The 72,089-nt window shown below is 35.8% G+C and overlaps 3 protein-coding genes across 3 annotated transcripts; 2 read left to right on the forward strand and 1 right to left on the reverse strand.

The window, feature by feature from the left end:
• The first annotated feature begins 9,871 nt into the window (after positions 1 to 9,871).
• LOC113338916 lies at positions 9,872 to 10,639 on the forward strand. The gene has a single exon (XM_026584311.1). It carries the CDS (start codon positions 9,872 to 9,874, stop codon positions 10,637 to 10,639), a length of 768 nt encoding a protein of 255 aa, XP_026440096.1.
• Positions 10,640 to 25,424: 14,785 nt separating this feature from the next.
• Positions 25,425 to 27,881, forward strand: LOC113338866 (ferritin-3, chloroplastic-like). Its single transcript, XM_026584266.1, has 8 exons — positions 25,425 to 25,796; positions 25,875 to 25,958; positions 26,061 to 26,121; positions 26,207 to 26,294; positions 26,897 to 26,958; positions 27,057 to 27,122; positions 27,296 to 27,359; positions 27,458 to 27,881. The coding sequence occupies exons 1-8, from the start codon at positions 25,513 to 25,515 to the stop codon at positions 27,505 to 27,507; spliced, it is 759 nt and encodes a 252-aa protein (XP_026440051.1). The 5' UTR covers positions 25,425 to 25,512; the 3' UTR covers positions 27,508 to 27,881.
• A 354-nt stretch (positions 27,882 to 28,235) lies between these two features.
• Positions 28,236 to 30,956, reverse strand: LOC113338865 (40S ribosomal protein S4-3). The gene is made up of 5 exons (XM_026584265.1): positions 30,832 to 30,956; positions 30,297 to 30,374; positions 30,018 to 30,198; positions 29,010 to 29,107; positions 28,236 to 28,887 (listed from the first exon to the last, which is right to left on the reverse strand). Exons 1-5 carry the CDS (start codon positions 30,832 to 30,834, stop codon positions 28,453 to 28,455), a joined length of 795 nt encoding a protein of 264 aa, XP_026440050.1. The 5' UTR covers positions 30,835 to 30,956; the 3' UTR covers positions 28,236 to 28,452.
• Between the last annotated feature and the right edge of the window lie 41,133 nt (positions 30,957 to 72,089).

Consider the following 72,089-nt stretch of genomic DNA (forward strand, 5'->3'; position numbering starts at 1 on the left):
TAAAATTCCTGTAATGTTTAAGAATCATCAACAATAATAATCAACAACTAAGTAACGTCATAAACACATGTTTGAACGACATAATGTTGTTTTTACGTCAAAAGCAAAATCATGAGCATTTTGAGTTGTTTACAATATTGAGTTGACCAATGTTAAGAGTTGTAATCTGCTTGATGTTGATGTTAATGTTAATTAGATAATGGTTATCTTTTGATTCTAGAAGTGGTCCGACATTATAAATCCTTTTACCTCTTATCTTAGCACAAATCAAAATTAAATTCTCCATTTATATTAATTTTAAATGAGGAATTTTGATTTCTAGAACACACGTTTATGTTAGATACCATCTGCCTAGGGCTGCACATGGGCGGGTATGGGCGGGTATAAGCTAAAACCAACCTCGCACCCATAGGATGCAGGGTTTTTTTTTATAATCAACCCCGCACCCACAAACAGCGGGCGGGTTGGGCGGGTATGGGTTTAAGTGGGTTTAACCCGACTATTTAACTGTCGTATATTTGCTGCCTAACTGTTTTTAGCTACTCGTTATTTTTTCATTCTCTCTTTCTTTTTTGTTTAACACAACCCTCTCTTCCATCGTTCTTAATCAAGATAAATATTTGATCCAAAACTTGTAGAATCTGTGCGTAGCTCTCACAACTGTTTTGTCATATTGCTAATCACCATCTTCTCTGTTTCAGCAAAACTTCTCAAACCAATAAAGGGATGGATATGCGTGGTTCAAGGTTCATTGGTTTCGCTCTGTGCACGTGAATAAGTCCTAATAAATCAAACTCCATGTGAACGTCCAAGGCACGATCTGTACTGTATAACTTAGGTAAAAAAGAAAAGGGTGTTCACGTCGGTTCTTCTTGTCAATGCAAAACATATTAAATTAATTAAATAACTCTGAAAGTGAATGAGAGTTTATTAGGATTAGGGTTTCATAATGGATCGGACGGATAGGATTAATTTTATCTAAAGATATATATTTTACGGGTTTTTCGGGCGGGTATGGGCGGGTATGAGCTAAAACCAACCTCGCATCCACGGACAGCGGGTATTTTTTTTCATAACCAACCCCGCACCCACAACGGACGGGTATGGACTAAAAACCCACGGGTTTAGCGGGTACGGATGGGTATGGGTATCATGGGCGGGTCTTGTGCAGCCCTACATCTGCCCAAGTCCCAAACGAATACAAACTAATTTTTGAAACCATTTGTACTATCAAACCTTTCGTTGAAATGGACTGGTCTATTACACTCACGAGATCATTTACTATCCTCTCTCCAAAAAAAAAATATCGCTTTTTCAAATCCTAATCGCCCATATTTCTGCTCTTAAGCTTAGTAATGGGCAGTGGTCTAGTGACAGAAATAATCTCGAAGGCCTTTTAATTTCTCATTTCAGTGGTATTGGCGCTACTACTAATCCTCTGCCTAATTTTGATGTTCTTAATTGTATTGACCCTTGTATTAGTAATCAGGACAATGATAAGCTATTGAGTCATATCACTATAGAGGAAGTTAGAGCTATCATAAATCAGATGGCTTCATGGAGTGCTCCAGGACCTGATGGATTCCCACCAGGTTTCTATAAGCAAAACATGGAACTTCTGATTCATGATATCTGGCTGATGGTCAAGAATTTCTTTCAGACAAAACATATTCTCAAAGAAATGAACCATATTTTCCTCAACTTAATCCCTAAAATTAATAATCCTTCTTCTCCATCTGATTTTAGACCTATCTCTCTTTGTAATACTAGTTACAAAATTATCTCTAAAATCATTATAAATAGGATGAAACCATTTCTAGGCAAAATTATTTCACCATTTCAAGCTGTGTATGTTCCAAACAGACATATTCACGACAATGTGGTGATTTCCCATGAGCTGGTTCATACTATGAAAAGAAAAAAGTGGGTATATGGGTCTTAAATTAGATATGTTGAAAGCTTTCAACAGGGTTGAGTGGTCTTTTCTGTTAAACATCCTTAGGAGATTTGATTTTTCTAATGACTGGTGTGATCTAATCTATCAATGCATCAGTACAACCAATATTTCCATAATGTCCAATGGTTCTCCATGTTCTTCTTTTAAACCTACTAGAGGTTTATGGCAAGGAGACCCCTTGTCTCCTTACCTTTTCATTATTTGCATGGAATCCCTATCTAGATATTTCTTACATGTTGAAGAGACTAAGCTCATTCATGGGATTACCGGTTACCAAAGATGCCCCAAGCATCTCTTATCTGTTCGCAAATGACTGCCTCATATTCAGTAATGCTTTCCATGAAGAAGCTGACATCTTAATGTATTTAATCAATGATTTTAGCTCTTGCTCTGGCCAGGTCATTAATTTACAAAAATCTGGTTACTTCTTTAGTAAGAATTGCAAACCAGATTTTTGTGTTTCCCTTATTAGACAACTCAAAATTAAAAAGACTGATCTTAAAGAAAAAATATCTTGGTATTCCTCTTTTTATCGGGAGATCAAAGAATGAGGCCTTTGTTCACCTAACAGATCACTTTGACAAAAGAGCTGCCAAGTGGAAGGGGAAACATATGACACAATCTGGTAGGTCTATCATGGTTAATCATGTTTTAAAATCTTCTCCAACTTATCAAATGAACACTTTCTTACTTCCTGATGATATTATTTACAAAATGGAGAAGTCTCAGAGAGACTTATGGTGGGGAAAGAATCAGCCAGGTGGCAGTTACCCTCTAGCTTGGGACAATATTTGTTGTCACAAACTTCAGGGAGGTCTTGATGTATTTTCAAAGTTGTTGTAGTAGTATGATTCGTTCAAGACTTGTGAAAGCGGATTTTTAGATTTTTTTTTTTAATAAATAAAATTAGCGAACTAAATTAAAAAGATGTTGTGAAAATTATGGAGAGAATAGGACTAGGATTTCATCATTGGTTTATATTAGTGATTTAATAAAACAATAATTATTCAACTCAACATTCAGATTGATTCTAATAGTATTGCCTAGACATGTAGATTTCCAAAAGAATAGATGTTAATCCAAGCATAGAATATCAAAACCCTAAAGCAAGCATATTCTATCAAGAGAAAATACACCTAACTAATCAAAATCATATAAACAATTTTTAGTTCAATGCAAAAATCATAATAGAGTTGTTGTAATTAATTAACAAATATATATCACTTTTACCGAAACAACGGCTTCCTCCATAGCCCCAAGGATTGGGTTTAGCTCCGCATATTAGAAACACACTCAGAATAATTTTTCATTGCTCAAAAGTGTTTACAAGTGATGAAATGGGAGAAAATAATGATTAAACCGGGTTTGCTCTAAACGATCCCCAAACTCTTCATCTCCTCACTGATACCCAAGACACTCTTATTTATACTGTGAAGCCAATCTTAGGTCTATCTTTGTAGTTAATATAAGTATTTCACGGGAATATTTCCTCTCCATTTTCACACGTCTTCTGAGTTGTATGGTATATCCAAATCTTCTCATTTAATTGAGCCAAATAATGAAGAGAATATCTTCAATTAATTCCGTGAATAATTCCTTCCCTGTTTTCGAAAATATCCAAAAGTATACGATTTCCTTCCATTCAAGACACGTACAAAATCTTACTATCATGGTAAGAAGATAATCATGTCTTAAAGACACAAATATCCCCATAATATCATGACCAGAATCTCACACAGTTGAGATTTCTTTTCCCGCCAAATGTCTTTCCCGTGAAGAAGAAGATGGGTGCCCCCTATCCGGTCCTGGGGTGCGAATAGAAGATGCCATGAGGGGTGTCTCTGATCAGCTGCTTGGGTGCAAATATCCTTTGGGTACCCCTTAACATTTGGGCACCCCTTATCCACAAGTGAGAGTCTGAATAACACGTTCTTTCCGGTGCTTTAGACGACTTTTCGAGCCGATTTTTCCAAGAATGTTTATTTCCAAAAATACCTAAAAACACATAAAATACCATAATAAGTACAAAAAATCGAGTACCAACAATACATGAAATTAAGGACAACGTAGACACAAAAATGTGTCTATCAAATACCCCCAAATTTATTATTTGCTAGTCCTCGAGCAAATCTAGAAAATAAAAATGACTACACTTAGCACGTGCAGCAAGCCGTTAAAACGCTAGGTGTCCCTAGTGGCGGAGTGTTGTCTCCGGAGGGTTTACCAGAGGTGTACCTACAAAACCTTTACTCCAGACCCTAGCTATCTACGCAGAACCTTGGAAGGCACTAAAGAATCTCCTTGGTTGGCATACAATCATTGACTATAGGAGGAAGTACCCTGATGCGAAATTCCAATTGTTGTACACGAGTTTGCACTCAGCATACTAAAATTCATATATAAGTGACAGAGCTCTACTCAGATAGTTTCTGGACATTATAACCGGAGTCAACCAATCACATGGAAAGATTAAGAAGATGGATAAACAAAAAGATGGTTTAAAGTGAACGGTGTTTCCCATATCTGTCTGAAGGCCTCTGCCAGGATGAACCTATCATAATGGACTGAGATACCGGTCTGACTAATATCAACACAACTGGCATATACAAGAGGACCAGTGGTCGATAAACCTAACTCTAGGTCAACATAACTGGCATATACAAGGGTACCAGTGGTCGACTTTATTGAATTTATTCCGGTTGGTATAATGGTCTGGTCTCTTTTTTTTTCTCTTTTTTTTTTTTTGGTATCTCAATCACTCTATTCCACCCTAGCAAAGGTAACAACTTGAATCGTGTGCCCCACCAAATCACTTAAAAAATAAAAACAGAAGGATTAGGATTCAACGAGATATGGCGAAACTACCTTTTTTTTTATTTCTAACACCTGAGCTCTGTGCTTTTATGAATAGACTCTTTATATGTTTCCATCTAATCAGATTGGTTCCTCAACTCCTACAACCAATTTGTTCCCATCCACTTAGATTGGTTAGTGCCAACCTTAATAAACATAAATTTCTAGGCTCTGGAGTTTATTTATTGCAACTAAAAGTTTCTCCCATACCCCCAAACTTAAATCTAACATTGTCCTCAATGTTCTAAAGATGAAATGAACAAGGAGAAACTGTTACTATTTAAAGCAAAAGAGTTAAGGAAAGATATTACCGTGTTGCATGAGCATGGGTTACCTCCCAGGAAGTGCTAAGTTTAAAGTCTTCAGCCAGACTAAGAAAGGATTAGTCACCACGAAGAATCATATAGCAGCAGCCGGAATAATTACGGGTCATCTGAATCAAAAAGTGTTACCCAAACAAAGAGAAAATCGCAACAGACCATGAAGATACCGAACATACCCTTACTTAACTTTAAGATAATGATATCTAGTTGTAGTTCGGGTTCGGGTTCTATAACTGGGTCTAGATAAAAGGTTTTCATCGGCTGGACTTCCTCAAAGTCAGGATCCTGAAGGTCAGGTTGTAGAGTCTGGAAATACTCAACTAAGAATTTAGAAGCACATAAAAGTAACCTGAATAACTAGGGATCCTCTAAGTCAATCAAATTTGACTTACACAGCTGACCATAATGAACGTGGCGGTCTTCCTTAAACAAATGTGTCGACCCTAATCTCCTAAAGTAATTAGGTTTAGTCTCAAAACTCAATAATTGACACATCTGAAACTTATACGTTCCCACAATTGGTTGAAAAATATTTGGTGGGAAAACAAAGTCAATTTGGGTACTATCGCCTGGGTAAACCACATCAACCAGAGGATGGGTTTCTAACAACTGAACTTCTTCCTGGAAATTATTAGGTTCAGGAGATCTAGTATGAAGGTATTCTGGCACAATAGTTGAGGCACATATATCAAGTCCTAAGTGAGGGTACTTTCTGAGAGTTAAAGGTAAGGCACTAGGAAAGTGATAATCACCCCCAAACTTAGAGTTTTCAGCGTCTCTAGATAGACTAGTCACAATCTCCCTAATTTCTAGATCATCAGATTCTTGAAAATAGTCAATTGATTCTTCTAAGTTACAATCAGCATCCGCACTTATCTCTACGAGTTTATCTTCTTCTAATACTAGCGTTTTTAACTCGCTGGACTCTAAAACAATATTCTCAGGGTAAACTCTTTCCTCTAAACCATTATTGGCTTCGCAAAAAGGAGATACTACATCGTCTAAAACGGGGATACTTCTAGTCAAATCCTCGTCCTTTTGAATAAGTGAATAATTACTAAAATTATTTGGATTTGAACTAGAAATAATATTATTATTGTAAAGCTCAATTGGAGTAACAAATTCCTGATCACTATGCCTAATGTGTCTGATTCTTCATCAACACTATCCTCATCATAATCATCATTATAATAATATGAAAATGGTTGAACCTCATCTAAACTAGTAGTGTTACCAATTCTAACCTCGTCATCTTGATTATGTGAATAAAAACTATCCTTATTTTCAAGGGTGGTATTGGGAACACTATATTGGAAGTTAAGACTATATTGAGCAAATTTTTCCATAATCCTATTTGTAATCTCATTAAACTGCTTGAGGGACTCTTATAGAGACATCTTAGTTGACTGCTTTACGGACTCTTCTGGAAGCGGAATATTATAAGTCTCTTTCATAAATAAGTGAAACTTCTGTATTGACTCATTGAAACTCTTGAGAAACTCTTCTAGAGAAATAGGAGGATCGTTTTGCTCGTATGACCTGTGGGTGTGTGAATAGTAATTAGGATCATCATGGTATGACCCATAACCTTCAAAAGGTGGATGTTCCCAACCACTATTCACACTATGGTCAAAGTAGTAATGTTCATTTTGTTCAATTGGATATTCGTTGTATTGGCTATTGTACCAGTTTGACATTCTCAAAATAAACCCACTGACAAGGCTGACTCTACCATAGCAAACCTATTGATTTATAGCAAACAAAAAGCATGATGGCTCCACTTAGATTGTTTCTAGACCAGCTTTTAATCCTTCGAAAGGGAATTCGTTACAATTTAAGCAAACCCCTCTGGAATCAATCCGAGTTAAAGTAAGTTGAATAGAGGCGAGGGAAGCTCGGTGGAGCTTTGATACCCAAGGCCTCACCGGTATTACAAGGCGGCGCAGTCACGCATTCAACTTACAGAAACCGTCAAGAACTTCGAAGTATGCTTAAAAGAGTAACCAATATTTTTCGAATGACTTTCCTGTTAATCTCATTAACCTATCGGTCTCGCTCTAGTCAAAATTTTAGGCTTAGGTTCGCGTTTGGTGTCGTTTTCCTAAGGCGGGCAAGAAGATAACGGTGATGAAATCCGAACCCTTATCTTGTATGTCCAGTCCTTGCCCTTTACAAGGAAATTAAAGCAGCCGTTTTCAAGTCCTCAATATATATGCATACGAAGGAAGACAGTAACTCGCTGACAGGGGATTCGTGAGTGTTTCGACAAACTTACCTCCCGTACCAGAAGGGGGATGAACCTTTGTAGTCGACTCGGGCCACGACTCCTATGTCATGTACGAACCCGAGAGGCCGAGGTGATATCGTAATCACCGTCCTTCTCTGCAAACAGTTTATATATAAACTACCCTTCCGTAGGGTTTAAAAAATAATGTCCCAAAATTTAAAGTCCAAAGTCCAAAAATATAAAGTGTAAAAGAAAAAGAAAGTCTAAAAAAAATAAAAATCTACAAAAATAAAAATGTCTCTTTTTTTTATAAAATAAAAAAAATCTTCTTTCGCTCCTTTCGCTTTGCCTTTCACTCGAAGTCTTTAAGTATTCACCAAAAGCTTTGGAAAAATTTTCTTTCGCTCCAAATTCCGAATTCTGTAAGAAAAAACCCAAAACGTAAAGAAGAACAAATAAAAAAAAAACCTAAAAAAAAAATCTAAAAACTCTAGCTAAAGACAAGTCCGCGTCGGCGGCGCCAAAAATTTGATGTATTTTCAAAGTTGTTGTAGTAGTATGATTCGTTCAAGACTTGTGAAAGCGGATTTTTAGATTTTTTTTTAATAAATAAAAATAGCGAACTAAATTAAAAAGATGTTGTGAAAATTATGGAGAGAATAGGACTAGGATTCCATCATTGGTTGATATTAGTGATTTAATAAAACAATAATTATGCAACTCAACATTCAGATTGATTCTAATAGTATTGCCTAGACATGTAGATTTCCAAAATAATAGATGTTAATCCAAGCATAGAATATCAAAACCCTAAAGCAAGCATATTCTATCAGGAGAAATACACCTAACTAATCAAAATCATATAAACAATTTTTAGTTCAACGCAAAAATCATAATAGAGTTGTTGTAATTAATTAATAAAAATATATCACTTTTACCGAAACAACGACTTCCTCCATAGCCCCAAGGATTGGGTTTAGCTCCGCATATTGGAAACAGACTCAGAATAATTTTTCATTGCTCAAAAGTGTTTACAAGTGATGAAATGGGAGAAAATAATGATTAAACCGAGTTTGCTCTAAACGATCCCCAAACTCTTCATCTCCTCACTGATACCCAAGACACTCTTATTTATACTGTGAAGTCAATCTTAGGTCGACAATCATCTCAATTACTCCAAAAGATTTTTGCAGTTAATGAAAGTATTTCACGGGAATATTTCCTCTCCATTTTCACACGTCTTCTGAGTTGTATGGTATATCCAAATCTTCTCATTTAATTGAGCCAAATAATGAAGAGAATATCTTCAATTAATTCCGTGAATAATTCCTTCCCTATTTTCGAAAATATCCAAAAGTATATGATTTCTTTCCATTCAAGAGACGTACAAAATCTTACTATCATGGTAAGAAGATAATCATGTCTTAAAGACACAAATATCCCCATAATATCATGACCAGAATCTCACACAGTTGAGATTTCTTTTCCCGCCAAATATCTTTCCCGTGAAGAAGAAGATGGGTGCCCCCTATCCGGTCCTGGGGTGTGAATAGCAGATGCCATGAGGGGTGTCTCTGATTAGCTGCTTGGATGCAAATATCCTTTGGGTACCCCTTATCATTTGGGCGCCCCTTATCCACAAGTGAGAGTCTGAATAACACGTTCCTTCCGGTGCTTTAGACGACTTTTCGAGCCGATTTTTCCAAGAATGTTTATTTCCATAAATACCTAAAAACACATAAAATACCATAATAAGTACAAAAAATCGAGTACCAACAATACATGAAATTAAGGACAGCATAGACACAAAAATGTGTCTATCAGGTCTTGGGTTTAAAACCTAAAACATTTTAACATGGCCTTCTTAGCTAAAAATTCCTGGAACCTAATCCACTATTCCACAGATTTGTGTGTTGTCATTCTAAATGCAAATACTTTAGACATGTGAATGCTCTTCCTCATCCTAAGACTAAAGATTCTTCTTGGGTCTGGAAATGTATCTGTAAAGGTCTATAATTTATTCGTAATCATTGTATTTGGGAAGTGAAGAAAGGTGATAACATAAGTGCTTTTAGTGACACTTGGATTGAACAAGCTAGCACTCCTCTGTGTCTTGCTTACCCCAACCCATACCTTAAAGTGTCAGATTTTATCATAGATGAAACTAGACAATGGAATACTGATCTAATCGAGTCTTTCTTCACTCAAGAGAACTGCCAGAAAATTAAGAACATTAAATTACCATTGTATGGTAATGATAGACTAGTTTGGCCACAGACTAAATCAGGAGTCTTCTCTGTCAAATCTGCATATAAAGTGATTTCTTACCAAAATATGCCACCTCTAAATCAGCAGCAGATCAAGACTTACAAAGATCTTTGGAATACCCCAGTACTATCTAAAGTGCATCTTTTTATTTGGAAATGTGTTGGGAATATCCTACCAACTAAGTCTAGAACATGTAGATATTCTTCTTACCAAGATGTTATATGTCCCCTATTTGAGGACAATATGGCAGAAACTCCAGATCATCTGTTTCTTCAATGCTCTTTCTCTAAAGTTGTTTGGGCCTTAATCCCTTATGTTCATCTAGTGTTACAAGATGCTAATTCTGGTTTCGAAATAGATGCTTGCTTAAGTAAATGGATTTCAGCAAATAATGACATGACTATGATGTGTCAAATCCTCACTACTGCTTGGACCATCTGGAGAGATAGGTGTTTCAAAATCTTCCAAGGAAAAGTGTTGAATGTTGTATCTACAATAACTTATGCACTGGAGCTTGCAGAAGATACAATCCAGTCAAGAACAAGTGGCATGCGTCCTCCTACAGCACAAGCTTCAATTACTCATCAAACATACATGAATCTGCCAGTTAATTGTATGATGTTATATTGTGATGCTTCATACAGGAAAAACTTTACTGATATTGGCATTTGCATTTATCTTATTGATGGCACAGTGAACTATAGAGGCTGCAAAACAGTTGCAGGGATAGCTAGAGATCCCGAAGAAGCTGAGTGTTGTGCAATCCTTGAAGCTGCTAAGAGGGCAAGAAGCCTGGATTTAGACAAAATCTGCATCTACACTGATGCCAAAAATCTTGTTTCTTATTTACGAAATAAAGCTAACCAGGTTAGCTGGTTTAGTAGTTCTATCTTAGATGATAGTCTTTTTATTCTGGACAATTTCTCTTTTCATGAAGTTAGACATACCAGTAGAAATTCTGTCTCTGATTATGTTGCCAAACATTGTAGGCGGTTCAGAAGTTCTAAATAATGGAAGGATACTGTGCCTCCATTCCTAGTTCAGTTGTAAACTTCTTTTTTGCTTAATCTACTTAATTTTCCTAGCAAAAAAAAAAAAAAAAAACCTAATAGCTATTCTTATTATCTTGCCCAGATTTGGTTTTTCTGTACCAGATTTGAGTAAAGATTGTATTGTTTTTCTAGTTTTAGTAGATTTTCTAATTGGATAAGATAATGTTTTTTTTTCCTTTTTGGTGTATTCTGATAGAAATCTTCATTATTTTGGTAATTTTATCTTTACTTTTTGGGCAATTCTCTCTTCACTTAAAGAGCGATTATTTCTTTACTTCGATGGTGATTTGTTGAATCTTTGTTTGTTGTTTTATGGTTTGTTATCCTGGATTCAAAAACATCAACGATTCGACATGATATCGCGTTGAGTTCATCTCCAACAAAAGGGATTTAGGACATCCAGGTTTTTTGTTCATATATACAAGATTAAGGGTCGAGCACTCCTTTCTTTTTGGAGCATCTCTTATTAAAGAAGACATGCATTCAAAATAATCGAAATTGATACCAGTATTTTGCTATTTCCCTTCACGATTTACATGCAATTAGTATCTTTGTTTTTATTTGGGTTTTATTTATTTTTTATATTTGAAGTTCTTTCTCTTCTAAACAATCATGTAATCACCTTTTTGGATTGAATTATATGTGGTATGATTGTTCACTTAAGGGGAAAAAAAACTAGTATTATAAAAGGGTTAATGTTTATTTGGGATAATTATATTAGTCGAATCCGTGAAAGATCTTCAACTAATATTTGGAACGATAATTGGATACTTCAGTCGTCTACCCCCTATTCCCATAGTATCCGAAGAGTCTATCCCAAAAACGGTGAAATAGCTAATTGGATACTCCACAATTATATTCCTTATTTTCACTGAACATCATATCCTCCTGACCATTCGGGTCCAGATGTAATCCATTGGAAACATTATGTTTCCGGAACATTTTTGGTTAAAAATATTTATTATTTTCTGGGCAATTAATCGTCTAAGGAACTCTCAAATTTTCCTTGGTATAAAATTTAGTCTCTACTATTACTTCCAAGAATTAGATTATTCATATAAAAACTCATCCAAAATGATTTTTCAACCTCGGCAAGATTAGCTCTTTATGCCTTCTATATCTACTTTTTTTGTTATGTGTGACTCCCAAATCAACAGATCATCAGGCCACATCTTCTTGAATTTCCCTTTCAGAAGAGCAGTCTGGTTATACTTTACTTTACATACCTTAATCATGGATATCACGTCCTTTTTGATTATTTCCTGGGTTCCTCTTGGCTTAAGTACCTGGAGTTCGATCACATATCAAACAAATGAACTGTTATGCTCTGGGTGGTCAGGAAATATAGATGTAGTGTCCATTTTTAGAAAATTTCACCTTTTCCAATTACTATGTTTGAAAAAATGAAATAAATCATTTGCAGTCCATTCAGGATTATCCAACCCAAGAAAAAAATCATCAACAATTCATATATCTTCTCAAAATTTAATCGTATCTCATCCTCTAAGAGAGTTTTTAGGTGTGGACTGGATATTATTCGCAGGTGCTTCGTTTAAAGAAAAAGCCCACTCCATGGGATATATTTTCTTCTTTTATTCACCTGACTTGAAGGAATTTATTCACCTTGCAGACGGATAGAGATGGGCTTCTTAGGCTCTCCATGCGAAATTTTGGTATCTTTTACATGCTATTTCTTGGTTGGATGATAACCCTTTATCCATGATCAGCGTCGAACATTATAAACAACAAAGATACTAGTCCTCAATGGCAAGTGGAAAATACAATCATCCAATGTAAATCAATAGTGAAGAATCTCGCGTTAACTTAGTGTCAGCATATATCAGGAAACACAACTCAATAGCAAACTCCCTTGCAAAAGAAGGTAGATTTCAAAGACTACAACATATGTCCTAACATATACAGAATCATACTCCACAAGTCGGATAAATTACGTAATATGTTTGATAAACAAGAAATTACTAACATGTTGTATTGCATTTTATAGTTATTAAATTTATCTTTCCCATTAAAAAAAAGAATCATTTGTGCCTCTTATATTGGTCAACGACAACCGTACATTTCTCTAGGAATAAAAGTCAGTGTCAGGCTAATGGTGTACAAGTTACAGGTTTCAAACTTGGTGACGTATGAGCCTTCAAGGTAGATCAAGCATTATGGGAAGATCTCATAAAACTTCTAGTGACTTGTCGCTCCTGAAATGACGAAGGTATCGTGTACACCACAATCTTTGGGATATCAACCTACACAGATACACCTTGTATAACCTTACAGAAACAATAGCGCTCAAAAATATTATTTCAATAAGGTGTACTTGGTAAATAGTCAGAGTTCGAAACGAACTAACTATGGGATCCTTACCAAGTTGATTAACGTACAAGTATATTTACATTAATTATATAGATAAATAACATAATGTCGAAGCAAAGTAAATCAAACAGAGATATAAGATTTTGTTAACGAGGAAAACATCCTGACAGAAAAATTCTAGGACTTAGTCCAGTTCTAAATACTCTCAAAATTAATCCACAATACAAATTGACAACCGCAACTTCATATAGTTCAGACCAAGTAAAAACTCCTTCATTACTTAGTTCCTTCAGTATCATTGCGCCTATAATTAATCTGGTCTATGCACGTGAATCCAAAGATATTTTCCACTATCTTGAGTTGCTTCACTGTTGTGAGACTTCCATTCTTAACTTCTTTGAATAGTAACCCGAGACATCAAGAGACTAATCTGTTTCGGTAACAAAATCACTTATTGATCTCCCAAATCAAATAAAGTAAAGGATCTTCCATTTATTCAATATATAAACTCCTTTAGTCAAAGATGAAACCAAGTCAGTGATTATCGAAATATTCAATCTTAGTGAACACGTTCTATCCAAGCAACTTAATGCAACTAGGTATATTTTATTCGATCTTTGCACGAGTTTTATGTTTATCAATATAAACAGATTGTTATATCTCAAAGAAGCAAGTATTCAAGAAGAATCACAAAGATCATATAGCAAAAAGAAAAGTTTTCATGTCTTCAATCTTCAAAGTAACGCGGAAAACAACTTGATTCTACGAAAAGTTTGATATATCAAGTATAATTATATTGTTAGTCTTAATCAAATAATTATTAATTAAAAAACTCAAAATAATATGATTCAGTTTCCCACAAACCGTATTACTAAAAGATTTTTCAATCCCAAAGAATACTTTAAATGAATCCAACACAAGATGGTTCACCTAATTAGATTACTCCTATCTCTTGACAAGTTTCCTTCGCACGTGATCAATCGAGATGTGTGTCAAAGGATAAGTTTGTAAGAATACAAGACTCCATAGTTTATAGTGCTATGACCAAGACTTGTTTGGAAGATGAGATATTACCAATTCCAAAAATCCTTAAGGTATGCAGTAAATATTTATTTCTAAAATTAGCAAACATCAATTATATTCCACATATTAAACCGATATCTCTCATAGATGTCAACTAATGTTAGCTAGCATACATCCATGCACTTTGATAACATATTAACTCGAGATATGGAAACCTCTGGGATATGGTAAGCATATATGTAGATACCAAAATAGGTATTGAAAAATCGGTTTCAAGATCTTACCTTGACTGTCAAAGGAATATACTTGAACATTAAGATATTAAAGCTTAGCACATGTACTATGTCGAGACTTATGAACAGTCCCAATTTAACTTGTTTACATCTTGATGTTTGAATAAACCCGAAGATAATAAATATATAGAAAATTTAAAATCAAGTTAAAAATTGTAAGGATAGGTCCTGACATAGGATCGGTCATGAGGTCGGTCCTGGATTAGCTTTTGGCTACGAAACAGGTTTCGCAAGTATGCATCCTTAAACTATATTTCTGAAATTAATTTCAAACATAATTCCAAGGTATCAATTCATTTACGAGCACACTTTAAATACTAACGATTACTAATTAGTGTAATGTCGAGAACACGACGTCCATAGATAAACTATACTTCGTAAGTCCATATACTCAAGTTGTAATGATATTTTAATCATGTTATATTGATCAAATCACCATTATTAAAGTCATTGTAAAAAAACTTAACTTTGTACGTTATGTTTACGATGAATCTATACTTGAAAGAATAAAAGATGGAACAATCTAAGTTTGTATCTACTAACTTCGAGTGAATGATTATTTGTTTTATTCAATACGTCTTCAGGTCTTCGTGAGTAACCAAAAAAGTCTCAATGTTTTTAAGCTTTTACTCTGACCTAACGAAGTTGACTTTAGTACTCAAATCAAGTGACTCCGATTTTTGGAGATAATTTTGACAAACAAACTTTACATACCAACGCTTGGTGGGTTCAACCGAGCAATGATCTAACAGATCCATATACTACATATTAAAATCACAAGCATATCTTCAGTTTGAGGTGGAAAAGATTACTGATTTCCTAATATTATGTTTGTTTTATCATTGTACGATTGTCTTGTACCAAATGACATCATCCTCAACAGCCGACAAAAAGATGGATTCCCTAAAATCAAAAGGATAAACTATACATGTATCATAGTAAACCCTCTTTAATATTTTTATGTTTCTGGTAGACAAGCATTAGATGATATAACTCTGACTCAATAAATAATTTATTGTATAAAGAGGAAAAAAAAGTCAGAAAGGATATTTGGATTTTAAATATAAGAAATGTCAAAAGCATATGACATAGTGAAGCAGGGTTTTCTTAAGGTTGATAACCTTTTATGCTTCAAATCGTATTCAGAGTGTTGGTGTTTTTTAGTCCATGAATGCATTAGCATTAGTGAGATCCTGATCCAATTGAATAGTTTTCTTTATGTGGTTCTTTTAAGTCGTCTAGATAAAGGAAAGGTGGCCCTTTGTTACCTTACCTTTTTCCTCTCACTATTGAATTTTTAACTAGAGTCATGGCCAATGCTAAGTCAGCTAAGAAGATTCAAAGTATCGGTATTGGTATAAATACACTTATATCCCATTTTATCGTGTAGATGATTGTTTGTTGTTTACAACAAAAAAAATCATAATATGGACAATTAGTTGGATGTAATCAAGGAACTTAGCAACCGTTCAATTCGACAGATAAAATTCGTTCTTCGGGATTTTTCTCCAAAAGCCTATATGAAAGACGTTTCATGGGATATTAACTAGAAGGTTAGGAGTTGAGAAAGTGAATTTGCATGACACGTATATTCGGATACCTCTTTTTACCAATAGGAATAAGACTTTATCATTCTCTAATAATGTAGACAACATGAAGAGGAGACCATCCAAATAGAAAAAGTAAATTCATTGATCAAGCAAAGAAAGGTAGCAAAAGTGCAAAATAGGAAGATGGACATTTTTGAAAACACAGGGGGTACCAAGTACACCAACAACTTTTTCATTCGGCAACCTTTATGGACAAAACCTAATATAATTGCAAGTATACCAACTGAATGATCCTTAACAATATGTGTTGAGGGGTGAATTTTGGTTCTACAAGTCCTAGCCACTACACACCCAATTCCCAAAAGGAGAAAGAGAGAGAGAGAGAATACCTCTTTTTATTGTACTATATGCCTCCTTCTACCATGCACAGATCCTTGTTGCGGTGGTAAGATGAAGCTACTTACCTCACCAAAACAAGTGTATACGGGAAAAAAGTACTACATGTGTCCCAAGTGTTTTAGGGTTCAGTTTATAATTTTTGTATGTTGTAATTAAGTGTTGGGTGATTTTCAGTTACTCACTAAAGTTATGTTTTCACTTTTCGTCGTGTAAACCAATGTACCCCACAACTTTGGTTATAGTCGGCAAGTTTTCAATGTTCTTAAATTGACGACTAAAACTAGATCGACAAGCTTTAGTTTTTTAACAATGACGACTCCCTTAAGGTCGTCATGGTTATTATTAATTGAAAATGATGATGTTTGTTTATTTTTTGTCCAGGGAAATGTTAATATTTTCCTGGAGTAGTCGTTACAATGAATATTTCCTAATGCGCCAATCACAGTTTAGTCACCACATTTCCATTGTATTATATTGGCGACTATGTGAGAAAAAAGACACAAGAAAATAAGAATTCTTGTTACTTTACAATGACGTCCAACCTTTGGTCGTCATGTATATGAACCACGATCGTGCCGTCTATTCCAGGTTTTTTGTCACAATGTTGTTGGAGTATTTTGGTCGTTAGTTTGATAAATTTATACCTTGCCAAACCTGGAGAAAATTTAAATTAGTTTTTTCAAACTGTATCGGTTGGCATGGTCGTATGATAATTATGACACTGATCAATGAGTAAAACATTTAGTCGACATGGTCATAAGTACAAAATAATAACGACTTAGATAAATAGGAATATGTAAAAACATAAAAAACCACATCCATTTCATTCATTAGTAGTAGTCCACAGTTCATGCAAAATATAAATGAGATCACAATTTTTTTTTATTATTTCCCAAGCACAATCACTCTTCATTCAAATCTATTAGAGTGAGTTCTTTCGAATCTATTGAACCTCCTTCACTTAAATCTATTGGACCTTTGATAGACTCATCCAAAGCATTCTAGAGGTCATGTTGTCCTCATAAAGTTTCATATATTCCCCGCTCATGTTGTTTATGAACTTTTTCCTAAAACTGAACCTACAAAGATGAGGTAATGGACAATCCTTATGTAATTGTAAACCAATAAAATGATTGTTATCCACCAAAGCTATAACAATTATGCAATACTTGAGATGATCTACAAAAACTGCATGTTTGGTGGAAATGTTAGACAACTTATGGGACTAAAAAGGTAGACAAGCATGACCACGCATCCACCAATAGATGGACACACTACAACATTCTCATCCAATGCTCCCATTTAATTGGTGCATTTTTCTTCGTCCTTTAATACGAGGAAGAAAATCCTTGAAAGTCACTTCTTTGTCTTCCATCGAACCTTCTAGCATCGTTGATATATAAAACTTCTTGTCTTTTTCCAGTCGGGAGCCATCTTCTTGATTATATACTGACACCGGGTGAATTCTCCGCAACGAATCCACCCAGATGTCCCAATTGTTCGGATGCAATGTGAAACCCTTAATTTCCATCCTTTGAAATGTCGTCGGTACCAAGAATGAACTCATGAATAATTTGAGGAGGTTGTATGAGATATTCATCTAATACCGGTTTTATTACCTTTCTCGGACGACCTCTTTTTCTTACGACATCTCCTACATTTGGTTGACTCTCAATAGGAGGTGTAATCCTTAGATTCACTTGTCGAACCATTGGTATAGTTGTTTCATTCCTCGGACGACCTCTTTTATTTACAACCTCTTCCAAACTTGCTTGACTATCAAGAGGAGGAGTGCTATTTGGTTTCTAGTTTGAAACCGTTGGTGTAGTTGTTTACTTCCTTGGATGACCTCTTTTCTTTTTAGCCGGATCCTCTTTGTATTTCGCCTCAGTATACTCATGTTCGGATGGATCTCTATCCATACTCAACAAGTGTTTCAATTCAATCCTTTTTTGTGCCCTTGTCTTTGTGGTAGGTGGTGTACCCGGTGGATCTTGCTTCATGGGTTCTTCAAGTTCTTCCATAAAAGGGTAAACAATTGACATCAACTTGTGATTCAAAGTTTGTTTTTCCACCCGTTCAATTTGGGTTACTTGTCGAGAATTATTCGCCAAGTTCCATGTCGCCAAACTATTCACCGGGAGCTTCTCTAGAGGCCGAAATGAAAGATAGTTGCTTCCAATAGGATCAATATCCTCAATCGGAATCGGAGTTGTATACCTACCATGCATATGATGACAAGGAATTCCGATAGCCTCCATTATCCTACAATAACAAGGAATGCTCGGGTCATCGTACTTTTGATACAACTTGAGATGTTTCATCATAAAACGTATTTCCCAATGTGAGACGTTGTACTATATTCCCACAAGCAACCAATCATCCTACGAATATCACTTTTAACTTTCGGTGCCTACTTTCGTCGAATTTCTTATTTATCTTATTGAGATCTTTATTAGTGTACTCATGGATAACATGTTGTACCGTCATAATCCCATTTTGACTAGTGAAAAAGTAGACCTTTTAGTCTCCCACGAGCTTGCCTACCATACTTGTCGAATCAAGTTTGAAATGTTTATAATCGCCTCGGCGACGATGTGGTCGGGCCACATACATTTTTTATGTGGCCTCTCTTTATTTTCTGACACCTATTTAACTAAAAAAACCTGCGTCCTCCAAATCCCATTAACTTTTCTACTTTTTGAGAAAAAGTAGGAAGTTAAAAAAAAGAAAAAGCATAACCAGTTAGGTAATAAAACTGTTTTTCAAGTTTTTTCTTATTTTATACGACGTGTCAACATTTGAAGAGAGGACACATACTTGAAGTATGTCGACATTTGAAAAGAGGCCACATAAACGGTTTGTAAAAGCGTACACAAATCTCTCTTTGTTTGGCCTCAACCATTGTCTCTTGCAATATGCCACTACTTTGGGATAATTAGTGCCCCAATCATCCTCAAACTATTTCAAGTTTCTCTCATATCTTGCACGGTCATCGACCATACCAATTTATCCCACACTTTCATGAATAACCCAAATTTAATTCTGCCTTTTTTCCATTCTTCATCTTTTTTCTTTTTCTCTTCCTCTCTCTCCTCTTAATTTATTTTGCTAAGACTGTTAGAGCAATGCTCGGTTGAACCCATAATTTTTGCTATATCAAGCTTGTTGTCAATGTTAAATGATCAAAACTATATCTTGATTTCTAATCTACTAAGTCAAGTCTCAGACTAGGTTAGAATTTGGTAATTGAGTATCAGACATCACCTTGAAGACTGAAGACCGAAAAAGACATTTGGAGAAACAACACTGAGGTTGGAGGGTACCATAATAACGCCATGCACGCCAGACTACCAGTGCCGCTTATGTTCCTCTCTCTTGTACCCATCCCCTTCACGCGCCCAATCAGTCAATGGAGAAGCAAATCGGTTTAAGTGGGAAGCGCCTTCGATACCAAGGAGCAATATATGCCGATTATAGAGTCAATTGGCAATATTTGTGGAATGTTAACTGCACCAGCGTTCTTAGTTCTCGAAGGTATTACATCACACACGACTTAATAACTCAGATCCTGAATGAACTGATTCCCGAGGGTTGTGATTCCTTGCGCACCCAGCTGGTCTCCGCTCGCACCAGAAGGAAGAGTTGGGAAGAACATAAGGACGGTACATACAGGCGGCACGTCTCTTTGAATACGGTAACAACAGTACAATGTTTATCCATCTACTAAGTATCCAGTGAATGGTAGCGGGCTAGCACGATTTCAAGCTTTTATTATCTCTATTCTTCTCTTGGGTAACATTTCTAAGTGCAAAAGCTTACGTTTCTATATCACTCGACATTCATCATCTGCCTCGCTCATTCTATGCATTCACTTCTTTTTATTGTGTGAGAATGATAGAATTGGCAAATACCCATGTGACCTCGTTAGGCCATGTACTTAAAACTGTTCGAGTCCATCCTTGTATAACCATGAACATTTGGTTTCACTTTTTCTGATGTCATTGCAAGCATGTACATAAGCTTTTACAACCTGGCGCGTGCATCTCAGTATCATTGCCTCAGAGCTCTTGTTTTCCCTCTTCAAGTATAACATATGGATGACGATCCTCATATAGGAAGGCGCCATACGAATATAGTGTGCACATGCGATGTATTATTTCTTTATTAGCCTAGCCTCATCTTGATATGAAATTAACACGTCTTATATCTATCCTTACTACTCGTCTTACACTCGGCATATCTTACAATTTCGAGCATGAAATTTCTTTTTCTCTAAAGCGCTTGAAGTTATGCATACATATGTCATCCAACACTGTCTGAATGTATAGTAGCATGTGGTCATCAAACCGATTAATCCGCTGTTATGAGTTCACGCGTCTGTCCCATTCTTTAAAAGCATGAAACGACTTAGTCAAAATGCTACTTCGGAGTTTCTGTTATATTTTGAAATATGAAAGCATGTATCTTTACATCTTATGCGTCACTGTTAGTTTACGTGCTCATCCCATACATTTTATCCAACTAAAAGCATGAGGCGTTTAATCTAAAAATTACTTGAATATTGGTATGTGCACTTCACGAAATATGCATGTCATCTAGTCGCATGTGGTCACTCGTTCATCCCATATACTTTAGTCAATTAAAAAGTATGAATTGGCTGAGTTAAAGTGTAACTGAATCGTATTTATGCTTCATGGAATATGTACGCCGCCTAGTCACATGTATAGGTTGCTTTCTCATCCTATGAAATGTATATATTGACACCTAGATATATGAATATGCCGCCATCTTGAGTAACAAACTATGTATAAAGCGCCTAACTTTTCATATGCCTCAATATGATCTTGTTGTGAAATCCATGATCCGCTATGTGAAAAAAAAAAAAGAAAAAAAAATCTAGTAACGTGTTTCGGGCACCATGCTAGCAAGGGTCCGTAGAGGCCGCTTGAACAAATACAAAGTTGGAAAAAGTTGCGGGAATGCCAAAGGCTCCCGATCAGCTGACAAATTTGTAAAAGGTTGCGAAACGTTAATGACGTCCGATCGACTGACAAAAGGTTGCAGAACGTTAATGACGTCCGATCGACTGAAAAAGGTTGCGGGAAAGCCAATGGCGTCCGATCGACTGACAAAAGGTTACGGAACGTTAATGACGTCCGATCGACTGACAAAAGGTTGCGGGAAAGCCAATGGCACCCGATCGACTGAAAAAAGGTTGTGGAACGTTAATGACGTCCGATCGACTGACAAAAGGTTGCGGGAAAGCCAGTGGCGCCCGATCGACTGGCAAAAGGTTGCGGAACGTTAATGACGTCCGATCGACACACAAAAGGTTGCGGGAAAGCCAATGGTGCCCGATTGATTAAAAATTTGCAAGAACGCCAATGGCGTCCGATCGACTGATAAAAGATAGTAGGAATGCCAACGACGCCTGCTCAACTGACAAATAACGGAAAGGTCAAGACCGATCAATGGACGGGAACAAGGGCGTTCATCTTATGCCCGACCCACCTGCACCTCAAGGTGTTATGCGCCTCCCACTCGCACCTCAAGGTGTTAAGTAAATTCGAAGGGGGAGTAGGCGCGTTTATCATATGCCCCGCCTCCCACCTTCTACCTTTCAGTAAAAATGAATGGGTAGTAGCAACGTTTATCAGATGCCCCGCCTTCCCACATTTTATTTTTAAATAAAATGAAGGGGGAGTAGGCGCGTTTATCATATGCCCAACCCTCCCACCTCCTATCTTTACGGAAGGGGAGTAGGCGCGTTTATCATATGTGCCGCCCTCCCATCTCCTATCTTTTAACAAAAACAAAAGGGGAGTAGGCGCATTTATCAGATCCCCCCTCCCCCCTCATACCTTTAGATAGAAACGGAAGGGGACTAGGCGTGTTTATTATATGCTTTCACATATCGTCTCTCAAAAATGAAAGGGGGGAGGGGGGGGGGGGAGAATTAAAACACACTCTTAGTCACAAAACCTTATCCAGCCCCTCCCATTCAAAAGGGGAATGGAGGGAACACACACATGTAAGACAAATATCGAAAAAGGCGATACGATCGGCCACAAATATACAAAAAGACGACGGGTTTCCCCGTGCATCCGATCGGTCACAGATTCACAAAGAAGACGACGAGTTGATACGCTCATCCGTTCGGGCGAGGCATATGGGATTACCTCCAGTACAAAGGGTTCACCCCTCAACTTGAAAGCGCGTTCTTCCTATCCCAGACATAATCATGATGAAAACACACCTCCATTATTTACCCCCTCTAAACGCCCTCCAACCACGCGGAACGGTTAGAGAAAATAAAAGAGTGGGGCTAAGTAAAGATTACACCTTGTCTTCACCACCCAGCTCAGAGACTCTCAAATTATGCTAGCAATAGAATTCAAAGGTTCAAGAAAACTTTCAGTCATTTTGTGCAAGAATTCTATGAAAATACTTATCCAAAACGCTCGTCGCGCATGTCAGCCGCTTCTTGCAAAAAACTATCTTGTTTCATAAACCCCTCAAACTCGCGGACTGGGGACTCGACTCGAGGAGACTATACAAGGGACACTATAATGGAATGCAATATGACTATCGGGTTATTTGACAATTACCCCAACATGAAAAATATTACCCCTTATTCGGGCTAGTGTGCCCCCGAAGGGGAGGCAAACCCAACATGAAACATGGGGACTTGGGGACTAAAGCCCAAGTCCACTAAGAAAGTATCCATAAAATGGAAAGGACAAGGAATGAATTAATAGGAAATAAGGAGGTTCATACGGAGATACATACTCATATATCCGATAGAAAAATCCACAACAGGTGCATTTTGAAGCATACGATTGATATACATCTCCTTTTACAGCTTTCATGAGAAATAAGAAACTCTTACAATTAGTAATGATGCATCTGCTGCCTTCAAAGCGACAATCATTTGCAAAATGACCAGATAGTGTACAAAGACTACAAATAATTGGTAATGGTGCACTTAAACCTTTCATTGTTTAAGCTTGGTTGAAGATGAAGTTGAAAGTACTTTTATACTAGCAAAACGCTTAGTGGGTAGTATTTGAAAAAATTAGCCGTTGAGCATTCAATTGACTGTACTATTGACTTCAAAGTGTTGTTTTTATACTAAAAATAGGTTATAGGTCTTTGTAGTCTCAGGGTCTATATTTTAGTACCCCAAGCGACCATTCAACAGTTGTCAAGGTAGTTACTTTACACCATGACGATTTAGTCGGCATTGTAAAACATTTAGTACCCCACCGACTTACTACTACTCAAACATTGTTTAAAACACAGAAAAAGATTAAAATTCCAAAGCAACTAAAACTGAAATTAACATAAGCTTAAGAGTTACCAACAAGTCTAAAACCACAACCACGATTTAAGAGTACAAAACATAATATAAAATGTCTGAGAAACATTCCATAACACAAACAAACATATCAAACACATTTTCATGGATCAATATTATTGTCATCTTCTTCCTCCACTTCATCGGGGGTTTTCAGGATCATCAACTTGTTCTTCCTCCACTTCATCCAATTTTTCAGCATTATCAGCTTGTGCTTCTAACTCCTCAGGTGGACCTATGTAGTTATCATCCTCATTGTAATAGGGTTCACTGCTGAAAATTCAGTTTCCTTGAAAAAAAGTATTGGATCATAATCATCTGTATCTTTTTCATCTTATTCTTCCTCTGGTGGTGTGCATTCAATATACTTGAGGGGATTAATAGGATTGTTCATATCCCTTAGAAATTGTTCACAATTGTTCTTAGCCCACACAAATAAGTTTCTTACAGGGCCATTCTCTTCAGTTACATCACAATGAGCTTTTGAAGGAGGATAAACCTTTTCAATCCAAGATAATAACTCTGGTACATTGGTAGGAGGGTCATCCTCTTGGAACCTAAAGAATACACAAGTACAAGCTATGAACACATAAAAGAGTTTTAAACCTAAAATAGTCATTACGTTCTAGCTTTAACAACAATGTCGACCATAAATGTGCCTAAATAGTTGTCATGTTATAGTTTTAACGACTGTGCCGACCATAAATGTGACTAAATAGTTGACATGTTATAGTTTTAACGACTGTGCCGACCCTAAATGTAACTAAATAGTTGTCAGTTTTATATATGTATATATATTTCAAGATAATGACGACGTGCAACCTAAAATTTACACAAGAAAATCGAAGTTCCCGTGACATGAAGTTGTCATGTTATAAATGTAAGACGATGACGACCAAAACAACTAACACAGGTCATCATCATTGTAGCTTAACTAAGCTTAACTAACGTGTTGACCCTGATTATTGGTTTACAGTATCCATTAAATAATATCAAAAGTTGACATGATCTCCATTTGACAACCTCGACGAATAACACTAAATTTCTAGGGTCGTCATCATGCAAATAAAAATACCATAACGACGTATAACCCGGAAAATCATCATTTTTTATAGTCTAACCTGATTCAACAGTCATAGCATACAATAGATTAATGGGTTTGAGTTTAGACATCGGTTACAGTTTTTTTCTCGCGGATGACGGGTTATTTTCAACATCTTCAGGGATTGTATGTTTGGATTCACTGTTTTCACTAGATCCAACTTTTTTCTTATCTTTTTTCTTTTATTTGGAGCTGTTGATATCACTTGTTGCTTCTGTATTGTTATTTGATCGTTTAGGATCCACCATTTTTGTGAAAAATCAAAATTGACGATTTTCCAGAGGATAATGGAAGTGTTTTTTAAGTGTTTCTAGGTTTTAAATTTTAGGGTTAGCGGACGTTATGAGACGGGGTACATTTCTTAGTGTTTTTAGATCCAAGATAAGTTCACCAAATAATGTAAATTATTCGCAGAATATTTACCACTCTTTAACCAAGGCACCAGTACGTTGTCTCGCACCAGAAGAATCCACAGCAGTCAGCGAAAAAAAGATGGCTTTCCCAAAATTCAAAACGATAAACTATACACGCGTCATACCAAGATTTTTCGTTATTGACCCCTCTTTTTTAGAATATTCTCCATGAGTCATGAAGACCACAAGCCCGCCACGCGCCCCATCTATATCAATAAATCGTAACCATCCACTTAGTTCACCACTCAACGGTTCATATCAAAAAGTGAAACCATTATATCTTCTTCTTTCTCCTTCCTCTGTGATTACCCAAAGCTGCTTATCATTTTCATTTCCCCCCCTGGTTTCATCTCTCCAAAATCAAATGGCTCTCAAGATTTCTTCTGCTATTTCTTCTCCTCTCCAAACCTCACAACTAGAAATCAAACCCATATTCGCATCTCCTTCTCGGGTTTCGATTTTTCCCAAGAAAAGAAATGTTGTGATATCTGCTGAATTAAATAATCGTGCTGCAATAACAGGGATAGTTTTCGATCCATCGGAAGAAGTAAAGAAAGAACTTGTTTTGGTTCCAAATGTTCCTCAACAATCTCTTGCTCGTCAAAAGTTCACGGATGATTCTGAATCTGCAATCAATTATCAAATCAAGTGAGCTTAATTTCTTCATTTTCTTTTTCATTATTAAGGATTTTTATATGCTGATATTGATTTCCAATTGAGTTGCAGCGTGGAATATAACGCGTCGTATGTGTATCACGCCATGTATGCGTACTTTGATAGAGATAACGTAGCTCTTAAAGGCCTGGCAAAGTAAGCTTCAAAGAATAAAGCTTGTTTTTATGTTTTGTTAATTTTGGGTATAATAAGGCTTGATTTATCATTATATGATGTTTGATTATTGTTATAAATCAGGTTCTTTAAGGAATCAAGTGAAGAAGAACGGCAACACGCCGAAAAACTGATGGAATATCAGGTTTGTTTTCTGAAATGAAAAAAGAATTGGACTCAATTTGATGTTTGGGATTTGTTTCTGATGTTGTGGTTGTGGTGAGCTACAGAATAAGAGAGGAGGTAAAGTGAAGCTGCAATCTGTTGTCGCGCCTGTTTCTGAATTCGAGCATGTTGAGAAGGGAGATGCTTTGTATGGTAAGCTTCCCTTGGCTTTTATTTGAGCAACCAGGCATATTTGTTTTCGTAGTATTTTTTTCATGATGATTGTTCGTACAGGTGAATTTCTTCTTTTTAACGGTATTTATAAATTGAGATTATTGCTTAGTTGTTCACAAAAGCTTAGGCATCAATTATGCCTGAGTTTATTTAAACAAGCTTAGATATGAATCATGTTGCATATTCATGCTCGTTAGTCTTTTGTGCAAATATATACGTAGACCCGATGTCCGTGTACAATTGTTAACTCTTTAAGATTTCTTAATTATGCCCGAGTTTATTTAGACAAGCATTGCTATGAATCTGTTTCACATTCATAGTCGTTAGTCTTTTGTGCAAATGTCGTAGACCCATGTCCGTGTGCAATTATCAAACTCTTTAAGGTTTCTTATTACGAGCAGTCTGTTGATTTGTTATCAACAAGATACAGTATGGAACTTGGTTTCCGCATTTTAGTTTCATTTCCCTGCAGTTAGCTCTTGTCGTCATATTTTTAACATGCCTGGAATTGATTCCGAGAATCTATAATTTGATAATGTGTACTTGTTTTATTTTTGACCTTTTGCTTGTTCTTGACTCAGCTATGGAACTTGCACTGTCGTTGGAGAAGTTGGTGAATGAGAAGCTTCTCCATTTGCATAGTGTAATTATCATTATCCTTTCCTTTTTGCTTTTATTTGGTGCGTTATCTTCTAATAAACATGGCTTCTTCTCAAATATATCTTTCTTTGCTAATGATAGGTTGCGAACCAAAACAATGACGTACAACTGATGGATTTTGTGGAGTCCGAATTTCTGACCGAGCAGGTATGAACGGTTTTTGATACTGGATTTCTTTTGTTGCAAGGAGGTGTGTTTATTTGTTCTATAGTGAGTTATTTGGCAGTAAGCATTTGAAAAAATTGATGATTTATTTGTTTTTTTTGAAGCAATTGAAATTGATGATGTCTGGTTGTGACATATTTCTTTCGTTTGTTTAGGTGGAGGCTATTAAAAAGATATCAGAATATGTGGTTCAATTGAGGAGGATAGGCAAAGGACATGGTAAGAAATCAGATTTCCATACCCCTCTCGTCTCCGTTATTTAATATCCTTGTAGGATGGTGCCTAATCTTGTTGGTAATTATGGGGTTTGCTTGTAGGTGTTTGGCACTTTAACCAGATGCTGCTCGAAGAAGGAGCTGCTGCGTGATAAATAGAGAATCCCTCTTCGTTCGCTCCTTGCCTTGTCAATAGTTTCGTCCAGTGTGGTTGGTGTTTGCTTGAAGTTTGTAGCGGTGTTTCTTAGGCTCGTTGGAAGCATAGAGTTATTATTTAGAGAAACTGTATTATCAGCAGATGTTGAGATGTAGGATCTGACTCTAGTTTAGAAGGCAAAAGGTAGGAACTCAGATCAATAAAAGTAAACCTCCTTGTGAGCGGCTTACTTCAGTCTTATTGTTGCAGTTAGTTGGATATTAGTAACTTAGCTTATCATGTACGCAGTTATGCCACATTGAATGGTTTTGAATGTTTGATTGATCATGTTTGAAAAATATAGAATGCTTGATTGATTATGTTTGAAAATATAGATAGATTAGCTGCCAAATTTGAAAATGCTAAGAAAACTATTCCAATATATCCAGTAGAGGAAGAACGTGACTAGTAGCATACAAAATGCGGATGAATGCAGATTTTGACAACACTATGCCATCTCACCATACTGTCAGGCCATCAAGATCAACTGCACACACCAACTGTAAGCATAATGAAAATGCACAGTTTGAAAGAATGCAGACTAATTCTGCACCTATTCCAGAGACCAACTGGTTCATACCCAGCTTCTCACTATACTGTTAGGCCATCAGGCCATCAACTGGAAGCATAATGCAAATGCACAACTGGAAGTACGCAACTATTCCAGTGGACCATCAAACTAGATCAAACCATATATCTGGTAAGGTGACAGTAAAGGTCCAAACTGAATATAGCAGAGGTACAAAATCTTGTTCTATACAGTGCCAACTATGAAAACAAAACACAAGTTTTTAAGCTAACATTGGAGAAATACTTCAAAATGAGAAAAGAGAGCAATCCAAAGAAATTCTTTAACAAACTATCTCTGAAACCTATCAGAATTTTATCATCATAGTAAAACTCAAGCAGTAGCGGCTCCTTGTGCTGCAAGACGCTTCCTTGCCTCTTCGATGATGGTTAACTTGATACCCTTGCCCTTGGGGAGAGTCACCCAAGGCTTTGTCCCCTTACCAATGGTGAAGACATTTGCCAAACGGGTGGCAAATTCATGACCGGTGCTATCCTGGATGTGAAGGGTGTCAAAACTTCCCTTATGCTTTTCTCTGTTCTTAATGACACCAACACGGCCTCTGTTTCTTCCTCCAGTAACCATGACAACATTACCAATGTCAAATTTGATAAAATCGACAATCTTGTTGCTCTCAAGATCAAGCTTGATGGTGTCGTTAGCCTTGATCAGGGGATCTGGGTAGCGTATAGTGCGACCATCAAATGTGTTGATGTATGGGATACCCTTTGATCCAAAATGCACATTACGGACCTTGCAAAGCTTGAACTGCAACAGTAAAATGTTTTGTAAATCACATATTCTTAGTAAAATATAAGTCTATGAGAACATAAAGAAAAGGCTTAATTATATTCCATACAATTATGAGAACACAAAACAAAAAGACTGACCTTGGCCTCTTCATCCTTGATTGAGTGGAGTCTGAAACGACCCTTGGTGTCATAAAGGAGACGGAAGTTCTCATTTGTCTTGGGAATTGACACGACATCTGAAAAACAAAGCCAAAAGAATCGCAAAGCTAAGCACAAGAATAAATGGAAATGTCTTGGGAAATCAACACATACACATATGAAACATGAAGGTTCTTAATCCAGTCTATAATGATCTTACGCCATCCATAATAAATCCAATAGAATGGTCCAGAAGCATTATGCACCAGAATAGCTAGACATTCATTGACCATCATCCATAATAACTTGTTCAGAGAAATCATCATAGTCCTGAGTATGAATGAATTTAATGAAATCCAATTTCTGAATCATTTGGTCACTGTTGATTAATATAGAATACATGATCACTCCAACCAAATTATCAATATCACTAACAACACTGTCAATATTATTGAAGAAATTTATTGGCTACTATTACCGATTTACTGCTAAATACCTAGATGAAGCAAATAGGTGCAAACATACATTTATCCAATAAATATCCTATTTACTGCAGATAATTGCAAATTGTAGACTAGACATTTGTAGCTTGAGAAGATAAAACCGCAATCAGAAAAGAACTGAGATAACAAATTGAATGTAATGGCCTTTGGAGGCGGATTTGAGAGAAGTATGATTGAATGGGTAAGCAGTTGCCTGATTTTGTACAAAGTAGAGGTTTTAGAGAAGAAAATAGAAAGAATAATCTATCATTTGATTCCCCAAAATTAACCCTCAAAATCTCAATACAAATCAAAACAACCAACAAATCCCATAATCAAAAGCACAAAATCCGTACTATGACTCCATCATTTCCAGAAATGGAAATTAATATTAGGGATTGAATAACTGAGCACCTTACAGAAGACCTGTAAGTATTTCAGAGCTACTGAAAAGCTCTCCCCATTTTGCATCAATCCCATATTTTCTGTAATAGTATAAAACAAGATGAGGGATAACAGTACATACCCATGAACCCAGAAGGGTATGTCTTGTCAGTCCTGACCTTTCCATCAACAAGAATATGCCTTTGCATCAAGATAGCAATAACCTCACGGTATGTGAGAGCATACTTCAACCTATTACGCAAAATAAGGATCAATGGTAAACACTCCCTAGATTTGTGTGGACCAGATGATGGTTTTGGAGCCTACAAAGACAAAAATCTCCCATTAAAACCAAATCCAATAAGAATAAGCATCAAATATGATAATAAAAATACACAAGAAAGGGACTATTGGTTCTTACAAAGGCACCACCAAGCTTGTCAAGCATCCAATGCTTAGGCGCATTGAGCCTCTTCAAATGCTTCTTCAACCCTCTTGCCTGTATTACCACAACAAAATTATTAAATGTGAAAGAAATAAAGGATAATAATAAAATAAAAATAAAAAGTCACATAAATCATAACATATTCAGCGATGAACAATAAATCTGGCAAAAATTCACACTAAAATGGCCTTCACATGAAGCTCATCACATCATAACCTTGTTTCGCTTTAGTTTTCTGGGTCATCTTACTAAACCCTATAAGTAACAACCATAACAGAAGATTCATATCACTAAACCCTAAAAGTAACAACCATAACAGAAGATTCAACATCAACAAATAAATCAGAAAACAAAATCCAGCCGAATACTGAACCTAGAAACAGCTACAGATCATAAACCAGCTAGATCTACATAAAAAGTTCATGTACATACTTGAAACAAAACCCTAGATATCTGTATATCAACCAAAATAGTGATTAAATCGTTAAAAAGAGTGAGTAAGAGAACAAACCATTTTGAGTTAATTCGCCTTGGACTGATCAAAGGCTAAACGCTGCTTTTCTTCTTCAGTTTGAGGATAGGGAAGGCATGAAAGAACAAACCAGGATTTCGCCGCTTTGCTATATAGTGTGTTTATTCAGTAGGAGTATCATTTTGTCCTTAGGGTTTGGTTAATGGACTTGTATCGAAATAATTAGACAAGCCCAACCCAAGCATGTTTTGGACCTTCTTAACTCCCTGGAACTTGACTTGAGCCTTTTCCTTTCTTTTTTTCTCTTTCGTTGTTTTTATTTATTCATTTATTTATTTATTTTTGAAAGAAAGGGACATATTTTATTAAAATTGCCACGTAACCATGGAGTAGAAACTACTAGACATATTCTATTGGAGTACACTTTCAAGAGTAGTATGGCTAATGGTTTCAGGAGCAAGTTAGAGTATTCATTGGAATGGAGATAATGTGGCAGAGTAGATAAAAAGCTGGTTTACAGATGCAATGATTACGTCGGTTGATGACTGGGCGGTGAAGATGGCAAACACAGCTCGGAAAATATGAAAAGCTCATCGTAATTGTGTTTTTCAAGATATATGACCAAATTCAGTTGGGGTTATAAAGAGTTTCAGCGGCTAAATGATAGTATGGAAAAGACAATGAAGCTGAAAAAGCATGCCGCAATGTTTATTCAGGAAAATCCGAGACACAAGGACCATTGGAAACCAACAAAAACTCTCACTCTTCTCCTTATGTTGTGATGCATCATATAAAGAGCATAATATTATACATCATATCGGTACAGGGCTGATTATTCGCAATTTTGCAGGTGCCCATGAACCAAGAAAATCTATTTATACAAACAAATACATAAAGTCGGAGCAGGCTGAATGTGCTGGACTGTTGTTGGCTATGGAATGGACGGGAGAGATTGGAATACCTTACACGTGTTTTGAACTTGATGCACAAACAGTGGCTAATGCAGTTAATGGACATCACCAGCAAATAGCTTGGGAAAATTAATCTATGATTTTGGATATCAAAATTATGTTAAGCAATAATCTTCTATGGTACTAAAAATTTATAAGTAGGGAATGTAATAAGCCAATAGACAAATTTGCTAGGCATGCTAGGACGTTTAAATCCGAGAGTTTGGTCTTCACATCCATCAGACTTTGTTGCAACTGCAATTATGGAGGATAATACAATTGTTACTCGCTTTCAACAGTAATGAAATTTCTTCTTAGTATCAAAAAAATTATAAAAAATTGCATGTCGCTTAGAATGTGACCAGGCGAATACCAAAAGTTACATGGATAGTGGATATATCATATATAACCTACAACACCCCAATTACAAACAAGAGTTGACAAATGGTAGAGTCGTAGAATCTTATATTCCTCGCCTTCCATAAGCATCACCCGATACAAATGGCAGCAGGTTCCAAACATTGCTGACTTCGTTAGAACTTTTCTTAGGTCTCCATTTTTGGAAAGTTGACTTGGCATTATTCACCCATAAGCAAGTTTGAGCGAGAATAATCTAAGAAATAAGTCTAAACTTGAAGGGGAAAAATTGGCATGCAAGAATAAGTGTATGTTTGTATATGTATGCCCATTACAAAAGTAAACAATTAGCGTTCATGGACTATACCTGCATTATAGAGCCAATTTAGTGTAAGAGCACCTCTATAAAATAAAGTCCAGCACAAGAAATGACACCTTTAATAAAACTTTTTAATAGTTACGAAAACAAGGTATACATTTGATAACAGTTACGATATAAAACCGATATATTATAAGATCATTATCAAGTGTCTTGGATTAACGTTCAAGTGTATTTACTTTTAATTATAATAAAACAATTATAATTGCGGAAAACAAAAGTAAATGACACATCAAGATTTTGTTAACGAGGAAATCGCAAACGCAGAAAAAACCCGGGACCTGGTCCGGTTTTGAATACTCTCGTAATTAAGCCGCTATACAGAGAACAAAGCCAACTTCGTATAGTTGAGACCAAGTAATCTACCGCTAGTAACTTATTTTTGTCAGTGCCTCTGCGCCTACAACCATTTGGCCATCGGACGTGAATATGAAGATAGAAATCACAATCTTGAGTTGTTTACCTATGTATAGTATTAAGCACTCAACTCCTTTTGATCGTATTCCAAACAGTAAAGGAACAAATCTATTTGGTAACCTCTCTACCAATCTTTAAGAATAAATATATGTTGAGTTTTAACAAAGGCTCTTCCGTTTAAACAAGTAAACTCCTCTGTCGGGTAAGATCAATCAAGGTCTGAAATTATCATATCTAGATTCACAACTATCATATTCGGTTATTGAAGAATACGACCAAATGATAGTTGTCAATGTATATGACTACTTGATCAAATCTATCAAAGATAAATAAGATCTTAGTTGGATCCCAGGCGATCAAGTTGTACGCACTAATATCACAAGATGCGAAACCAATAAAAAAAATATTCTTGTCTTAAAATCTTCAATTGCCTTCAATTGTACATGCATAACAAAACATGATTCCACTTATGATAAGATGACGCACATAACGGAGTCTATTAACAATGGATGATCAAAATTTGTCTTCAAATCTAAAAAGAGTTGAAGATTCCATCGATATTTTGATCTAGTTTGAGTGACCTTATGTCATAAGAGAAGGATTTCAAGAATAATCAAACTAGGTGCAATCAAAGTTTCAACAACCGTTAGTCAATCAAATCAATAATCAAAAACAATGCTCTTGTCGAGTTTCCCACCAACGGTACTTGCTAGAGATTCTTTATCCCATAAAAGTCTTTAAATGAGCGTACGTAAGAGATTTCTCCTAATTAGGTACTTTCCTCTCCGAAATGGTATTACGAGTAATACTAGTAGTCGGCTCTGCCGGAAATAGTGAATTTTGCAAGGACAAACTTCTCTATTTATAGACCAAGGTTGTTTGGACAACAAGGAAATTCCAAACCGAAAGATTCTCAAGATATGCGATAAGGTACCTAATTTTGGTTTTCATATTTCCAACTAATATCTAACCTGTAATTCCGAAGTCTCTCTTTAGAAATATCTAATATTAGTTTAGCACTTTTCTAATATATCTTTTCAAGAGATATGTTTTGATTGGTGGAAAATCAAAAACATATAATTCAAAAATCTTAATTAAAAGATTCTTAAATATTTCGGTTTGGGATCACCTTGAGAACCAAATAATATCTTTGAACAATCAAAGGTAAGAATTTTGTACATGTTTAAATTGTGTTGACATCTAGAAATTTGTGTTTAGAAAACCCTAATTCCAAACTTCACAAAAAACCCTAAAGTAATATGTGAATATTGAAAATCGGTTTTTTCCCTTGGGACAAGTTCTACCATGACTCCCAATATAGGTAGGGATTATTCCTACCAAGTCTTCCAATATAGGTAGGGATTGGTTCTACCATGATTCCTAAAAATAGATAGGATCGGTTCTACCAAGATTCCCAATATAGGTAAGGATCGGTTCAACCAAGACTCCCAACAAAATCTAGGATCAGTTCTACCAAGATTTCCAATATAGGTAAGGATCGGTTCAACCAAGACTCCCAACATAAATTAAAATCGTTCTACCTGAATTCCCACCTTAGGCTCGAATTGGTAATCCAATAGATCTTCATAGAAAATCAGACCAAAACACCTATTGATTTCCTTTCGATTACGAAACAAGTTCGTTTATATAATTCTTTTAAACCAATATGATAAAACATAGTTTCCTAGGATGAAATCACATACATATCCAATACACAATCAGGTAACAAGTTACATAGATTATGTCGAATTTACGAAGTTCAATAGATAAACGTTATACTTCATAATTCATAAACTTCCTTGACACTTTGATCATACGAATATGACCAAGTATAATATTAGAGTACCATATATAACTTCGAATGTTATGTTTTTCAATCTTCAACTACTTGAAATAAACAATAGGAATGGAAACAAGTAAAGTCAAAAATTGGAAGGATGATGTCTTTGTTGTAGTGGTTACGTCTTCATGTTCTTCAGGTTTTCAGAGTAATACTTGTATGTCTCAACATTCACTAAAGTTTATAGTCTAACCTAAACGAAGTTGTCACTAGTAATTTTAATCAAGCGACTCTAATTGAGTTTTGATACTAAAATATGACAACCAACCTTGACATACCAATGCTTGGTTGGTTCAACCTAGCAATGCTCTAACACATTCAATTGTTGAGATGTAACATTAAAAGTATATTGAAAATCTAAAGTTCAAAAGGAAACATTCATATAAAAAAGATGTTACCTAAATGTGAGACCTTGACACAAATTCGATAAAAATTTAGGACCTAGCTAGTAAGTGATGTGCGAACCAAACAGAACAAGTGTGTACAAAGGGGTAATATGGACCAAGCAAGCAATTCTCTAACACATGGGGTATCTAGACAACCGCCTAGAGCCCCTAGATGATAAAGGCTCCCAAATATGCAACGTTTCTTTATATTAGATATTTGTATTCTGTATTCCATAATTCTCATCGGTTATTAAAAAAAAATTAGCAGTTTTGGCCCCAATATATTTTGAAAATAAAGTATCTTTTCTCCAATATAATTGTCTCATTAAATTTATAGGTATCTACTTACATGACTATATATGACATAATATCGACATTCATTTTTCTTATACAAAATGCTTTTTCAGTATGCAAGAATCGTTGAAGCTTACACGACTATATAATACGTCGTTCCTTATAGTGTGAAAGTAGTTATGTTAGTTTCATTTCTAATTAAGGAGTTCTCAAAGTAATTACCACTAAATAATTTAGGATTTCAATAGTGAATACAAAATTTTTACATGTTTCTAAATGTATATCGCTCATATATCCCCTAAAAATTGTTATAACATTAAAAGATAACATGAAATATCTGTAACTATATATAAAAATTAACGTGAATTATGTATACTCTTTTTAAAAAATTATATATATGATACATGTCATATCGTATATAACATATAATAAATTTCGTGTTGTTACGGAATGTATAATAACTTCATATGATAATTATTATAACGAAATGGTATATTAGTTACCAAACCTGAAATACTAAACTGCGTCAAAAAAAAAAGTCCTTAAAAAAATAGTTGAATAATCATAAATCTTAACTAAGGGGCAAGAACACTACTATCAAGCACCAATAAAGGACTTGTAATTTCCTAACCAACTGGAATTAGCCCAGTTAGCCAGGGGTTGGAATGCCAACCTGTAGGTAGGCGTACAATTCCCGCCCTGATGGTGTAAAAAGAAAAAGGACTTGTAATTTCCTTGAAAACCTTTGATGGGTTAGAATAATAACAAGAATTTCACTGACAAACCCACAATTTCATATAAAACCCATTGATTCATAACTTACATTCATTAATATGACAATAAAACAATACTAATAGATACACTATGTTAATTGATATCACCGCGGTACAGTATAAAATGAATGATTGGAAAATATGAAATGTTCTGGGCAATATTTTAGCAAAAAAGAAATTGACCTGGATGAGTGTGAGGAAGGGTGTTCTTCTAAATTTGTCGTTATTATTTTAACTTTTTCATGTGCAATTCTTTAATTGTGAATTTTACTGTATCGTGTAATTTTGTTTATCGTTTTGTTAATGGAGTAAACTGAAAATAGTTGATAATGTGTATCTCAATTCGGAGTTGTTAAAGAGACCTTTTTGTTTGAGAGATAAAACCAGTCTGAGGAAGAAAAAGAAAACATTATTTTGAGGTAATTGTTTTTCTTTGCATGAGCTAATGTATGTTCTTTTTCAAAAAAAATAATAGATTTTTTCATGTCTGGTGTCTCGCATAAATCCCTTTAAATTTTTGATACGGTTCTTGATACAAACTGATGTACAATTCTAGGTTAATCAACTTCATTACTTTGCCTTGGTAAAAAACATATTGTTAGGAGCCTTGCCTAGCAGTTCTGAAATTATCATAGGAAAAAAATAACCTCGGGAACAGTGGTAGGCCCATTTTGTAAATACTTCCAAAATACTTGAACTAGGTATCCCAGCTAGAGTTATATTCATTCATTTCCACAAGAGCTCTCACAACATTAGCATACATATGGCACCCGTAGTATCCTTTAAGAAATACTAGTTCTTTCATTTGGTCACCAATAATTTCCTGCATCAGTAGCATAAGGTCAACAAAATACAAAATGTCCCTACTTAAAGTGACTCTGTTTATCAACTTAATTTTTTTTATAGCATGAGTTTATACCCGCATAGAACTTTCAACACCAATCATCCTAAATGGGTGAAAGATGGGATCCATGACTCTGTCATCATAATGGGACCATAATGAAAGAGTAACGCTCTTCGTTTATCCAAGTTGAAGAAAGGGTATTTCATCGAGATAACTCATCAACCTAATTTGAATAATTTCATCCCTAGAACATATTTGAAGAGATTACAAGACAAGGAGAATTTATATTACTAGGGGAAAAAATCATAATTGCTAAAAGATCCTACATGAGAGAGGAAACAAAGTGCGATCACCTACAACAACACTGCCCGAGATTCTTGTGTCGCATAATTGTTAGCATGTTCTTCGCAAATTAGTGCATCTATATGTGAGTCAAAATATGCAATTTTTTTCCCTTACTGCAGAACACTCCTAAAGCGAGGTTATACGACTTATGAGTTACCCTATTTAGACTTTCGGTCTTTCTCTCGTTCAGTAAGCCAATCTTTCATTTTCACTTTTTTTTTGCATTAATATATTATTTCTTATGCTTTAAGTATTGCTACTTATATATATTAACTAGGTTAATGCTCAACCTTTTTGTGATTAGTCGACTTTTAGGATTAGTGGAGTCGACAAACCTAACATGGGTTAATAATAGGTTAAGCTAAGAAATTTATTAAATAGTCCAAGAAAATGTGGTATATATGTATGTAGACTAAAGACCTGGCAAGATAATAATTATGATGATTTTTAGGGCATAGGCAATAATCGGTTGATACATTTATGAAGGAAGCTATGTAAAACCAAATTAATTTGAATTAGCAATTGTTATAGAGTTGTTATACCAAATTAATAGTCATTGTTATACTGAACTCTTATTGCACTCACCTCATCAATCTTTAATCTCTTATGTTGAAACAATTCATCGATGAATCAAAGAACGTGATAAAAAAAATGTGACCAATATATAAATACACACTAAAATATGAACATAGGAGAATTAACCAATTTGCATGATTCGTCAAGCAAAACAGTTCAGTAATGATATTTTTTAAAGTTATGAATGAAACTATGGAACATTCAGTCATGAGGTATAAGATACGAAATTCACACTTACCGTAAATCACAAAGAAGAAAATATTAAATAAAAGATATTGAAACAAATATAGTAATGTATTTGTATTAAAATTTTCGATTTCAGTACTAATGTAACTTTAAATGCAGTTTTAAGGAGTCTTGCTTACATCTCAACTTTTGATAATTTTCTCCTTTATAACTCTAGTTATGATTAAGTTACAACTTCCATTTACTTCATCAGTATTGAAATTTATAGATCTCCAAACTATTCTAGCGTAGATACAAGTAAGATGTAAGTGATAAAGATATTTTTCATCACTAGTTGCAGATGCTGCAACTAGTGTCCATACTTCCTATTAAATCGGTAAAGTATCACTCTAGCGGGAGCTATTCCTTTGAGATAATTCCATATAAAAAATTTAACTCTATGAGGGATTTGAACTTCCAAAGATTCTTCCAAACCTCTTTGGAGACCTTATCACCAACTTGTTGAGAATTATGCCTACTTCCAGAGCTTATTCCATGTGTTTTTCTTTTGGATTAAAGGATAAAGGTTATATTAAAGTTTAAACCTCCTATAATATTATTTATCTTGTATGGTTTTCAGCAAGATGAGAGTAACCAGAGTGTTCATTCTTGTAAATAAGCCCCATTGGTGGGTATCCACACCCACAAAAAAACCGACGCTAGCATGGAAACCGAATCCAAGTGAAGGGTGAGTGGAAACTCGTTATTGTCGTTATCATCTAACCTACTAAGAGAAAGTATAGTGGTGGGAAAATGAATAAGTTTTCCCGTCTCTACATGTTATATTATTTCTCAGTTGAACCCACCAAGCGTTAGTATGTCAAGTTTGATTGTTATGTTTTACTTGCAAAACTCGAAGCTGCTTGATTTGATCATTAGAGTCAACTTCATTAGGTTAGAGTAGGAACAATAGAAATGTTGATACTGATCACTCGTGTTATTTTAAAGAACCTGAAGACATATTAACATCAACGAACACATCATCCTTCCGTCCGAGGTTAATAACATACACTTAATCTGTTCCATTTTGTCTACGTTTATTTCAAGTTGTTTATATTAAAAACATAACATACGAAGTTTGTTTACGTGTCTCTAGTATTGGTGAATTCTTCATTTTACTATGGCCAAAGTGTCAAGAAAAGAGATACTAGTTGTTTTATACAACTTTGGTATATGGAGTTATGAAGTATAGTTTATCTATTGGACTTCGTAGATTTGAATATTTGGTAATTTATTATTATTTAGTGTGTTGAAATTTTGGGTTAATTCCGTACCTGAAAAACTATGTTTTCATGGTTTACAAAATTATACTTTCAAAAGTTGTTTCATAATCACAAATGAGTCAAAGTATTTATTCTAGAACTAATCCCTTAAACAAAAGATCTTTACTAGGACGGATCCCGTACCAAGGATCTCTAGTAGGACCACTCCCAAAGATCTTAAGGATCGATCCTTAGTTTAACTAAGTTTGCGATTTAGGTTTGTCTATTACTTTAGGGTTTGCATGGATGACGAAATGTATTTAATTAAAAAGGAAAGTTCACTTGATGTTGACATAATTTGTTTGAACATGTTCTAAACTCTTATTACTTACAGGTCGTTTGGATCGTCATGGAGAAGCTACTTTTTGACTTTTTTAAGTCAAAAAGTCAAAAGTTTGGGAATGACATTTCAAATTAACCTCCATAAGCAAAAAAGTGATACTCGGCTTCTTACTTCTCTAAGAAGTTTCTTCTACAGCTTCTCGTCGGTAATAATGTCTTATTTTATATTTTATATTCTTTTATAACACTTTCCTCTTTCATCTTCCTAGAACTTCATCTTCTTAGAAAAAATATACAGAGCAATTGTGATTAGGAAGGTAGACACCATTAAAAGGTAAATCTTAAAAGAAAAAATTATGTTCGTTAGCGTTTTATTGTGAGTTTTTGCTCTCCTTATTATAGAAGTACTAAAATCTTATATAACTTTGATTTTTGTTTGATTTTATTTTTATTTTTGATTTTTCATTGAATATTGCTTGGTTTATGTAGACCTGATTATGTTAAAACTTTTGTTAGGAGTTGATGCATGTCATGATATCATCTTTCCCATATCTTTCAAACATATTGAAATTTTACAAATCTTACATCTTTTCACCGTGGATTCTGTCATTTTTTTTATTTTGATTTAATAATCAATCGACCAAGGCAATAAATTCAGACAATGGGAAAAACTTGATCAACATTCGATAAGAAGAGATTGATCAAAGCACAGCTGGATTTTATAGGTGAAAAGGCGAGGGTACCCAAATATGCCTCAAGCTAAAACTTTTCCTACCTATAAGTCCTTTCTCCGAAGTGATTGTCTATGGACTGAGTCGAGACAATACATATAATCGGTTCACACTTCGTGTGATCTTCTATGGAAACTAGATCGAGACAATACAATAACGAAGTATGTCTACTTGATACAAAGGTTCGGACTTAACCAAACACAGTATGATTGCTTATCAAGTAAATAGGAATTAACGTTTGTGTAATTTACTTTAATTATAATGCGGAATATAAAAGTAATAAAACAATTATAATGTGGAATATAAAAGTAAATGACACAGCAAGATTTTGTTAACGAGGAAACCGCAAATGCAAAAAAAAACCGGGACCTAGTCCAAAATTGAATGCTCTCAGGATTAAGCCGCTACACAAAATTACACTAACCTTCGTATAATTGAGACCAAGTAACTAACCCTATAGTTCACCTAGTTCCTTCTGTATTCCCACGCCTCCAACTTATAAACAAGTCACGTACTTGGAACAATTCCTTTGGTTCGTATTCCAAACAGTAAAGGAACAACAAATCTGTTTGGTATCAACTCTATTCAACCACGTGATATGAGTCGGATAAAGGCTCTTCCGTTTATCTCAACATAAACTCCTTCGTCAGGTCCTTAGATATATCTTTATTCAATTACTCAAAGGTAATCGTTTAATATTAAGCCAACAACACCTTTAATCCGAAGAATCGTGTTGATGCCGATCTACTCAATTAACCAATCCAATCTACCACAAAGATAAACCGATTATTAATTGGATCCTCTTTTACCGAAACAAGTATTGTGCACACCAAAGATTATAAAACCCAAGTCAGATCTTCAATATCTTCTTTGTCTTCAAATCTTCTTAAATCTTCAATAAAAACCTGCACACAATCACTTGAATCTCTTGTGATCAATCACACACAGAACAGAGTCTGCAAACAATGGATTATCACAAGATCATCTTTAGAACTAACAACAGTCTAAAGATACCTGTCGAAACTCTGAACTAGTTTGAGTGAATCTTATATTAGAAGATAAGATTCTCAAGAATAAACAAACTAGGTGCAATCATATTTCAACCACCGTTAGTCAATCAAATCAATCGAAAACAAAAGATAAACCGCAATTATCTAGTTTCCCACCAAAGGTACACGCTAGAGCTTCTCAATCCCAAAGAAGACTTTAAACTGAGTGGCTGTAAGAGATTTCGCCTAATTAGGTTATTCTCCTCTCCGAATAGGCGGCTACACCAGTAACAACAACAAAAGAGTAAATCTGTTGTTACGAAGGATTAGTTTGCTAGAAAGACAAACTTCAAGTATTTATAGACAAGGAAGTTTGGACACCAAGGAATTTCCAAAACCGAAAATATTATCAATATATTCATTAAGGCACAGATTCGGTTTTCATAATTCCTGGAAATGCTCTGTCCAAAAATAACGATCGAAATCTCTTGGAAAATCTAATTAGTAAATGCACATTACTAATTCTCTAATTTCCCTACAAAATGAAATTAATAACCTTAATTAAAAGATTCTTAACTTACTTATGTTTCGATCCTGGGATTCTCTTCCCTTAGCCGTTAAGGAATATCTTTGAACAATTAAAGAAATAAACATTCACAACACGTGTTCAAAGTTTGTCGACATCTTTACTTTGTAAGTTCTCTTTCACACTTACAACCTTGAAACTAATTTGCCACACTTCCAAACAAGTTTAAAATTGGTTCATCTGACTTTCAAGAACTATGTGATTGATCAAACCAACATTCAATCACAATCATGGGTTTACGGTTCTACCAAAACAAGTTTCGGTTCTACCTCCATGTGAGTATTGTGCATAGTCACACTAGCTTTCCAAAAATTCGGTTGACTAGGTACTAGGATCGGTTCCCCACATATATATGGTATCTAACTTATATGTGTCGCACAAGTCCATAGGATCGGTTCCCCTTTTCCTAAAAACGTGTTGCACATGTCCATAGGATCGGTTCCCCTTTCTGCTATAAACCTTGATGCACCCCATACAAGGATTAATTCATTTTGATGTACTGCACCCCTTACAAGGATCGGTTCCAATTTCCTTTTAATTGGTCAGACATACAAAATCCGATCATACCACGGGTGATTACTTAAGATCGATTTTACTAATAAAAGTTATACCAATACATAAGTCAGGCCTTTGTGAATAGTTTTACCAAGAACACAACAAGTTGCCAACAGTTATACTCTATCACACATATTGGTTGTTCATAAGATATGCAATGAATAACAAAAACCAATAACACCTGGCAATTTCCTTTTCGGTCCACAAACAAGTTTATGAACTTATTTCCTTAGAACACATGTAAACATTGTTCCCTAGGATGAAATCCTCACCTCATACACATACATAATCACAATAGCATTCAAATGATTATGGCGATGTATTATCTACAAAGTTTAATGGTTAAGCAATAAACCTCGTATTGTATTTCTTAATACCATGTCAATCTAGAGTTCAAATATGCTTAGCAGTTATGTTTTTAATATGCACGACTTGAAAGATACGTTAGGGAATGAAACAGTTCAAGTCAAATATCACTAACCTCAAGTGGAAGGATGATTTTTTTCGTTGTAGCTCCTTGCTTCTTCACATCCTAAAGACTTCTCAATACTTCTAATATCTCATATCCTAATACTTTCAAGCTAACATATACGAAGTTGACTCTAGTACATAATAAAGCGACTCTTAACATGAGCTTTGATTCACTAAAATATGACAACCAAACTTTACATACCAATACTTGGTGGGTTCAACCGAGCAATGCTCTAACAATAGGTGTGGCACGAAATGGATTCTTATCTAAATGGGCCCTGTATGGCATGTACAATTGGCGATACCATATGCCCTTTCAAAGGCAATTGGCGTGTACAATTATAAATTGGTACCGAGCCCATGATATCCTTACAAAAACAATTCTCATCTGTATCACCACTTCACAAACTATACCATATGCTCGTGTATATTGCTATTACATGAGTGGGAAACATGGAGGGGATTGGTTCGACGAGAAAATGATGGGTATGATGTTGAAACATGGGTGAGAGGGAGTCAATATCATGGACAATATATGCAAAGGTTGTGAAATGGATTTTTTTTTACTGGGTGATGTTTATGCTGGTGAATGTCTTATTGGAAAAGCCATGGGTGTGGTGTCATACTTGTGAGAATGGGATGGGTATGTTGGGGAGTTTTTTAGTGGGGTATCAAACATGGTCTTGGTCGTTACCATTTCACGTAAGTTTCTCTAGTTTATCATTTAAAGGGTTTAATTTACTTGAGCTTGAGGCATTTGAGTATACAGTTTCTTTGTAGTATATCTATAGAGTGTACATTATGTAATTTGATTTGTCGGTGTTGTGTGTTTTGACATATATGAATGAATTGGATATTATATCGTTTTCGATTAGGATGGTTGGTGTTATGTAATTCCCTAATACTAAGTTAATATATTATTAGGAACTAAGGTCTAACAAATTAGACACTGATTGTTGGTGTTATGCTTTAATAAGAATAAAATTTATTGCCACGAAGTAGTAAGTAATTGTAGGTTGTAGAGTTCCATTTAGGTTCACATGATATAGGACGGTTGAGAGATAAGTTTGTATATTTTCCTATTTGTTAAGTTGATTTCTTCTCTGATTCCTGATGCTCGTTGTTTCAGAAATTTTTTAAGGAAGATAAGTAAATTTCGAAAACGTATGCATTCGTAGACAGATCAAGTGGGGTGTTTATTCTTTTGTCAAGTATCACTAGTTTCATTTAGGCAACCATGAAGCTGCATAAATAATTGTGTAAACCCACAGCATAGTAAAACTCGGCTTGATTTTTGAGGTATTGGTATTACGAATGCATTTGTATTAGAAAAATCAAAATACAATGGCACATATTATGAAAGTCTACTATGGCTGGAAGGAAGATCATGCCTCGAATTTTGGTATGAGATATTGGTGAATTCATATGACATCATTGGTGAATTATAATATAAATAATTGGTTATATCGTTGGAGGACCACGGTGGTGGTAATGAGTAGTCACAGTTATGATAGATGCGTAAGTATATACTTAAAGGTGGAGAGTTATGCTATCCATAAGAGAGCCTTCCAAGTTTTCATTGATTCATAGAAATTCATCAAGTACACGATTTTCTTTTTCCACTGTGTTATATTTCTGTAAATTGTAATTTAGTAAATGATCCTGCCCATGAATGGGAAGACATATGTGAAGGTTTGACAAGAATTACTGCTGATTTATATACTAAATTCATTTTGAAGGAAATAAAAAGAAACATAAAAAGTCTGTTTTTAGTACCTTATGTGTAATTTTTTGATTTGGTGTAGAATATTTGTATATGAGAGGTGGTATATTTCTCAAAAGTTTCGTTTTATTTTCATCAAATTTTCTACTAGTGGAGCGCCCTATAAATTTTGATTTCTACCCTTGTTACATTGTCAAACTTACTTATTGACTTTTTACTTATGAGTCAAGTAGTTTCCAAACTAACTTTTCGATTTCTCAGAAGTTATGAAGCAGAAGCACTTCTGCTTCTGGTATCCAAACAACCTATTAATGTTCAACTATTTTCCTTGATACTCAAGGCGAGATCCCAAAACCGACATATTTTAGATATTTGAATATATATGCTTTCCATATCCCGTAAGATGAACATATCTCTTGTTTCTATATTAGTAATGTATATATCCTAGTCAAATATTAGTTGTCATCCAAGAGAGATTTAGGTACATATGTTGGATTACAGTTAGAAGAGAACAAGAACGAAAATAAACATTTATTGAATATTTTTAGTGTTTTTGGATTTCATAATTCCTTGTTGTCCGTATAAACCTTGGACTTACACTATAAATAGTAGAGCTTGTATTCTTACAAACTCATCTGTTGGACATACCGAACTAATTGTTCGTGCGAAAATCCCACTAGTACCATTCTCGTAATACTCATCTGAGACAAGAGTATCCTAATTAGGTAAAATATCTTACGCGACCTTCACTTAAAGTCTTTTGTGGGATTTAGTAGTACCATTGGTGGGAAACTAAATATCATATTGTTTTTCAGTTTCATGTTATTGATTTGTTGACTAACAATGAAGTTGAACCTTGATAGATCTAGTTTGTTTATTCTGTGATCCTTCACTTCTGATATAAGGTCATTTGAACTAGTTCAAGGATCAACGATTACGAATCTACTTTATCGATTCAAGATTTATAGATAAGGCTATTGATCATCCACTGTTATCAGGCCCCGTTTTGTGTGTGATTGATCATTAGCGGGAATCAAGATATTTGTGCATGTACTTTGAAGATTGAAAATTGAAAATCGAAGATTACAAAATTTATTTTTGGTATGATGATCTTTGTGATAACTTCTTGCGCACTTGATTGATTAGGATCCGACAAGATGTTTATCTCGAATAGAATTTTAAAACTTGTTGTAAAGATCGACAATCATAACTGGATGTTTCACTTTGAGATCTACTTTTATAGTTTGTAAACTAAGATTAATTATTTCGATAATCTTTGTATTATTTGATATGACCGGCAAAGGAGTTTATATTGATAAACAGAAGAACCTTTGTACTCAACTTATCTCTGATTAACTTTTTGATATAGGAGATTGATAGAGAGGTTACTGAAATAAGTTAGTCCTTTACTGTTTCGGATTACGGTCCAAAGGAGTTGAGTGTTAGAAGTCTTCGTAGCGAGTGAAGCGACTTGAGATAATGGTCTCTATCTTGGAATTCACACGTGTATAATAGATTGGTTATAGGCGCTGGGATACTGAAAAACTGGGTAACTTAGAGTTAGTTTACTTGGTCACTACTATACGAAGTTGTTGTAGCCAATGTGTATAAAGGCTTAATTCTAAAAGTATTCAAAACATGATTAAGTCCCGAGTTTTTTCTGCCTTGCAGTTTCTCTCGTTAACAAAATCTTGTTGTATACCTTTAACTTACTTTCCTCAATATAATTATTGTCAGAGCATTGCTCGGTCGAACTCGCAAGCATGGATATCTCAAGCTTGTTTTTCAATTTTAATTGATCAAAACTATAAGTCTTGATTTCTAGTATACTTATAGCTAAATCTCAGATTATGATAGAATGTGTAGTTGAGCTTTAGACTTCACGACTTTCATCGATTCAAGACGAAGATCTACCGAGGAGACCTTAGAAAATCCTCATCAACAAAAGGTATGTGGATACTAAAACTTATCTATCACTCAGAAGTCTATTCTATTCTATCTCCTAATGAGACTAATTCGTATACCTATATAAACTTTTATATTATACACATTTGATATCTCGAGCAGAGTTTAACTCGGTTATCTATTTTTCGAAATATGTGTTGGAAGCTTTTTGGTTTAACTACGGTGATCATATTCTTGACGAGTTTAGTTGAAAACAGTTTATTTATTGGAAACTAAATAATAAGTCAAAAGATGATCTTGTGAAAATCGCCTTGAAACATCTTACATGATTTGTGTGAGACAGTCATTTGATGTCGACTTGGAAAGTTTTGTATTGATCATTCAATCACTTGAAAATTACTTATAAGCTAATAGTTTGTGTGAGACAGTTGTTGTCGTCTTCTAAAGATGTTTCGATGACTGAAATGAGAGTTCAGGACAATTAACCTTTGACTGGATACAACACAATATGCATACCAATATGCAAACTGTTTTGGTATGATTCAAGTCCGGAAACCTTGTTTGCACACCAGTATGCAAACGATTTTAACTGTTAAAGTCCGGGAACCAAGTTTACATACCAGTATGCGAACGGTTCTGCATGAGTTAAGGTCCAGGACAAAAATATGCATACTGGTTTGCAAACTGCCGGACAAGACCAAAGTCCGGAAGCTATAGTTTGCATACACGTTCGCAAGCTTAGTGGTTAAAATTCTAAAAATAGGTTAAGTATGTTTTCATACTCATGAAAAAATATATTTTTGAATTAAGGAATGCAATCTTTGCAAACCGTGGCTTAATGTTCATGAATTGATTCTCATGAATAAATCCGATTTTGGTTCAATTGGTTCATATATATTTATGTGAAATAGTGAACAATTGAACAACTCTATTTGAAACACGATTAGATTCATTTGATTATCTTTCATGGTTGATTGAACATCATAGTTGATCTATAAGTGTTAGATGAATGTGGTTAAGACAAAAGTGTTCATATGGCTAACTTCAGTTAACTATTATTGAGCCAACTCAATATACACGTTTAGGTATGGTTACTCATATCTAAATAAAAGTATATTTCATTTGTGTGTAACAAGCTAAGACCATCTAACGGTGGGAGATATTTCTTTGGTTTTAAGCAGATTTAGCTTGAATCTTAAATCAAGTTTTCATATAACGGTTGATATTGAATGCGTTGTTTCTAAGCTATCTTAGCTTTGATTGAAAGCAAACCCTGATTGAAAGACTATAAGGAAGAACTTTAGTAACTGGAAAACCTAATCCAGATAATTTTTTGTGTCCTAGTTGCCACTGGAGTCGATTCCCCTTTAACCTAGGTTTTTCCAAAACCATTATAGGTTAAGGACTTGAAGACTTTATTTGGGATTAGTGAAGCCAGACCCAACTATTTTCTCTGTAGTTCCGTGATCTGATCTTACTTATTCTATCGTATTGAGTACTATCTTCTCTAAGATTAACTCGAGATTTATCTCCGATAGGTAAGATATAAAAAGTAATCACAAATATCTCCGTCTCATTCTTTATGATTTTATAATAACTTCTTCTACTACCATATAATTAAGTTATTATAAGGTGATTGATATTTCTAGGTTGCTCTTCGGGAGTATAAGACTGTTTTATCAATTGGTTCATGTTCACCTTAATTTATCAAAAAACGGAACAAAAACATCATAGGTACTTTTGGGAGACAGATTTATCTATCATAATAGACTTATTTGTGGGAGACATATTTGTTTAAAAGTCTTCGACTTTGGGTCGTAGCAACTCTTAGTTGTGGGTGAAATCAGCTATGGGAATCAAGTGCGTGGAATCCGGCGTGGTTCAAGAGGCATAAGAAATGCGACTGTACCTTAATCTGTGTGGGACTTGGTAAGGGCTCAACTACATTCCAGTCTGAAGTTAAGTTGTAGTAGGCTAGTGTCTGTAGTGGCTTAATACAGTGTAACGTTCAAATCTGGAATAGGTCCCGTGGTTTTTCTGCATTTGCGGTTTCCTCATTAACAAAACTTCTGGTGTATGTGTTATTTATTTTCCGCATTATATTTTTTTATATAATTGAAATATCACAGGTTATGCGTAGTTCAATAAATTGGTAAATCCGACCTTGTTTGTTGGAGTGTAATTGATTGGAACTTGGGCATTGGTCTTTGGTACCATCTAAGTTATTTCTCATATCAATCGGGCTCACAGATTTATATCTGTTCGATTGCAAATTGTATTGAAAAATTAAGATATAACTCTTTGGTATATTTCTTGATTGAGCTCCCTTTATAAGTTGGTGCTCTCAGAATTATATTGGAGTTAGTCCATATAGATTTCCGAATGAATTATTGGGTGTGTTTGTTATACCCTTGCTTTTTCAATTGGTATCAGAGCATGCAAACGCGTTAAATACCTCATAAGTCTGTGTTTGTAGCAATCTGACTCTATGGACATAAGTGCTATCTCTATAAACGTACCGACAGTCTTCGATGGCTCTAATTACTTATGGTGGAAAATTGATATGCGTCCCTTTCTTCAAGCACGTGATTTTCAATCGTGGGTTCGTGTTGTTAATAACTATAATCCTCCAACGGTTACAATAAATGGTGTAACTGTTCCAAAGGATATTGGTGAGTATGAGCATGTCGAGATTCTTGATGCAAAGCAAAATTCTGAGGGATTGAATGTTATCATCCATGTCATTACCCCAGATCTTCAGCACCATGTGACTACGTGCACTCGGTCTAAAGACACTTGGGATATCTTTGAAACCGTATTTGAAGGGAATATCTCTGAAAAGGAATCTAGGCTTCAAAACCTAAATTCTGATTGGGAAAACCTTTGTACGGCTAATGAAGATTCATTTGATGAGTTTAATCACAAAGTGTCTGAAATTGTTTATGCATCTTTGGAATTGGATAAGATTATTCTCGAAAAGGACATTGTGATGAAAATTCTCAGGTCTCTACCAGCTAGATATGATTCTAAGAAACATGCCATCGTTGAAGGAAATAACCTTGATACAGTTTCCAGAAATACTCTTGTTGGGAAGTTAAAGATCTTTGATCATGAGCATACATCGTCCTGAAGGGATATTGCGTTCAAAGCACAAAAGAACAATACATTACTTGATAAAAGTAAAAGTTTTGGCAACTATGTGGATGATCCTATTGAAACTGATTCTTCAGTTGAGGATCTTGACAATTCAGTCTCTCTGATCATAAGACGGTTTAGAGATCTTCTTTTGAAGAGAAATAAACGGTTCACCAGAGATAAACCTAGATCATCAGTTAAAACTCATGATCATGCCCTTCCTAAAAACAGGGACACTGTCGAAACTGACGATGAAGATATGCCACAGTGCTTCAAGTGTAAAGGTTTTTGTCATTTTTCTAATGAGTGTCCAAATCGTAGAAAAAACACTGAAAACAAAGGTCTTGCTGCTGATAGACGCATTTATGTGTCTAATTTGTCCTCAATGTTTCGTATTGTTGGTACTCGTTTTCGTCCTTATTATGGTGTTTTGTGTATTTTTAGGTATTTTTGGAAAATAAATATTGTTGGAAAAATCGGCTCGAAAAATCATTCGGAACACCCCCGGAGGACACTTGCTATACGGAGCCCAGATTTGGCTAAGGGGAACCCCAAAAAGGAAGCTGTTATTCGCACCCCACAGCTGGTTAGGGGGACACCATCTTCTTCATTTGAAACTTAAAAATTGGCGGGAAAAATGTGGCAGCTCTCTGAGAATGTTTAGATCGAAATTTGAAGATGTTCTAGGAGGACTAAAGGGATGAAACTTCATGGGTAGTTGTGATATGTCATAAAAGAGCTGTTATGGGTGTTTGTTTCGATCAAATTTGGCTTGAAAATCTGTGACAAGGAATCAGGGCAGCCCGTGCATGAGAAGAATAGTTCACGGGTTTTGGAAGATTTATGCGTGTTCTGCTCGTGTATGATGACTCTAGCAACACTCTGGACCGTGAAGAAGATAAATGAGGAGATTTTGCAGCTGTAGAAACACGTGAGAAGCTAAAACAGGGAAGAAAATATTCCTAGAATATTTTTCTTCACTGCCGAGTTTAATGAAAATTTGTGAGAGTTATGGCGTGATATTTTGCTGCTGTTGAGTATATATAGAGTGAGGGGATCATAGAGAAGTGAGAGGGGGAGATTGGGAGAGAAAAAGAGCACCACAGAGCGAAAACTCAAATTTGCAGAGCTGCCATTTCTGCTGCTGCAAAACTGAAGAACACGAAGAACGGACCTGCACCAGCAGTCGTTTTTGAACAGTGACAGCAACTCATTCTGTGGGTCGCAGTTTACAGGCAGACTTAAAAACGCAACAACAACAGTATGGCTCTTTGTAATGGTTTTTGCAACGGTTATAAGCGTTGCAAACCCGATTTTTATTATAATTCTCCATTATTCATCATTTGTAACCCTTTGAGCATAAATGAAATCAACTTTTGAGCGTGTTTCCAACATGATGAGCGGCTAATTCTCTCGTAACCAAGGCAATGGATGAAGCTATTCACACATGAACAATGGGTAACTATTTCATTTTCTCTAATATTTAATTATAATTCACTCAATCACTGCTTTTGCAGAGTTCTTAAAAGTTTACATAATTTTCTTCATTAGGTGTGATTCAATTAGATAGGTTATGCTTTGGTTAGATAATCTATGCTTAGGGGATACAATTAATTTTTGAGAATATGTTTGATTATTTGTGGATTAAGAAATAAAGGATTAAAAGGATAATTAGAGTTATGAAATATTTGACATCATTCATGTGTAATAGTGGAATCTAGTGTCTTGGTTACCTCTCGCCCACTTTGTTAATATTTTTGTATATAATTTTATTAAATCTTTAAATTTAATCTTCACAAGTCCGAGAGTTTCAACCTCATTACTACAACAACAATCAAAATTATTATCATTTTGGCGCCGCCGACGCGAATTTGTGCTTAGGTAGAATTTTTAGTTTTTTTTTTATTTCATTTGTTGTTTTTACGTTTCTTTGGGTGTGTCTTTGTATTACATGTTTGAAGTTGGATACTAAAGACTTGGAATCAAAGCTTAAAGCTAAAACAGAAGGAAAAAGACAAAGCAAAAAAAAAAGAGCGAAAGAAAAAATTAAAAAAAGAGAGAGAGAGAATATTTTTTTTTAGAGACCTTCCATTTTTTGTAATTATTGTTTTATTTATTTCTTTATTTCTTTTCTTTTGCACTTTATTTGGACTTTGGACTTGGGCAATTATTTTATTTTTTTAAACCCTAAGGAAGGGTACATTAAATATAAAACTGTTTGCAGGGAAGGACGACGATTACAATATCGTCTCGGCCCCTCGGGTTCGCACATGACATAGGAGTCGTGGCCCGAGTCGACTTCAGCGGTTCTGCGCCCGTCTGGTACGGGAGGTAAGCTTTCGAAACACCCGCGAATCCCCTGTCAACGGGTTTATTATATGCCTTAAGGTGAATATATGCTGAGGATTTGAATACGGTTGTTTTAATTTCCTAGTAAAGGGCAAGGCCTGGCCAAATTAAGATAAGGACTCGGATTTCATCACCGTTTCTTTCTTGCCCGCTTTAGGAAAACGAAACCAAACGCGAACCCAAGCTTAAAATTTTGACTAGAACGAGACCTATAGGGTAATGAACTTAGTAGGAAAGTCGTTCGAAAAATATTGGTTACTATTTTAGCATACTTCGAAGTTCATGATGGTTTCTGTGAGTTGAATGCGTGACTGCGCCACCTTGTGATAGCGGCGAGGCCTTGGGTATAAAAGCTCCACTGAGCTTCCCTCGCCTCAATTCAACTTACTTTGACTCGGATTGATTCCAGAGGGGTTTGCTTAAATTTTAACGAATTCCCTTTCGAAGGATTAGACGCTGGTCTAGAAACAATCTAAGTGGAGCCATCATGCTTGTTGTTTGCTAGATTTTATAGGTTTGATTTGGTCGAGTCAGCCTTGTTTGTGATTGTGTAGAATTTCCTTGCAATTAAGAATGTCGAACTGGTATGATAGAAGCCAATACAATGATTATCGACCTGAATTTGAATATGGACATCATCCTTTCTATGACCATGTTGGGAATAGTGGTTGGGAACGCCATCCTTTGGAAGGATATGGGTCATACCCTGGTGAGCCCAATTACTATCCACACATGCATCAATATTAATAGCAAGAAGATTATAGTACTAGTTCTTCGTCTCTAGAGGATACAATCAAACTATTGAAAAGTAGTCCTTTTTATGATCCCTCTGTTCCTATTCCTCCTTTAGAAGAGTCCCTCAGGAAGTTAGCTGAGTCGACGCGTAAGTTAGCTGAGATGAGTAGTATAATTATAGATAAAAGAACTACAATAATGAGTGAACCTTCTTTAGAAGACAACCTCAAGCGGATAGCTGAGACGAACGAAAGAATTGCTCGAAATTACTTGAATTGCCAATATAGTGTATCCAATAATACCCTTGAGAATGAAGATAGTTATTTACATAATCAAGATAACAAGGTTAGAATTGGTAGCACTACTTGTTTTGATGAGGTTCGATCTTTTTCATGTTATTATGATGAGGATAGTGTTGATGGAGAATCATACTTATGTAGGAATAGTGATCAGGAAATGGTTACTCCAATTGAGCTTTACAATGATAATATTATTTCTAGTTCAAATCCAAATAATTTTAATAATTATTCACCTATTCCAAAGGACGAGGATTTGTCTAGAGATACCCTCGTTTTAGACGATGTAGTATTTCCTGTTTACAAAGCCGATAATGATTTAGAGGAACGAGTTTATTCTGAGAATAATGTTTTAGAGTCTAGCGATTTAGAAACAATAGTCTTAGACGAAGAAGATGAACTCGTAGAGATGAGTGAGGATGAACCTGACTTAGAAGAATCAATTGACCATTTCCAGGAATCTGATGACCTAGAAATTAGGGAAGTTGTGACTAGTCTTTCTAGAGACACAGAAAACTCTAAGTTTGGGGGTGATTATCATTCTCCATGTGTTTTAACTCTTATAAAGTTCCCTCGTGTAGGACTTGACATTTATGCCTCAACCATATTACAAGATTATCTTCATACATGTTTTCCCGAACCTAATGATGTCCATAGAGAAGCTCAGTTGTTAGAAACCCATCCTCTGGTTGATGTGGTTAACCCAGGCTATGATAACAAGATTGACTTTGTTTTCCCACCAAAAACTTTTCTTCCAATTGTGGGAACATATGATTTTCATATGTGTCGGATATTAAGTTTTGAGACTAAACCTAATTACTTTAGGATATTAGGGTCGACACATTTTCTTAAGAATGACCATTATTATGGTCAACTTTGTGAGTCAAATCTAATTGACTTAGAGGATCCCCAATTATTCAGGTTGTTGTTATGTTCTTCTAAGTTCTTAGTTGAGTTTTTCCAGACTCTAATACCTGAACCGGATCTTAGCTTTGAGGAAATCCAACCGATGAAAACCTTTTATTTAGACCCTTTTATAGAGCCTAAACCTGAACCACAACTAGATGTAGTTGTCTTAAGCAAGGGTATGTTCGGTATCTTCTTGGTCTGTTGCAGTTTCCTCTTCTTGTGGGTAACACTTTTTGATCCAGATGACCCACAGTTATTCCGAGTACTACTATATGATTCTACGTGGTGACTAATCCTTGCTTAGTCTGGCTGAAGACTTTAAAATTAACACTTCTTGGGAGGTAACCCAATATTCATGCGACACGGTAATATCTTTCCTTATCTCTTTTGCTTCATTGGTAACAGTTTCTCGTTTTTCATGCTTTTAATTTCATCTTTAGAACATTGAGGACAATGTTAGATTTAAGTTTGGGGGTATGGGAGAAAGTTCTTAGTTGCAATAAATAAGCTCCAAAGACTAGAAATTTATGCTTATTAAGGTTGACACTAACTAATCTAAGTGGATGGAAGCATTTTGGTTGTAGGATTTGAGGAACCAATCTGATTAGATGGAAACATCTAAAGAGTCTATTCATAAAAGCACAGAGCTCAGGTGTTAGAAAAAGAAAACATGGTAGTTTCGCCATATCCTCGTGATGGAAACATCGAAAGAATCCTGATCACTTTTTTTTTTTACCATTACTAGGGTGAAATAGAGTGACTGAGATGAAAAAAAAAAGAGACTAGACCACCAGACCAACCGGAATAAATACAATAAAGTCGACCACTGGTACCCTTGTATATGCCAGCTGAGTTGACCTAGAGTTAGGTTTATCAACCACTGGTTCCCTTGTATATGCCAGTGTGTTGATACTAGTCCAGACCAGTATCTCAGTCCATTAGGATAGGTTCACCTTAGTCAACATCATCCACATTTTTCTCTACATCCATCTTCTTAATCTATCCATGTGATTGGTTGACTCCGGTTTATGATGTTCAGGAACTATCTGAGTAGAGCTCTGTCACTTTATATGAATTTTAGTATGCTTGAGTGCAAACTCGTGTACATCAACTGGAATTTCGCATCAGGGTACTTCCTCCTGTAGTCAATAAATATGCCAACCAAGGAGATTCTTTAGTGCCTTCCAAGGTTCTGCATTGATAGCTAGGGTCTGGAGTAATGGTTTTGTGGGCACACCTCTGGTAAACCCTCCCGAGATTAACTCGGTTTTATTTATTTTTTATTAGTTTTGCTCGAGGACTAGCAAATAATAAGTTTGGGGGTATTTGATAGACGCATTTATGTGTCTAATTTGTCCTCAATGTTTCGTATTGTTGGTACTCGTTTTCGTCCTTATTATGGTGTTTTGTGTATTTTTAGGTATTTTTGGAAAATAAATATTGTTGGAAAAATCGGCTCGAAAAATCATTCGGAACACCCCCGGAGGACACTTGCTATACGGAGCCCAGATTTGGCTAAGGGGCACCCCAAAAAGGCAGCTGCTATTCGCACCCCACAGCTGGTTAGGGGGACACCATCTTCTTCATTTGAAACTTAAAAATTGGCGGGAAAAATGTGGCAGCTCTCTGAGAATGTTTCGATCGAAATTTGAAGATGTTTTAGGAGGACTAAAGGGCTGAAACTTCATGGGTAGTTGTGATATGTCATAAAATAGCTGGTATGGGTGTTTGTTTCGATCAAATTTGGCTGGAAAATCCGTGACAAGGAATCAGGGCAGCCCGTGCATGAGAAGAATAGTTCACGGGTTTTGGAAGATTTATGCGTGTTCTGCTCGTGTATGATGACTCTAGCAACACTCTGGACCGTGAAGAAGATAAATGAGGAGATTTTGCAGCTGTAGAAAAACGTGAGAAGCTAAAACAGGGAAGAAAATATTCCTAGAATATTTTTCTTCACTGCCGAGTTTAATGAAAATTTGTGAGAGTTATGGCGTGATATTTTGATGCTGTTGAGTATATATAGGGTGAGGGGATCATAGAGAAGTGAGAGGGGGAGATTGGGAGAGAAAAAGAGCACCACAGAGCGAAAAATCAAATTTGCAGAGCTGCCATTTCTGCTGCTGCAAAACTGAAGAACACGAAGAACGGACCTGCACCAGCAGTCGTTTTTGAACAGTGACAACAACTCATTCTGTGGGTCGCAGTTTACAGGCAGACTTAAAAACGCAACAACAACAGTAGGGCTCTTTGTAACGGTTTTTGCAACAGTTATAAGCGTTGCAAACCCGATTTTTATTATAATTCTCCCTTATTCATCATTTATAACCCTTTGAGCATAAATTAAATCAGTTTTTGAGCGTGTTTCCAACATGATGAGCGGCTAATTCTCTCGTAACCAAGGCAATGTATGAAGCTATTCACACATGAACAATGGGTAACAATTTCATTTTCTCTAATATTTAATTATAATTCACTCAATCACTGTTTTTGCAGAGTTCTTAAAAGTTTACATAATTTTCTTCATTAGTTGTGATTCAATTAGATAGGTTATGCTTTGGTTAGATAATCTATGCTTAGGGGATACAATTAATTTTTGAGAATATGTTTGATTATTTGTGGATTAAGAAATAAAGGATTAAAAGGATAATTAGAGTTATGAAATATTTGACATCATTCATGTGTAATAGTGGAATCTAGTGTCTTGGTTACCTCTCGCCCACTTTGTTAATATTTTTGTATATAATTTTATTAATTTTATTAAATCTTTAAATTTAATCTTCACAAGTCCGAGAGTTTGAACCCCATTACTACAACAACAATCAAAATTATTATCATCTGCAACTCTTGATGAAATGTTTGATCACTATGATTCAAATGAAGATGAAATATCAAGTGTTGCACTCCTTAGCTAAAATATTAATGTTGATTATTGTAGCAATACGTACATCAATCTTGATATTCTTCATGAAGAAACTTCTTCAACCACTTTGGAGGATAAAATGGATTTTACTCTATCTACTGAAAATTCTATCTCACATGTTTATGGTACTCCAGTTTTTTTAGCAGCATGCTCGGCTATGGTACCTGAATGGTCATCTACATTGACATATTCTTATTGTACTTTTAAGGGTCATCAACTCTCAAATTGTTTCAAGTACAAACATAAAATAAGATATGCCAACAAACTTCAACGGAGAGCAAGTCGATTACCAAACAAACTTAAACTTGTTCTGAAGTGGAATCCATCTGCGGTATATAAACTTAACTCATCTCCGAAGAAGTTAATTTCTAATGAAAAAGTTAAACCTCTACAAAAAAGAACTAGATCTAAATGCTCTATAAAAAAGGGAACTGAGAATTTCATAAAAAATCACATGGTGAACAGATTATTGTTCACCCCAACACAGCCTAGTTGTTTTGAAAGTGCATCTTGTCTCATCCCCGAATTCAAAGAGAAAGAAGTCATGCACAATTGGGTTTTTGAATTATTATTATTATTTTATTTTTTTTTTGGAATTTTGTGGATCTTTTCATAGTATTGAAAAGGTTTACCCTGTTTGATTAGTAAAAGAGGGTTAAAATTTATAATTCTACCTTTTTTAGGGTTGAGAGTTGTTCGTACGTGAATCCTACTTACTCTGTATATAGGTTCCGTAACCCTACATTCTTTTTTTCTCTTCCTATAAACTCTTTTTATCAAAAAATTGCTTGTGGAGCTAGTTTTGTGTAGTTCTCTCACAATCCCATATTTGATTGGAGACTCCAAGCATCATATCTTCTGATGGAAAAGATGTTAACATGATTGTTAAGCCATCAATCATGAAGAAAAAAGGTAAATATTCAAAAGACGAGGGTACCCAAATATACCTCAATCTAAAACTTTTCCTACCTATAAGTCCTTTCTCCGAAAGTGATTGTCTATGGACTTAGTCGAGAACACACAACTAATCGGTTCACACTTCTTGTGATCGTCTATGGATACGAGATCAAGACAATACAACAACGAAGTATGTTTACTTGATAAAAAGGTTCGGACTTAACCAAACAATAGGATTACTTATCAAGTAAATAGGAATTAAAGTTTGTGTAATTTACTTTAAATTATAATAAATACAATTATAATTGCGAAAAATAAAAGTAAATGACACAGCAAGATTTTGTTAACGAGGAAACCGTAAATGCAGAAAAACCTCGTGACCTTGTCCAGAATTGAATACTCTTAGGATTAAGCCGCTATACAAAATAAACCAACTTCGTATAGTTGAGACCAAGCAACTAAACCTATAGTTCACCTAGTTCCGTCTATATTCCCACGCCTCCAACTTACGAATAAGTCACGTACTTGGAAAAATTCCTTTGGTTCATATTCCAAACAGTAAAGGAACAACAAATCTGTTTGGTAGCAACTCTCTTCAACCAAGTGATATGAGTTCGACAAAGGCTCTTCTGTTTATCTTAATAAACTCCTTCGTCAGGTTCTAAGATCTATCTTATTCTCAACTATCGAAGTAATTGTTAAGATTTTTCAATCAATACTTTTAATCACAAAGAATTGTATTGATGCCGATCTACACAACTAATCAATCTAATTTATCACAAGGATAAACCGATTATAGTTGGATCCTCTATACCGAAACAAGTATTGTGCACACCAAAGATTATGAACCCAAATCAGAAATCTTCAATATCTTCTTAATCTTCAAATCTTCTTAGATCTTCAATAAACACCTGCACACAACAACTTGAATCTCTTGCAATCAATCAGTACAGAACGGAGTCTGTTAACAATGGATTATCACAAGACGTCTTTAGATCTACAAACACTCTAAAGATCCTTGTCGAAACTTCGATCTAGTTTGAGTGAATCTTATATCAGAAGAGAAGATTCTCAAGCATAAACAAACTAGGTGCAATCAAAGTTCAACCACCGTTAGTCAATCAAATCAATCGAAAACGAAATATAAACCGCAATTATCTAGTTTCCCACCAACGGTACTAATAGAGCTTCTCAATCCCAAAGAAGACTTTAGACTGAGAGGCCGTAAGATATTTCTCCTAATTAGGTTACCCTCCTCTCAGAATAGGCGGCTTCACCAGTAACAACACAACCGAGGAAGTTTGTTGTCACGAAGGATTAGTTTGCTAGAAATGAAAACTTCAAGTATTTATAAACAAGGAAGTTTGGACACCAAGGAATTTCCAAAACCAAAAATATTCTCAAGATATGCATTAAATCTCAGATTCGGTTTCCATAATTCCTGGAAATGCTCTGTCCGAAATATTGCCAGAAAATCTCTTCGAAAATCTCTAACTAGTAAATGCACATTACTAATTCTCATTTTCCTAAAATAAAATTAAAAACCTTAATTAAAAGACTCTTAACTTATATATGTTTCGATCCTGGAATTTTCTTCCTATATATATTAAGGAATAACTTTGAACAATTAAAGATTAACATATACTGCACATGTTCAAAGTATGTCAACATCCTTACTTTGTAAGTCCTCTTTCATACTTACAATCTTGAAACCGATTTGCCACACTTCCAAACAAGTTTAGAATTGGTTCATATGACTTTCAAGAACTATGTGATTGATCAAGAACACTCAATCCAAAATCATGGGTTTAACGGTTCTACCAAAACAAGTTTTGTTTCTACCTCCATATGAGTATTGTGCATAGTCACGCTAGCTTTCCAAAATTCGATTGACTAGGTACTAGGATCGGTTCCCCATATATATATGGTATCTAACTTGAATGTGTTGCGCATGTCCATAGGATCAGTTCCCCATATATATATGGTATCTAACTTGAATGTGTTGCGCATGTCCATAGGATCAGTTCCCCTTTTCCTAAAAACGTGTTGCACATGCCCATAGGATCGGTTCCCCTTTCTGCTATAAACTTGCTGCACCTCATACAAGGATCGATTCCCCTTTGTGATATGTTGCACCTCTTACTAGGATCGTTTCCCCTTTACCTAGAGTCGGTCTTACACAAATCACAAACTCGATCATACCATCTCAGGTGATTACTTAAGATTGGTTTCACTAATAAAAGTCATACCAATACAAAAGTCAGGCCTTTGTGAATAGTTTTACCAAGAACATAAACAAGTCATGGGCGGTTATACTAATCACACATATTAGTTGTACAAAATATATGCAATGAATAAAAATACCAATAATGCCTGGTGATTTCCTTTTCGATCCACAAAACAAGTTCATGAATTTTCTTCCTTAAAACACATGTAAAACACTGTTTCCTATGATGAAATCTTCACCTTATACCCATACATAATCACAATAGCATTTAAACGATTATGTCGATGTATTTTTTACAAAGTTCAATGGTTAAGAAATAAACCTCGTATTGTATTCCTTAATACTATGTCTATCTAGAGTTCAATCATGCTTCGCAGTTTTGTTTCCAATATGCACGACTTGAAAGATACGTTAGGGAATGAAATAGCTCAAGTCAAATATCACTAACCTCAAGTAGAAGGATGATGTTGTCGTTGTAGCTCATTGCTTCTTCACTTCTTCAAGTCTTCGCAATACTTGTAATGTCTCTTATACGAAGTTGACTCTAGTACATAATCAAGCGACTCTTTAAATGAGTTTTAGTTCACTAAAATATGACAACCAAACATGACATACCAACGCTTGGTGGGTTCAACCGATCTATGCTCTAACAATGTCCCCCTTTGTCAATTTTAGTGACAGAACTCTTACATCATATGGATAAACAAATTACAAGAATTCATTACACATACGCTTGATTCTCGAATTCAACAACACAAAAACCTGTATACATTCAATCCTTTAAATGCCGTTGTTGAAATTATAATAACAAATCTAATACTCCCCCTAAAGGTAAGATAGGTAGACTTTCAATCCGCAAGTCTTTGTTATTCACTTAGTAATTATATGTTACTCCCCTTAGTCTATGCTTTCACTCTTTCGTTAGATAAACGTTTAAACACCAATGTCCTTTCCCTTAGTGATACCAATCAATATAAATCAATGCCAGTATCAATTGTTTACTCCATATATTTCTCCCCCATTTTGTCACAAAATGATAAAAAAACGAAAAAATAAAGGATAAACCGAAAGGATCTTACAAATCTCAGAAGACTTTCAACCTATAGAGTTAAGCACGAGGGATCCACACACCATTTTTTATAACCAATATCAAAACCGAAACTACAAAGTAATTTTATTTTGATATGTTATCAAGGAAACAATTGTCCCAAACAATTTTCCCTAATAGTTTAGCAAGCCAAAAACAACTAAGCACCTTAGTTCCTTTGCTAAACCGATTGTACAAATACAATCGCTTTACTCGATAAGACAAAAATAAAGATAACTCTATTTTTCTCATCAGGTTCTAATTATCCATATAACTTAGACCTTTAACTTCTAAACAAGACAAGTACTAGGTTAGTTAACTAGCATTTCTTGTTAAGGCATTCGATTAGACTTGAATAACCGAAACCTCAGCTTTGATAAGCCTAACTAAGATCAGAATTAACTTAGTTTCTCTTATCCGGAATCGAATTGGACTAAACAATTCATCCCGCAAACTTTTTCTTTCGTTAAGCCATAAATAATTCATACAAACCAAATAAATCAACTTGCATAATTATTCACCTCAACCAAAAGCAATTTAAACAACATAGACGTTAAAGCACTACAATTGCACCGAAATTTTGTAAGCCTAAACAATTGATACCACATAATAAAGCAAGATAACAATAGTTTTTCTTAAACGGAAACAATTGAGTCACACACACATCCGTACAAAAATAATGGAATAAAACATCAATTGTACTGAAATGTTGTTAAGCAAAAGCAATAAATATATGAAATAAAAATAGGCTTTTCTTAAACAGGAAAACAATTAACTAACAAGATTGTTACCTCAAATTTCGCATCCTCTTCTCCAATATGTTTGCATCTTCATCTAGGGAGAATTGACATCGAAATATCATTATGTTGTCATCCTTATGCAAAACAAAAGAATAACAACAACCAACCTTTACCAGAGAAAGTTTGAAAATCGGTTTTAACAATTGCAAGCAAAAGTTGTAAACCGCCGAAACACATATACCAAAATAGATATCAGCCTTAAATGAATAATTCTGACAAGATATTTCGCATCTAATGTGTTACAAAAACACAACTTTCTCCTAAGAGATTATCTTCAGAATCGGTATCAAGAGATACATCAAACAACTACACAAATCCTTTTTACACAAGTTGTTGTAAGACAACCTTTCTACACATAAGAATAATTAAAGTATACTTAAGTTAGATTGTGTATTCTCTCTATATTGAATAAGATATATTCGTAGGATACGGAATGCTCGGATACATGTGCTCCCTTACATCCGAAGATTGGGCATTGTAAGGATGCACATTCCAATGCGGTTAAGCACTGGGATGGGGATATTCCTCATCAAATACCTCTTGAGGAGATCTTATCCCTTCTTTAACATCATCATGTTCCTCTTAGTGGTTTTTGGACCCATCCTCTTTGTTATGAAAATTGCGAGATGCAATATCCTCGATTACATCTTGTGCCCAGGATGGTATGTTCTTTGAACTTGAACCTATGTGATCTAGATCGGCCAGTCGACAGTTTGCTACTGTCTCCTGTTCAAGACATTTTATATGTCCTCTTAAGGTATTCATTCATTGTTGGAAATGTTTTTCTAAACATTTGTTTAGATATACCTCTTGACATGTTACATTAAGACGTTTCTCAATAAGGACCTTATTCCTTATCTGTGAATGTTCCAGGGATTGAGTAAGAATTTCACATTCTGTAGTCTGTTGATGAAACTCATTGCATAAGGCCACTTTTTGTTCCACATAATCTGCCAGATTATTTTGAAGACTGAGTGTTTCTCGTTTTCCTTCACATATTCTTACATTTAGTTGAACAATAATAACTATGACATCATCTAGACTGTCAATAGTGTTTCCCTTTTCTGAATATTTTTCAACAAGTTTGAAAAATCTTTCCAACACCTTTCAAAATTCAGAACTTGGGCAGGCTAGTGAATCAAATCTCTTTTCAGACGATTTTTCACTAGGAATTGGAGTGAGATCCAAAACATGTTTATTGAGTTTCAGACTCATTCTTTTCTGATCAGTAACCTGACTCGTAATCAAGTCATTAGTCATAGACTTTTTCTTTGATTTTCGAAAAGACTTTCGAGACCAATTTCAATTGACCTTCTCTGAGATATTATTCTCATTATCTTCACATACGTTAACTGAGTTCTTCATAAGTTTATCTTTGCTTTTCTTATTTTGACTTATATCTTATAGGTTTGATCGCACAAAACACAGATTGTTAGATATTTTCGTGTTTGCCTGCTCTGATACCAATTGAAAAGACGAGGGTACCCAAATATTCTAAATTTTTTCCTACCTATAATTCCTTTCTCTAAAAGTGATTGTCTATGGACTGAGTCGAGGCAATACAACTAATCGGTTCACACTTCGTATGATCGTCTATGGATACGAGATCAAGACAATACAACAACGAAGTATGTTTACTTGATAAAAAGGTTTGGACTTAACCAAACACAATAGGATTACTTATCAACTAAATAGGAATTAACGTCTGTGTAAGTTAGTTTAAATTATAATAAATACAATTATAATTATGGAAAACAAAAGTAAATGACACATCAAGATTTTATTAACGAGGAAACCGCAAATGCAGAAAAACCCTGGGACCTTGTCCAGAATTGAATACTCTCAGGATTAAGACGCTATACAAAATAAACCAACTTCGTATAGTTGAGACCAAACAACTAAACCTATAGTTCACCTAGTTCCGTCTGTATTCCCACGCCTCCAACTTATGAATAAGTCACGTACTTGGAACAATTCCTTTGGTTCGTATTCCAAACAGTAAAGGAACGACAAATCTGTTTGGTAGCAACTCTCTTCAACTAAGTGATATGAGTTCGACAAAGGCTCTTCTGTTTATCTCAATAAACTCCTTCGTCAGGTTCTAAGATCTATCTTATTATCAACTACCAAAGTAATTGTTAAGATTTCACAATCAATACTTTTAATCACAAAGAATTGTATTGATGCCGATCTACACAACTAATCAATCTAATATATCACAAGGATAAAGCGATTATAGTTGGATCCTCTATAATGAAACAAGTATTGTGCACAACAAAGATTATGAACCCCAAATCAGAAATCTTCAATATATTCTTAGATCTTCAATAAACACCTGCACACAATAACTTGAATCTCTTGTAATCAATCACGCACATAACGGAGTCTGTTAATAATGGATTATCACAAGACGTCTTTAGATCTACAAACAGTCTAAAGATCACTGTCAAAACTTCGATCTAGTTTGAGTGAATCTTATATCAGAAGAGAAGATTCTCAAGCATAAACAAACTAGGTGCAACCAAAGTTCAACCACTGTTAGTCAATCAAATCAATCGAAAACAAAAGATAAACTGCAATTATCTAGTTGCCCACCAACGGTACTAATAGAGCTTCTCAATCCCAAAGAAGACTTTAAACTGAGCGGCCGTAAGATATTTTGCCTAATTATTACTCTCCTCTTCGAACATGCGGCTTCACCAGTAACAACACAACCACAAATCAAGAACACTTCCAAACAAGTTTAAAATTGGTACATCTAACTTTCAAGAACTATGTGATTGATCAAGAACACTCAATCACAAATCATGGGTTTAACGGTTCTACCAAAACAAGTTTCGGTTCAACCTCCACGTGAGTATTGTGCATAGTCACACTAGCTTTCCAAAATTCGGTTGACTAGGTACTAGGATCGGTCCCCACATATATATGGTATATAACTTGAATGTGTTGCACATGTCCATAGGATCGGTTCCCCTTTTCCTAAAAACGTGTTGCACATGTCCATAGGATCGGTTCCCCTTTCTGCTATAAACTTTCTGCACCTCATACAAGGATCGATTCCCCTTTGTGATGTGTTACATCTCTTAATAGGATCGGTTCCCCTTTACCCAGAGTTGGTCTTACACAAATCACAAACTCGATCATACCATCTCAGGTGATTACTTAAGATTGGTTTCACTAATAAAAGTCATACAAATACAAAACTCATGCCTTTGTGAATAGTTTTACCAAGAACATAAACAAAACATGAGCGGTTATACTAATCACACATATTTTGGTTGTTCAAAAGATATGCAATGAATAACAATACCAATAATTCATAGCGATTTCCTTTTCGATTCACAAAACAAGTTCATGAATTTACTTCCTTAAAACACATGTAAAACATTGTTTGTTAGGATGAAATCTTCACCTTATACCCATACTGATGAGTGCCAAATAATATATATATTTATCCCTTTTAGTTGGCAATTTAACTCATCTTTTATGCATTAATTCTACATTTTACCCCATATTCTGTATTTTCATTGTTTTCAAGAATAAATATTTTTATTAATTAATTTTGCATTTTTAGGTAATAAATAAAGTTCGGATGAGTCGCGGAGCGAAAAGAGCAGAAAAGTAGTGAAAAGCCGGGAGAAATTACGCAAGGAAGCCGCGAAGAATGGTGCGCACAACCTCATTTTCTACACACAAAAGCGCCTCCGTTCTCAGCCGTCAGATCAGTTCCCAGAAGCATCCGATGGTCGCTCCTTCATAGAGCATCAAAATCTGAAGTCTCTGCCAAGCACCACAGCGCTGAAATTCCAAGCCTTCAGATTAGATGGTTGTTGAATCCAACGGTCGCTCCCTTGCTGTTCATCAACGTTTGATATCTCCGCCTTACACTACAACACCTAACTCCATCTGGCGTCGTGGTTTTGTTGTATTATATAATCCAGCGGTCGCTACAAGCTTCACTTCATCTCACCGTCCGATTGATCTTTCATCTCCCTATCCCACGGCTCAGCGTCGCAGATCATCAAACTCGATACACTCGCCTCACACCCTAGCGACCGAGCACCTACACCTCAAACAAACGCACCCTTCCCTTTCTCCTTCGAACCATCTCCTCCATCACCCCCTCTGCAGAACCGCCATGCCCCGTACCACCACCATGTCCGTCTCCATCACCACCACCTCACCCCAAATCACTCCACTATTTTCTCCCCAAATCACTCTACCTATACCCATCATCACTATCACGTTTTACATCAACTAATCTCCTCAATTTCTCATCTCTGCCGACTGAAACCCTAGGTGAGAAATTGAAGATATAAGTTGATGTTAGAGCAGCAATTGGAGCGGGAGATGACTCAGGAAGAGAAATAGAAGGATGGGTCGACGAGATGGAGCGAGAATTTCATCAACAGTAGGTAAATTAATTTTTCACCAAAACCTAATTTTACTGACTTTGGGAAAAATTGGGGAAAACCAAAATTATGTGTATGGGGTATAAATGGGTGTTGGGGGAAGTATTAGAAAGAGACTATGGACCTCTCTGGACTAGCCAGTAGAGAATTGGAGAAAAAATTTTATGAACTGAAAATTTCAGTACTTGTATGTTTACAGTTGCAATTTGCTTATGTGTTGTAGTTATTTGATATGCTGCAATTTATGTTTAACTTATCTCATATGATGTATGTTTGTTGCCAAAACATGGTTAGCATGAGCTAATCAGTTTCAGGCCAAGGCTCAGTGAAGCCTTGTGCACTGTCAAGTGTGATTGAGCTAGGATAGTTCTTCCCTGCTGTGTTTTGATTGTGTAATTGAGAGAGGCCAATGCTCATAGAGCCTGTGATTGGCTGTACTGTCAAAAGACAGCCAATGCTAGGGGTAGACTAGTGAGCAAGTTGGTGTTCTTTCATTTCTAGTTGTATGCTTAGGATTGAACATAACCTAGACCATGTCACTTTATTAGGACACAAGGTGGATCATAAGCCTTGGCTTACCACCACTTCTCTTTCAGTCAATCTTAATTTCAGTCACTTTTATTTTCAAGACCTGTGTGTTTGCAATTTCAGTTATATTTTCTTGCTTTTTATTTTCTTGCACCTTGTAGCTACTGTGCACTGAAGGCAGTGCACAATCCTGCCTCTTGCCCTTGGCTGCCAAGCCTTGGTTGTTTGTTGCTTTTCTTAACTGCTTCTTTATTGCTTTACCCTGCATTTTTGGTTCTTTGCTTATCTTTCCCTGCTGTGGTTCTTAGCCTGTTTCTCTATTGCTTTACCTTGTGTTCTTGTTTGTATGCCTGAAACCTTGGTTGCCTTTAGCTCACTGCCATAGTGCATTGCCACTCTTATTAGCCTAGGAAAACTTCTTATATGCTCCTCTCCCTGTGGACAAACCCCTACTCACCCTTTTATTACAAATCTTGACCTTGTATACTTGCAAGTGTTTTGTGTGCATTTGATAATCACACCAAGTTTTTGGCGCCGCTGCCGGGGAGCTGGCTGCCATATTTTTGAAGTTTTCATAGCTGTTGTGGCCTTGTTGTGCTTGCATAGTTGTGTGTGTTCATTGCTATCTTGTTCACTTGCTAACTGCTGCTGGAGCTGTGCATTATTTGTTGTTGCTGCCAAGCCTGCTGCAAAGCCTGCTGCTGCTGTTGCTGCTGCTGGTGCTGTTGCTGCTGCAACTGCAAGTGTTGCTGAAGCTGCTGAGAAGCTGCTGCTGCCAAGCTGTTGCTGTTGCCAAGCTTGCTGCCAACTGCTGCCAACTTGCTGCCAACTGAAGCCAACTGAAGCTGCAAAGCTGCTGCCAGGCCTGCTGCCAACCTCTTCTGCTGGGCTTGTGCAACAATCTCTGAACTGGGCTTGAACCAACTGAGCTGGGCTCAGTAACCTCAACTGCTCTTGGGCTTGCAACTTCAGCTGGGCTCCGTTGCTGCTGCTGCTGGGCTCTGCTACACCTGCTGCTGCTGGGCTTGGACGTGAGCTGCTAGGACGATCCTAAAGCCCAACTGGGCCTTGCAACTAAAAGGGGACTAAAAGCCTATTTTTGGGCTTCCCTCCAAAAAACAAGTAAGCCTAACCCATGAGTTAACCCACTTGGGCCTCATTTAAATTCAAATTTGGGCTTGTAATAATTTATTTAATTATTTATTTTGGGATTGTAATAATTTTTATTTTCTTTTTCTTTTTTTTATTTGGGATTGTAATAATTTTTTTTATTTTCTTTTTTTTATTTTCTTTATTTTTCTTTTATTTTTATTTTTTTTCTTTTATGGGTTTGTTTTAATTATTATTATTGTTTTTATTTTCTTTTATGAGTTGTGATAATTTATGCTAGGTTTAGTTCAAAAATTTTCAAAAACCCAAAATTTTTAAACCAAAAACAAAACCCCTTCTTTAAACCAAAACCCATTCAAAAACCAAATCTTCATAATCCTTGGGCCAAATTGTTTCCGATTGCTCTGTCTGACCAACATGTTAGTTAAGGTACCTACTAGGACATGATTGTGACCTACAGAGACCAGACAAACAGACTTGTTAGAATTAACCCAGACAAACCTATCGAAATTCTAAGTTCTGAGGGAGACAGTCCAGATCAACCAGAAACAATGGGAGAACCACGTACCCTCAAGGATTATATGTACCCAACTAGAGCCAGTCAACCTTCTTGTATTTTGCTGCCCGAGGCTAATGGCCATTATGAGCTGAAATCTAGCACAATACAGATGCTTCCTATTTTTAGAGATGTTGAGAATGAAAACCCGTACCACCACGTGAGAGAATTCGAGGAAATTTGTGGAACTCTGCGTTTCACTCAAATGACCGACGAAACCCTGAAGTTAAGGCTTTTTCCTTTTTCCCTGAAAGATAAGGCAAAGGCCTGGCTCTATGCTTTACAGCCTCAATCCATCATGACATGGGATGACCTCACAAAGGAGTTTTTCAAAAAGTTTTTCCCGAACCACAAGACTGCGACAATTCGTCAAAGTCTGAATAGCTTTGTACAATTAGAAGGTGAGACCTTAGCTAGATACCTGGAGAGATTCAATGAATTATTGCTCCAATGTCCCCATCATGGTTTTGAAAAATGGAGACTTGTGCAAATTTTGTATGAAGGTCTAGATGTGTCCACCCGAACAACGGTTGAGTCGATGTGTAATGGTCTATTCGTAGATAAAACTGCTGACGCGTCTTGGGACTTCTTGATTGAAGTAGCTGAAAAGACGCAACAGTGGGAATCCATCCGTGAAACCAGAAAGACTACATCCGAAGCAAAGGCTTTTAGGATTGAAGCGGATTTTGAGGGTAGAGCAAACATGGCATCAATAGTTAGGAGATTAGAAGAGTTAAACTACATAAAAATTCAAAACCTTCCACCACTACTCTCCGAGAACATGTCGCTTCATCTTTTGTGCGCTTGTAACGACCCCAACCATCAATTCCAAAATTGTCCAGATTTGCTTGCATCCAGGAGTCTAGGCTTGAACAGGCACATGCCATGTTTCAAACCAGAGCATAACCCTTATTCACAGACCTACAATCCAGGATGGAGAAACCACCCTAACTTTTCATGGTCAAAAGGACCCACTCAAGGAGGACCATCTCAACCCAATCAGAGCTATCAAAACAATCAGGGATATCAGAACAATCAAGGTTATCAACACCCGAGAAACCCTCAACAACAATCAAACTCTCAACAACAATCATATCCTCAACACAATACCGACAAGAGATTATCCACCTAGAGGAAATGTTCCAGAGTTTGATGCAAAGTCAGAAAAATCTAGATCAAAAGATGGATCAAATATGTGAGAGAGAAAAGGGTAAACTTCCGAGCCAACCCCAACAAAATCCAAAGAGGATATTTCAAACAGGCACAACATCCTGCACTGAAACCTCACCTGATCAAATCCATGCCATTACCACCCTCCGAAGTGGTAAAGTCATCGAGAACAACGTGGGCGAACCTAATGATCTGATACAAATTCCACGCTGTCTCCACAACCCCAGAAAACCAAAGAATCTGAGCAAGTTGGAAAATCTGACAATTCTACTGCTGTGAATGTCCCTTTGCCAACTCATCTTCCTGTTGCCCATTTCCTCAAAGATTGATCTATCAACAGAAAAGTACCCATTACAATGAGATGTTAGATCTGTTCAAGAGAGTCAACATCAACATTCCTTTTCTTGAAGCAATCAAGCAAATCCCTGCTTATGCCAAATTCCTCAAAGACTTGTGTACTCAAAAGCGCAAGCTCAATGTGCAAAAACGTGCTTTCTTAGCTGAGCAGGTGAGTTCCATCATTCTGAACAAAACTCCACCCAAGTTTAGGGATCCAGGATGTCCAACAATTTCTTGCACTATAGGAGAACACACGGTCAATAAAGCGTTATTAGACCTAGGTGCAAGTGTTAACCTACTGCCATATTCTGTTTATGAGCAGTTAGGTCTTGGGGAGTTGAAACCAACATACTCTACAACTGGCAGACCGATCTGTCAAGATTCCTCGTGGAGTGGTCGAAGACGTTTTGATCAAGGTTGACAAATTCTATTTTCCCGTAGACTTCATTGTCTTAGACACTCAACCTGTACAAAACCCAGACTGTCACATTCCTGTCATCTTAGGACGTCCTTTCTTGGCTACGTCCAACGCGATCATCAACTGTCGGAATGGAGTGTTAAAACTGTCTTTTTGGTAACATGACGGTAGAATTGAATGTGTTCGATATTAGTCAACAACCTGTGAATCTTGATGATGATGATGCATGAAGTTAATATGATTGAAGGATTAATGCAAGATTCGTTGACTAACATTCTATCCGTGACCCCTTTCAAGCATGTATGGAGAACTTTAACCCTGATTTCTATGATGATGCATACTGTAGTGACGTCCTATCTCTGCTCGAATCTGTACCTCAAATGGACGTCACTGAAAGGAAATATGAAGTGGAACACCCTATTCTCTGATTCCAAGCTTATTCCATCCATTGTTGAGCCACCCAAGCTTGAATTGAAAACATTGCCTAGTACGTTGAAGTACGCATTCCTAGGTTCTTCTGATACTTTACCTGTCATTATTTCATCATGTTTAGACACGGAACAGGAAAGTAAGCTTTTAGAAGTACTTAAGGAACACAAAGAGGCCTTAGGATGGACCATCTCAGATCTCAAAGGAATTAGTCCCACCATTTGCATGCACCACATTAACCTTGAAGAGAATGCCAAACCATCGAGGGAAATGCAAAGGAGACTTAATCCTAACATGAGAGATGTAGTCAAAGGAGAGATCCTGAAACTACTTGATGCGGGTATCATATACCCAATTCCCGATAGCAAATGGGTTAGTCCCATTCAAGTTGTGCCTAAGAAGTCAGGCATTACTGTGTTCAGAACGACAAGAATGAATTAGTCCCTACTCGTACAACCACAGGATGGCGAGTATGCATCGACTACAGGAAGTTGAACACAGTAACAAGGAAGGATCACTTCCCGCTCCCTTTCATTGACCAAATGCTAGAACGTGTGTCTGGACACAGTCACTACTGTTTTCTAGATGGCTTTTCCGGTTATAACCAAATTCACATTGCTCCGGAAGATCAAAAAAACTACATTCACGTGTCCATTTGGGACGTTTGCTTATAGACGTATGCCCTTCGGGTTGTGTAATGCACCTGCTACTTTTCAGCGTTGCATGATGAGCATTTTTTCTGACATGATAGATAGTTTTCTCGAGATCTTTATGGATGATTTCTCTGTTTTTGGTTCCTCGTTTGACGAATGTTTGAAGCATCTTGCCCTCGTGATATCCAGATGTAAAGAAAAGAACCTTGTTCTAAATTGGGAAAAATGCCATTTTATGGTGAATTCAGGAATAGTTCTAGGACACATCATCTCAGAAAAAGGAATTGAAGTGGATAAAGCTAAAGTTGACCTCATTCAACATCTACCACAACCTTGCTCTGTGAAGGAGATCAGATCATTTCTAGGTCATGCTGGTTTTTACCGGCGATTCATCAAAGATTTCAGCAAAATCTCCAGACCTCTGTGCAGTCTTC

Source organism: Papaver somniferum, unplaced genomic scaffold, assembly GCF_003573695.1.
Source record: "Papaver somniferum cultivar HN1 unplaced genomic scaffold, ASM357369v1 unplaced-scaffold_19, whole genome shotgun sequence".
Taxonomy (NCBI): Eukaryota; Viridiplantae; Streptophyta; class Magnoliopsida; order Ranunculales; family Papaveraceae; genus Papaver; species Papaver somniferum.

What these genes read in the sequence shown, in the direction of transcription:
- LOC113338916 (XM_026584311.1), top strand. Translation starts at nt 9,872, where the DNA reads ATGGCAGAAACTCCAGATCATCTGTTTCTTCAATGCTCTTTCTCTAAA.
- LOC113338866 (XM_026584266.1), top strand. Translation starts at nt 25,513, where the DNA reads ATGGCTCTCAAGATTTCTTCTGCTATTTCTTCTCCTCTCCAAACCTCA. An exon ending in AAAAACTGATGGAATATCAG is followed by an intron (nt 26,122 to 26,206) that starts GTTTGTTTTCTG and finishes GGTGAGCTACAG; the next exon opens with AATAAGAGAGGAGGTAAAGT. An exon ending in GAAGGGAGATGCTTTGTATG is followed by an intron (nt 26,295 to 26,896) that starts GTAAGCTTCCCT and finishes TTCTTGACTCAG; the next exon opens with CTATGGAACTTGCACTGTCG.
- LOC113338865 (XM_026584265.1), bottom strand. An exon ending in ACAAGCTTGGTGGTGCCTTT is followed by an intron (nt 30,199 to 30,296) that starts GTAAGAACCAAT and finishes TTGTCTTTGTAG; the next exon opens with GCTCCAAAACCATCATCTGG. An exon ending in ATACCCTTCTGGGTTCATGG is followed by an intron (nt 29,108 to 30,017) that starts GTATGTACTGTT and finishes TTTGTTTTTCAG; the next exon opens with ATGTCGTGTCAATTCCCAAG.